At 36.9% G+C, this 52,310-nt stretch overlaps 3 protein-coding genes and 2 pseudogenes across 4 annotated transcripts; 2 read left to right on the top strand and 3 right to left on the bottom strand.

Annotated features, from left to right (window-relative positions):
• Positions 1-10,902: 10,902 nt before the first annotated feature.
• Positions 10,903-12,099, bottom strand: LOC130714446 (uncharacterized). Its single transcript, XM_057564346.1, has one exon. The coding sequence runs from the start codon at positions 12,097-12,099 to the stop codon at positions 10,903-10,905; it is 1,197 nt and encodes a 398-aa protein (XP_057420329.1).
• Positions 12,100-12,211: 112 nt separating this feature from the next.
• LOC130732313 (uncharacterized) lies at positions 12,212-13,119 on the bottom strand. Its single transcript, XM_057584383.1, has 2 exons — positions 12,743-13,119; positions 12,212-12,533 (listed from the first exon to the last, which is right to left on the bottom strand). The coding sequence occupies exons 1-2, from the start codon at positions 13,066-13,068 to the stop codon at positions 12,527-12,529; spliced, it is 333 nt and encodes a 110-aa protein (XP_057440366.1). The 5' UTR covers positions 13,069-13,119; the 3' UTR covers positions 12,212-12,526.
• A 10,926-nt stretch (positions 13,120-24,045) lies between these two features.
• On the bottom strand, positions 24,046-32,052 carry LOC130728245 (serine/threonine-protein kinase BSK3-like). 2 transcript variants are annotated; one of them, XM_057579634.1, is made up of 11 exons: positions 31,727-32,052; positions 30,654-30,965; positions 30,331-30,551; positions 29,502-29,637; positions 28,588-28,721; positions 28,408-28,513; positions 27,852-27,937; positions 27,436-27,624; positions 26,755-26,910; positions 26,472-26,585; positions 24,046-24,631 (listed from the first exon to the last, which is right to left on the bottom strand). In XM_057579634.1, exons 2-11 carry the CDS (start codon positions 30,661-30,663, stop codon positions 24,383-24,385), a joined length of 1,401 nt encoding a protein of 466 aa, XP_057435617.1. In that variant the 5' UTR covers positions 30,664-30,965; positions 31,727-32,052; the 3' UTR covers positions 24,046-24,382. The 2 variants fall into 2 exon arrangements, with proteins under 2 accessions (XP_057435617.1, XP_057435616.1); XM_057579633.1 differs by having other exon boundaries at positions 30,658-30,965.
• An 8,588-nt stretch (positions 32,053-40,640) lies between these two features.
• Positions 40,641-48,357, top strand: LOC130732312 (uncharacterized; annotated as a pseudogene).
• Positions 48,358-52,004: 3,647 nt separating this feature from the next.
• LOC130732311 (putative ripening-related protein 1) overlaps positions 52,005-52,310 on the top strand; it is a 3,713-nt pseudogene continuing 3,407 nt past the window's right edge.

Here is a 52,310-nt window from a genome sequence, read left to right as displayed (position 1 = left end):
GGGTATTTTCCGGACATGAACCCTCCATTGAATAAGCGGATACCCGTTTAATGGGGTATTAAATGGATCCTGGTACCCGTGGGTACCCATATGATCTTATTTTTTTATTTATTCTTTTGAATGTTTAGCTTCCAAGTATTAATAAAATTGACTAGTAAGCACACTTCCAAGTATCCAAGTGCTTAAGTAATCTTAGTGAGGATAGGATTCCTAAAGAAGGAGCCTGGTTAATAGGGAATGAAGTTTGTGCTGTTACAATTGAAATCCTACAATGTGGTAAGAACAATTTCAGTTTTTCACTTGGTTTTACTAAAAAGTTCTGTTTTCATATAGGAGTGGTTTTGTTTCTCTGATTTTATATGCAACTCCATCAATAGAAAAGAACAATGTAAACATGCACCCAATTCTGTTTAAGTTGTATTGCTAAATTCTTTTTTTGAGTTTTACTGATATATTTTCTTGTTTTCATTTCTCTATGATTCTATCACTGTCTTTTAGTTTTACTGATATAATTAACGGGTACTCGTGGGTACCCGCCCCGTTTATAAACATGTAGTTAAAAAATACCAATTTCATCTACCTGCGGGTTCTATTAACTGTGCGGGTACTTACCCATATGATTACATGGTCTATGATTTTGGCTCAATTTGATGTAGAGGCCAAAATAAAGGGCCAGAAATCATATCAAAGAGTATAAGGTGATCAATATAAAAGAAAAATAAAATACTATTTAAGTTGTTTATTTTGATAGAAAAGGAAAAGAGAATAAAAGGAAAAGTGAGAATAACGTTTATATAATTATAATAATACTATTTTATAGAAAATTTTTAAAATAATTTATATCTATCTTTTTAAATGCATGTTGAATAAGATATTTTTAAACTAAATTTTCAATTTTTTTTAAATATTATGATTATAACTTCATTTTTGAGAAATAAAGATATATATATATATATATATATATTAAAAAAGACTGGGCATGAAAGCCAGCAAAGTAACATAATGCAAATAACAGAAATAGAAAGTAACAGACAAAAAATAAGAAACTGAGACTAGTAGAGAACGCATAAAAAACACACAGAGGCAGGGGAAAACGAGAAGCACATCTAATAAAAACATTCTTACATCAGAAAGTTAAAAAAACAAGTGAAAACAACACCCCTAGAGCATCTTGAAAGATTAACGGGATAAACCGATCAGGAGGATCCTCAAGAGCAGTGAACACGCACTGAGCAGAAGCACCCATCTCAACAAGGCAATCCATAGGACCATTAGTTTCCCGAGTTTGAATACCTTAAAATTAATTTAATTTTAATAATATTATAATTATAAAAATTATTTGATGTTTATAATCATTATTACAATATACATTTTATACCATAATTAAAATTACAATAGTAAGAATTTATATTTTAAAATCTAAAATTATAATTTTAAAATTTTGTTATAATACTAAATATTTATATTAAAACTAAATTATTATTATTATTATTATTATTATTATTATTATTATTATTAAAACTAAAACAAGCCCTTTTAAATCTACTTTTTAGTTTATGTCATAAGCTTGAAGAAGGATTTATTAATCTTTTAATTAATATATTTTTGGTCTCTTATGTGTATTTTTTATTTTTTTTATAAAACTCTCTGTATTTTCCATTCAACACTTTTAGATATGGCTCTCATGACTATTCATCCCTTACTCCTCTCATTTTCAGCTCAAGAGTTAGAAGACATAAGAATTTGAAGGGATAAAGGGTGAACGATCTAGGGTTCGAACCCTAAGGAGAAACTAATTTACTAACATTACTAACAACTACTCCCTCCGTTCCAGAAAGTTTGTTGTTTGGACCATCTTTGAATATCCCAAATAGTTTGTTGTTTTAGGATGCCAATGCATTATTCCCAATTTTTTCCCACTTATACCTTCATTTAATACATTTTCTCTCACTTATCATCTTTCATATTAACTAACCACAACTCTTCTCTATTATTTACATTCTTCTCTATCTAAGTATAATTTAATAGTTGCACATCATACTAGTAAAATTAAATAAGGGTAATCTAGTCAAATTATTGTTTACACCAAATTTTGGTAAAACAAATAGAGAATCCAATGATCAATCTGGGGACTGGATTCGAGTCCTCTTGGGTTCTTTGGTGAAAACGTTTGAGTGTCAATTCCAGATTTTTTCATAAAGAACAGGTTGAAGTAAAGAAATTGAGACAAATGAAGGAAAAATAGAAGAGAAAAAATAAGAAAAGATGAAACAATATGAATTGAAATGCAAAGTAAATGAGATTACACTACAATCATGCTCAAGATCTCCTAATTGCCATTTGTCTGTGTGATTGACTTGTTGGCTTTCAGAGTCGAAGAGCCTAAATGGGTGAAATCTGATTATTTTACAAATAGAAGTTCTATTTATAGAACTTGGAATAAAACTACTATTTTAATCCTACGGATAATACTAAAACAGAAAAGAACTTCCTATATTAAAGCCATACACTTGGCATATCTACTGTTGTAGTAACTTGCACCACCTTCCAATAACTGCTTCTCTTGTAACCACTTCTTTGCTAGCTGTGAATCTTCATCTCTTGCTGCTCGGCTTCTTTTCTTTCATTTTGGGTCGAAGAAATAGTTTCAATTGATGTTGAAAATATAGTCGAAATATTAGTAATAAAATGCTTAGTACTTGGCAAGTTTGGAAATGTCTTCGACCATAATCCTGCCATCAACACGATGCCAAGTTCTACTATTTCTTAATATAAAATGAATCTTGCATGATGCATGGAAATGCCTTTATGCACATTGCATATTAAACTTGGATCTATGTGGTGCTTCTCATATATTGAATGGACAATACATATTAGATCAAAGTCATGCTTTTCCCTTTGGCTTACTATATATCTCGACCCACAGTCCATGTTTCTCGACCTCTTACACTAACCAAGCCAAATTCTAGAATATACTTTTCCTTTGATTTATATACTATTAAAACTTGGGTCGACTAAATAATCTTTTTACCGGGTCGAAATACTACTCTAGCAACACCATATATAACTTCAATCTTAGCAATGTAAATATATGTCAAACAATATTTCAACCCATGCCACCACCATATTTCGACCAATATATGTAAATAATAATAATTTGGCAGCAAAGTATAAACTACACTGACAACATTTACATATTTCATATCTCAGTGATTAATTTAACCATTTGGAAATTTTGGTGTTAACAGAGGCCCCCCAAAATGTTGTTTCTCGAAAGAAGTGAGAGGAATAACATTTTGAGTCATGTCACCAAAATTGATTAAACATTGTATGGCTTTCTTTGAAAACTTAGCCATCTTTTTCTTTACATTTTTTCGACCAAATTCAAACAAGGTAAGGACTTTGAAACAATTTGAGCCATATAATTATTGACCTTCTTTACTCGACTATTGTCTTCCTGTCTGGGGTTGAAGCAATGATCTAATATTTTTACAAATCTTGGTCGAAATATACTTGATCGAAGTACAAAAGCTTGGTCGGAATATACTCTAGTTAATTCGACCACTTTTACTAAATTTAAACTTGGTGAGGCTTTTGAGCCTTCTATAATCACATTTATTGGCTTTTAATCACAACCAATTTCTCTCCCTACTGGCATCGAAGAGTACTGAATTTTCTTCAAGTGATATCCTTGTTTTCGAATGCTTTGCATCATCATATTTAACACCTCAACAGCCTTCGACCATGATAGTATACTAACACAACCATTTTATATTAACTATATATGTATCACATTTGAAGCACCATAATTCCAAAGCTTCTATAATTTCGACCCCAAGACAATGTCAAAGTTCGACCAAAATGTCAATTTCTAAAATATACTTTCAATGTAATTGACAATAGTTCAATGTCAATTCCTCGTTGCTTTTCAAAGCCTTAAAATCTTAATAATAAAAGGCCATTGTCCAGTACATTGAACATTATATATACTAACTTTGAGTCAAAATGGATTTTGGATGAGAAAGACCAAAATGTACATTGCAGAGTGTCTCTTGACTATAACAATATGCTTGAACACCGTTAATATATTCTTCGACCACAAAGGAAAACTTAAATATTAAGGTCGAAATATTAATATTCAACATGATTGATCGAATTATAGTGCCTATATTATTGATTTCGGTCACGAAGACCGTTTTCTTTTATTTTCGGCCACATAGGCCGAAATTCAAATCAAGGTGTTCATACTTCAACCAATACCTTTTCGTAGAAGTGATACTGGATGTATCATGTATGGAATTCTCAAACTTGAAATCCCAAAACTTGAAGCATTATTATCCATAAAAACTAAACTTTTCCAATGCACAAGGCTTACAACAAAGTTGGAAATCACTAAAGTCTTCAATTCGTTATGAGACATTTTCATAAAAACTAAAAATAAAAAATCTCCTTCTGAATTTGAGATCGAAATGCTTTCTTCCTCCAATTAAAATTGAAAATATATATAGCCTTTTTATCCAACAAACCGTGTCAGATGGAAGAATTGAACCAAGACTAGAAATCTAGTCACGAGGCCTTGAATTGAATTCCAGATTCTAAATTCACAATCGTCCAATAATTAAACAAGTTGATTTAATTTCACGAAATCAAAATCAAATCAACTGTGCATGCGACACTTTGAAAAATTTAGTTTTCACAAAACTTGTCCCATCAGGTGTGCCAATTTGTTTACACCAAATTTTGGTAAACACAAATAAAGAATCCAAAGATCAATCTGGGACTGGATTCGAGTCCTCTTGGGTTCTTTGGTGAAAATGAATTAAATTTAGTCACTCAAAACTAAAGAAATTTAATAACAAATTAGAAACAAAACGAATAAATTCGACTTAAATGATAAAAACATAAATGAACTTTCTGAATCTGAATAATAATAATGAACTATAAGATGCAAAGTGTTACACGAATCCCTACTTTTTCACTCTAACTTGGCTTGTAATCATTGTGATCGATTGTAAGCACTTGAGAGTTTTCGAGTAAAGATTGTGAACCCCTATTCTTTCTACAAACCTGCTATTTATAGACTTAAAATGTAACTGACTTCTAACGGTCAATTAATACAACTATTACAAGTGTCTTCTGAACATAGCTTCGTCCTACACGTGTCTTTCTATTCTATACGTGTCCCTCGTGAATCATCTTTCAAAGACAAACCGGCTTCTCATATGGAACTCTCCGTATCTCGAAAAACAGTACTTTACAGTCGAAGTCGTTGAACACTTGATAAATTTCCTTGATTCCCTTCACTTTCGACTTCGAAGGTTGAACCCAGTATAAATTCCAATCGAAATGTCCAACAATAGGTCGAAATTATATGCAATTAACAGATGCCCCCCAAAATATCATTTGTTCGATCAGAAAAATGATATTTTCGACTTACCTAATTTCGACCACATACTATATGTCAGTTTTCCCCTTTTTCATTTCTGACAAGTAAAAGTCTCTTTTAACCTTTAGTAACTTCCACACTCCACTATCATAAATGTCTAATCATGTCAGACACGTTCTCCAAGGAAAACTGCCATACCCCACTCATAATTTAAACGGATCACAAATAAATTCTATTAAACAAAAGTTTGGCATCCGCTTCAATCTCAACCGTCCATCTTGTTGTAGCTCCAGACTTATAAATAGATGGAAAAAACTTTTCCACTTCACTTCTTCTTCAACCTCTAGCTTTTCTCTCTGAAAAAACCCATTTCCAAACCCTGCAACTCCTTGATATTCCAAAGCTCTACCGGAACCATTTCGGTTTACGCGAGCTTTCACCATCACCATTATTGCATCATCATCATCTTCCAGTTCGCCGGCCACCACCATGACTTCCACATCCTCTTCTCAGGTTCCGTCTGCGGTTTCTCTTTTAAAACCCATTGAAGTTGAAGGGAGGACCTTTGTTCCAGAACCTCCCAATGAAGAAGAAAAGATTAAGATCTGGAATTCCCAGGTACTTATTCCCTTCTCCATTGGTGATAAGTTGCATGCATATCTAGGACCTTACCAAACTATTTTCCCAAGAAATGCATCTGCATTCTTTCCTTCACCTTTACCGGATGAGAAAATCTTGGCCTTTAGGGATTCCTACAATCTGTCCTTTTTAGGTGACCCCCCTCGAGCTTTCCGTTCTTCACCTCCAGTGAAGACGAATCCCTACATTGAATGGTTAAACAAAGTCGAGAAAGTGAAAGGAGATTTCTGGAAAACTTTAGGGATTTTTGACATAATCCAATTATCCAGGTCGAAAATTGTCTACCATCCAGCAATGTTAGCCAGTTCTTTCTTCTTTTGGGAGCGTTCGACCAATACCTTTCATACTCCTCAGGGAATGATTACCCCTACTCTCTTAGATGTAGCTGCTATTGCCGGTCTTCGACCTACAGGTTCTTCTTTTACATTCGACCGGCCTGTTAAGAAAGAAATCAAATTAGACTATAACCATCTAACTTACAAAAGCTTCATTCTAAGAAACCACGACAAGACCTCTGCAAATGTTTCCGACTCGGAACATGTAGCTTTCTTGTTGTTCTGGCTCTCTGCTTTCTTCCTTTGTTCCAAGTCTCTTCAAGTTCCTCAGAAATTTGTGCTTCTTGCTCAGCTTTTGCACGAAGGTACCGACGTCTGTTTAGGTAAAGTTTTATTAGGCGAACTTTACCTTTCTTTGAGTCAAGCCATCACTTCTCTTCAGAAGCCCTCTGGAGCCGAGAAAAACATCCTTTTTGCTGGACCTCTATGGTTTCTTCAACTTTGGCTAAATGCCATATTTGAGACCAAACTCTCAACTCCAAGTCCACAAAATGTCTCGACTTCTATTGCTGCTTTTCGACTTAATTGCTTGACTCCTTCCAAAGATAAAGTCAATCCAGAAACCACTTTCCGTGAGTTTTTTACTGCTTTTATGGAAATGACCTCTTTTACTCCCGACCTTGCTCCATTTGCTGCTCCAACTACTGGTCCCAAATGGCTTGTCCGACCTTTCCCATGCGAATCTCCGGGCGAACAGCTTGAAAGTATTAGCATCTGGAGGGAATTTTTCCGACCTCAAGTTCTTCCCCTTGGTTTCAAAAAATCTGAGGTGAACGTGTTGGGTTACCAGCCTCAACTTGTGGCTAGACAATTCGGCCTATGTCAAATCGTTCCTATCCCTCTTTTCTCAAAAAAGGATGCCATTTGCAATGAAGGGTTTTGCGACAAAGATGTCGACTCTTTTTATGAAGCCCTCAACTATTATGACAAGAAGACGTCTGCTCTTCGTCTTGAACCTCTGTCTTTCGAACCATCCTTTTATTGCACTAAAGAATTTGAAGTTTGGTGGTCGACCTACTACAAGTCTATTCAGACCACCTTAGGAGTTTGTATTGGAAAGATGACTGAAGCTCTTCAATCTGTGCAGAAAAAGGCTACAAAGAAAACTCGAGGTATGCTCATCAAAGAAATCCAGTCATTTCAGAGATTCTTCAAAACTGTTTATCTTCCAGGTCGATTGAATTTAACCCTTTCGGAAGCGGCGGAAGTTTTAAAAGAAAAGGTCAAAGCCAAAGTTTTAAAAATTAAACTTTTTCCCCCTTTTGTGGATAAATATGTTTATACTCTTCGACATTATTGTCCAAAATTTCCAGCTTTTCCTACCAGTGACATGGCTTTGGCTTTACCTGTTATTTACCCAAAGTGGCTCGACCATTTTACATACAAATGTTTTATACAAAGTCTTTTACCACTTCCGAAAAGGGTTACTTCGACTAAATATTTCTTGCACAACTACCCCGGACACATTCATGTTAACTCATGTCACGTCCAAGTCCTTACACAAATTCATCAAGGTTAGATAGACTCGTCTTACTTTTGTTCTTTTTCCTTTACTCTCGTACTTATACCCCTTTTCCTTCAGCCGAACCAATACCCAAGGCTCCATGCAAGGAAGACGAAGGTTCCAACAATTCAACAGGCATTCCAGTTCATCAAAAGAACGTCCCTAAGGTATATTCGTTAATGCGTTGTTTTACCCTTTATTCGACTCCAAATCCATATCTTATATATTTTCCAGGCTCGAAAGAGAGGTTCTCAAAGCTCGACTTCGGATGCTCGAAAGAAAATAAGAATTTCATCCGAAAAGGACGACTCAGAAAGAACTTTGGTAATCTTATCTTTTATCCTTCTCATTTCATTTTCCTATTTTTTTTTATTTTTTTTTTACTCATCTTCTTCCCTTATATTTTGTAGGTAGACCCAATTCCTGAAGACGAGAACATTTCTTCCAAGACTGTCGATCCAGATGAAGCTGCACAAGACAATGCTAACTCTAAAGCCTCGGACATTAACGAAGAGAATCCACCGATCTCTTCTGCAAAGAAACGTGCCGGGGCTGAGCCGAATCAAGAGGAGCAACAAGCAGAAACTGACCAAGAAGATTCTGGCTCCTCTCAAAGCGAAAGTTCGGGAGCTTCTTCTCCGACCAAAACTCAGCAAGAACAAGTAAGTATTTTTCGTTCAACACTCCTTTCTTCGTTATTCCTTAATCCTTGTACTTACCTTTTGCATTCTTCTTCAGGACACTTCCTCGAAACCAAAGCCCCCTCCTCAAGTAATCCATTTGTCTTCGAACTCTTCAGATTCCAGTTCTTCTGACTGCCAAAGTCTTGATGACTTTTTAAACTTTCAACCATTACGAATTCAATATCCTTCTGGTCGAATAGTTAGTTATGTTTCATCTGACAATGAGTCCTTTACGCAGGACCTTGGTGCTTCGGCCGAAAAGTCAGATACTGACGAAGACCGTCAGCCTATCCCTTCACCCATTGCCAAAGTTTCGAAGACCCAAGAAAAAGCCCTTAAGGTTTCGAGCCCTGTTGCTGGCAGGAAGTCTCCTCAGTCCATTCCTATCGAAGACTTTGACGCTCTTGCCATGGATGACCCAGTATTAGCCCTTGAGCAACTCATCAGCGGTCAAGTTTCTCTCAGCACCAGTCGAAGCCAAGAATCATCTATGCAAAACGAAGGCACAAGCACTCTGAACACTGCCACCACCATGATCAACAAGCTGCGATCTCTTACGTTCGAGCAAGATTTATTCTCTGCCCTCAACTCGAATCCTAACTTAGGCCGAGAAATTAAGCAACTTATCGCTGACCTTGGCAATGAGGACCTCACTGATCAACAAGAAAAGGGCATTCAAGAATTTCAAGAGTTTCTTGACGAATCACTTTCGACCCCTGACCAAGCCAAACTTGTCGGTCAAGACTTAGCCTCCAAATTCACTGAGTGCACACAAGCAGCTGAATCATTCGACCAAGCTAAAACCGAAGTGGATTCCATCAAATTACTCGAAGAAGCTGACTCAATGCAACTGAATGAAATTTTGAAACAGATTGCCGAACTTCAACAACAGGAAAAATCCCTCAAAGCCAATCTGGCCAAGTTCAAGAAACAAAAAACCGAAGTTGCTGCCAAGGCCATTTCTCACGTGAAAGACAAGAATCAGCTTGAAGGCGAAATTTCTGAGCTTCAAAACAAGAAGGCGAAGGTTGACAAGCGACTTAAGAAACTCAAGGGTCGATATGCTCCCATGAAAGCCACTCCACCATTTTAGTCTTCTTATTTCTGTTGATCATGTTTTTTTTTTTTACATGGCGCCTGTGCCACTTTATTTCCCTATGTACTCTCTAATGGCGTTTTCGCCATATTTATTTTCAGCTTATGCACTACATTTCTATATCGATTTTTATCTCATGAATCGCTGGCTTAAACCTTTTTAAGTATTTTCCATTTATCGTCAATATTCGAGCAATCGTTCCAATTTCCTCAATCGAATACGCGTTGTTTGAATAACACTTGATCACTTTAAATGGCCCTTCCCATTTAGGGGCCCATTTTCCGTATGCTCGATCTTTTTTGTCCATTGGAATGATCACTTTCCAAACTAAGTCTCCAACGCTAAATGCCTTAGACTTGACTTTTTTATTATAACTTTTAGTAATTCGTTCTTTTTGTCGAATCATAACTTCTAAAGCATTTAATCTTTCCTCGTCCAATTCAATTAACTCGTCATACATCATATTCCAATAATCATCACACGGAATCTCGAATTGCCTTTGAATTCTAACGGACTGTAAGCATATTTCGATCGGTAAAACTGACTCATGCCCGTACGTAAGTCGAAAAGGAGTTACTCCAGTGGCCTCTTTGGGCGAATTTCGATAAGCCCATAAAACTTGACTCAAAGTTTCATGCCACCTTCTCGGCTTTTGACTAATGTGTTTCTTAACCAAGTTAATTAAAAATTTATTAGCTGCTTCGACTTGTCCATTCGCCTGAGCATAATATGGCGTTGAAGTTAACAGTTTTATTCCAAAATCCTCAGCAAACTGAGCCATTTTCCTTCCAGTAAATACTGACCCTTGGTCAGTAGTTAACGTCTCAGGGATCCCATATCTAAATACTATGTGTTCTTGAATAAAACTAATAACCGTATCTTGGTCGACACCTCTTAGCGGAATGGCCTCAACCCATTTAGTGAAATAATCGATAGCCACTATTATATAGTCATGTTTTTTAGACGAAGAAGGATGTATTTGACCTATCAAATCCAACGCCCACCCCCTAAATGGCCAGGGTTTCACGATCGAATGTAACTCACTTGCCGGTACATGTTGGATGCCAGCATGCTTCTGACATTCGGCGCAAGATTTGGCATATTCAATGCAATCTTTTAACATATTTGGCCAATATACTCCTTGTCGAAACAATGTCCACTTCATCTTATGGCCAGCCTGATGCGCCCCACACATACCATCATGAACGGCCTTGACTGCTCGAAACGCTTCTTCTTCACTTAGGCACTTTAGTAAAACTTCATTCACCCCTTTTTTTAAACAATTCGTCATCCAAAATCAAGTAACTTAGAGCTCGATACTTTGTTCTTCGATCTGTTGGTGCATTTGGGTTTTGCAAGTATTTCACAACAGGTTTCCTCCAATCACTATCATCCAAATTACTAATGACCAATACCTCCTGCTCGAACTCCACTTTCCTTTCCTTAAAACTAGGAATAAACTTTCTTTTGACCTTTACTAGCTCTTTAAACTTTTTCCGAGGTAGCCGGTAACCTGACGCAATTTGTGCCAAAACATTCGCTTCAGCATTCTCGATCCTAGGGATATGACATAATTCGACTTCATCAAAACTTCTTAACATTTTAACTGCTTTCGAATGATATTTCATTAAATTCTCACTAACGCATTGGTATTCACCAGTTAGTTGCTTAATAACCAACTCTGAATCTCCACGAATTAAGAGCTCTCTAGCCCCCAAGTTTAGAGCCGTTTCGAGCCCTATCAATAAAGCTTCATACTCCGCCTCATTATTCGAACACTCAGCTTCGATGCCCAACTTAATTTTTGTCGGGATTCCTTGGGGTGAAATTATCAAGATACCTATCCCGGTCCCCTTCTTATGCCTCGAACCATCGAAATACATTTCCCAAGGTTTCAACGTCACCACCGTCTCCTGTTCTTTCGACCCACTATGATCAACCAAAAAATCAGCTATTACTTGGCCTTTCATAGCCCTTAAATGTTGATAACTTAAAGAAAACTCAGTAAGGGCCAACGCCCACTTTCCAATTCGACTATGAAGAATGGGCTTGAACAGCATATGCTTTATTATATCATAATGGGAAATAACAGTTACATCAATAGGTTTAATATAGTACTTAAGTTTAGTACATGAAAAATACAAACATAAACACAATTTTTCTACTAAACTATATCTAGTTTCGGCATCATTAAGGATTCGGCTCAAATAATATATAGCCCTTTCGATTCCATCTTCATCATCTTGAGCCAACACACTGCCAATAGTTTCCTCTGATGCCGAAATGTAGAGTTTCATTGGTTTTCCACGAATGAGAGGAGCCATGACTGGTGCCGTTGTTAAGCTGGCTTTTATTTCCTCAAACGCCTTCTGATGTTCTTCCATCCATTGAAACTCTTGTTCTTTCTTGAGTCGAAGCAATGTGGAGAATACCTTGGTTTTCCCGCTTAGATCCATGATAAACCTTCTCAAGAAATTGACTTTGCCCAACAAAGATTGTAACTGTTTTTTATTCGACGGTGGTTGAGTATCGAAGATTGCTTTCGCCTTGTTCTAGTCGATTTCAATGCCCTTCTTATGAACAATGAATCCCAGAAATTGCCCTGCAATTACACCAAAGGCACACTTGAGTGGGTTCATTTTCAAGCCGTACTTTCTCATTTTTTCAAATGACAACTTAAGATGTTCGATATGAACATCCTGAGATTTCGACTTTACTACAATATCATCGATATACACTTGCATAAATTTCTCAATATATTCATGAAAGATAGTGTTCATTACCCTCTGATAAGTTGCACCGGCATTTTTAAGACCGAACGGCATCACCACCCATTCATATGTTCCTAGTGCCCCTGGACACCGAAATGCAGTCTTCGACACATCATCCTCTGCAATGTAAATTTGGTAATACCCCGAATATCCATCCAGTAAACTTAAATATTCATTTCCTGCGGCAGAATCTACCATCATTTCGGCCACAGGCATGGGATATTCATCTTTCGGCGTAGCCGAATTTAAATCTCTATAATCTATGCAAACCCTCATTTTACCATTTTTCTTAAGTACATGAACTACATTAGCTAACCAATCGACATACCTGGCTGTTCGTATGAACTTTGCTCCAAGTAAGCGCTCCACTTCCTCTTTTATCTTTGAGAACACCTCCGGGGCGAATCTCCTTGGGGCTTGCTTCACTGGTTTCCTACCAGGCCGAATTGGTAACTTCAACTCCACTAACTCCCGGCTTAAACCCGGCATTTCGTCATAATCCCATGCGAAGCAATCTTTGTATTCCTGCAACAAACTAACAATCCGATTCTTAAAACCCGAATCGATCAACGAACTTACATACGTCGGCCTTTTCTTGGTCCCATCTCCTAAATCAACCTCCTCCAAAGGATCCTGAGCCTGCATTTTTAACATGGGATCTAAAGATTGCTCGAATCCAAGGGGTTCATCATCATATATACAATCAAGAACTGGCTCTGATCTGTCTTCATTAAAATGATCCAAGTCTAAGCACTCCTCCGGTTTGCAAATTTCTTCATATTCGGCTTCCTTTGCCGTTCCTATATATTGTTCGGCCTCCAAGGCCGTCTTTATTCTTATCTCGGCCGCATAGGCCGATATTCGAGCTACGCTCGACTCAATCATCTAATTCGACGATTTGCCACTCTCCAGTGGCATTCCGAGCACGAAAGTTTTTATTCCAAAGAAATCCGTACTCCGGGTGAAGATTCATTGCATAACTAGTGGAACCTTCCATGTATTCTTTTCCTTCTGATTCATACGGAGCGATGTTTGCCATCCGCTTCTCGAAATTCTTTCGGTCAACAAACTCCACTTCAGCTTTGTAGTAACTCTGGTCAGCATCAACATTTTCGACCACCCCATCTGGCCTCCAAATTGACAGCTTTTGATGAAGGGAGGACGGCACATCCCCTACCCCATGAATCCATTCTCGTCCTATCAACAGATTGTAGTTTGCTTTCGATGGCACTACCACGAACAGAGTAGGTCGAGAAACAGTACCAATTGTGGTGTCCACCAATAACATTCCCAAAGACTTAGAAGTTTTTCCCTCGTAATCAGTCAACATCATGTTATGAGGTTGCAAATCCTCGACAGATTTCCCAATCTTCTTAAGCAGAAACTTTGGCATCAAATTTATGGCGGCCCCGCCATCAACCAAGACTTTATTGACGCCTACTCCTTCAATGCGGGCCCACACAAAAAGCGGTTTCAAATGCTTCTTCATCTCCATATCTGGTTTCTTGAAAACGGCACAATCATCTTCGATTCCTCCTTTAGTCATCACATAATAGCACAGTGGATTGTCATCATCCTCCTCGACGTAGTAATCCTCTTCATCATCAGTGATTTCAGTTTTCACATCGAACTCTTCTGGAAGGATCGAGACTAAGCTGCACATGGACTCAAACTCAGACTCCAACATTTCAAAGTTGTCCTTCATTTCGACATCTTCAGACTGTTTCTCTTTCCCTTTTGCCTGGTTAGTAGTCACCCAATTCCCAGCATTCTTCATACTCTGCTTAATCACCTGAATAGGAACCATAGGAGCCCCACCACTTTGGCCCAAAAGTTGGTACTTGACTGGCCTCTCAGAACTGGATTGGCCTGCCTCGAAGGCTTTCTCCCTCTGGTGACGCCTCCACTGAGTTTTTGTCATTGGGTTTCGACCTAGATACGGCCTTGGGACATAGGTATAATTCTTATGATTTCGAGAATTATCCATATAGGCAGACCCACTTCCCAATTCGACCACCTTAACCTTAGGGTGAGGCGCCTGACTCCTTGCCATCCACTTGTTGAACGGAACTCGACTTGGTGGCATATAAGTTCGACCACGCCCTCTTCCGAACCCAAAGGATCCCCTTCCCCTTATGAAGGGAGAATCAGCTCGTCCTCTGGACCCAAAACTAGGAGGCCTTTCCAGTATTACTGCGCGGCGTTTCTTGATTTCAGCATCTTCTATAGCTTGAGCAGCCACCTTGTCAAATACGACACTGCACCTTGGGCACAACATCACTTCAGAGTAAGACTTTTGGCAACGCTGCAGGAATTCCAGCAGGCTTTCCTCCGACCGAGGGTAAACCACCTTCTTAGCGGTTTCGACCTCTTCTTCCACGGAAGGAGCATCCATTCCCTCTTCAGACAATTCGACCTTCTCCATCCCTGGAGTAGGCCCCACAGCTTCGATATCATCTCCTCCAGTAGCAACCTGATTCAAATCAGACAACTCAACCATCATTATCCCGGCTGGCTCGACGTAATTGGCGTTGCCAATTTGCATTGGGTCAGAATCAATCTTCATAGCAGCCTTATCCTTTTCTTCGAACTTGAGCCGTCCTTCTTTGATTGCAGTTTGCACCAGATCCCTGAAACGTACACAATTATTAGTCCAGTGACTGAATACATTATGAAACTTGCAAAACTTTTTTCCTTTCCTTTGGTCGAAAGGTACTTCTTTTTGATCAGGAGATACTTTAATTTGACCATCTTTTAACAGAATATCATAAATCGCGTCGCATTTAGTAACATCAAAATTATACGCTTTCACAGGAAATTTACCAACACCTTTGTTTGTTTCCGCATTTTTAGATTCATAGGGTTTTAACATCCTACAAACATAAGGAGGTCCTGATACCAATTCGGCCACATCAACCTCCTGCTGTTCGATATCATCACAATTGCCTGGATAAGAGTCATAATCGACTTCATATTCGCAACTTTCGACGAACGCGACTTTACCCTTCTTGGGAACTCTATTAAATTTTTCTTTTTCGAGTTTCAAATTTTCAATCTGTCTGACCCTGTCAGCCAATTGAGCCATGTCCCTAAGATGTTGGGTATCTATCTTCTTACGAATTGAGTAGTCTAGGTCGCCAGCCGCCATTTCGACTAACTCATGTTCTGGGACCTGAGTGAAGCACTTCGACTTCATTTGTCTGAACCTATTCAAGTAATCATCTATGGTTTCTTTGAATTTTCTTTTCACGCTGGCCAATTCCTTCAGACTGACTTTCGACTCACCCCTGAAGAACTGTTCGTGAAAAACTCTCTCTAACTGAGCCCAATTATGGATTGAATTAGGCAACAAAGTAGTAAACCAAGTAAAAGCATTTTTAGTCAGAGAACTCGGAAAATATTTCATCTTCAGGTTCTCATTATTTGCTATATCCCCTGCTTCTATTTGGTACCTAGCGATATGTTCGACTGTCGACTCTCCAGTATCCCCCGAAAACTTGGTGAACTTAGGGACTTTCCATCCTCTAGACAATTCTGTTTGAATGACGAATTCGGAGAAAGCCGAAGCAAAATGGGGTCGATTTGCATAACCCACATTGAATCCATGTTGGTTCAATAATTGTTCGACTATGCCTGCTATATTTTGATGCCCCCCAACGTTATTTTGTCTAACTCTCTCGACTACCCTATCTGCATCCATATTTCGATTTATTAAGATAGGATTTTCAATGTTCAGAGGCATTTGGCCACCAAGGTTATCCAATTGATTTCGACCTTGCACTGCCGCCACTTCGGCATTTGCTTGAAGCGGAACATTCTGAGGAACCGCATTCATTTCGACGGCATTATCTGCCGCTGCCCCCACAGGATTCGCCACCTCGTTTCGAGGGACTCCAAAAGCGTCAGCAATTCGACCCATTTGTCTCGTCAACTGCTGATACGACTCATTTGTGTTTTGGATTAAAGGATTAAACACAGTTCCTATTTGTTGGGCCAACATATTCACCATTTCGTGGTTACTATCATCCATTTGTTGCCTCAATACGTTAACAGAGGTATTTGTCAACGAAGTCCCTAAATGGTTGACACTCGCCCCTGCCATCCCCTGAGGATAAATATTATTTCGACCCCCAACATTGGAGGCCGAAGCCTGGTGTTGATTCCTCGGGGATCCGACTGACATTACGTTATCTGAATATACGGCAGGAAATGTCCCTACTCCAGCCATTAACCCTGGAGGCATCCCAAATGGCGGATTCACCGGCATGTTCACCGGTTGAGGGCGAGATGCCCCAGCAACCATTTGTGATACGACTGGAGTCGTCGGAGAGGGCACTGTAGCCGCTTGCGTCACCACAGGTATAACATTTTCGGCCACATTGGTCGTTGTTGCCTGTGCCGTTCCAGAGTTCAAGGCATTTCCCTCAACATTCACTCCAGCACCGGGATTTCCGGTTTGATTTGCCGAATGTCCAGTATTCGCGGGAGGGGAATTACCACTTCTCGATCTACCATTCGCCATACTTACTAGTCTTCCACTTCTTAAACGCATAAACGTGGGTTAAGTAAGTTTGAATGATAACCGAATTCAACAACTATTTTCACAAAGAGGTCCCACTGGGTGTGCCAATTTGTTTACACCAAATTTTGGTAAAACAAATAGAGAATCCAATGATCAATCTGGGGACTGGATTCGAGTCCTCTTGGGTTCTTTGGTGAAAACGTTTGAGTGTCAATTCCAGATTTTTTCATAAAGAACAGGTTGAAGTAAAGAAATTGAGACAAATGAAGGAAAAATAAAAGAGAAAAAATAAGAAAAGATGAAACAATATGAATTGAAATGCAAAGTAAATGAGATTACACCACAATCATGCTCAAAATCTCCTAATTGCCATTTGTCTGTGTGATTGACTTGTTGGCTTTCAGAGTCGAAGAGCCTAAATGGGTGAAATCTGATTATTTTACAAATAGAAGTTCTATTTATAGAACTTGGAATAAAACTACTATTTTAATCCTACGGATAATACTAAAACAGAAAAGAACTTCCTATATTAAAGCCATACACTTGGCATATCTACTGTTGTAGTAACTTGCACCACCTTCCAATAACTGCTTCTCTTGTAACCACTTCTTTGCTAGCTGTGAATCTTCATCTCTTGCTGCTCGGCTTCTTTTCTTTCATTTTGGGTCGAAGAAATAGTTTCAATTGATGTTGAAAATATAGTCGAAATATTAGTAATAAAATGCTTAGTACTTGGCAAGTTTGGAAATGTCTTCGACCATAATCCTGCCATCAACACGATGCCAAGTTCTACTATTTCTTAATATAAAATGAATCTTGCATGATGCATGGAAATGCCTTTATGCACATTGCATATTAAACTTGGATCTATGTGGTGCTTCTCATATATTGAATGGACAATACATATTAGATCAAAGTCATGCTTTTCCCTTTGGCTTACTATATATCTCGACCCACAGTCCATGTTTCTCGACCTCTTACACTAACCAAGCCAAATTCTAGAATATACTTTTCCTTTGATTTATATACTATTAAAACTTGGGTCGACTAAATAATCTTTTTACCGGGTCGAAATACTACTCTAGCAACACCATATATAACTTCAATCTTAGCAATGTAAATATATGTCAAACAATATTTCAACCCATGCCACCACCATATTTCGACCAATATATGTAAATAATAATAATTTGGCAGCAAAGTATAAACTACACTGACAACATTTACATATTTCATATCTCAGTGATTAATTTAACCATTTGGAAATTTTGGTGTTAACAATTATACTATCAATAATTGATTCATTACTATTTATGTCACAACCTTAAACTACAAACTTTCTGAAACGGAGGGGGTAACATTTACCTTTCTTTCCTTACTTACCCTATCTGATAGTAAGTTAGTTGTATAAAATTAGCGGGGGTGAAAGGAAGTATGACTTTCATTGAATAATCCGTTGTGACATAATATGACTCTAACATGATTCATTGGATCATCAAGAACTTTACTCTATCAATGACGGTAAAAAAATTCAAAAAAAAACTTACCTATAAAAAAAATGGAAAATGAAAACACGGTTTTCCATTCATTATCTCTCCCTCGATTTTCGTTCCAATAATTTTTCTTATAAACAAACAAAATGGTCTATATTATGTGTGTTCAATTTTCATTGAGCGAGACATTTTTTTGGCCGAACCCAGGCCATCTCGTGGACGTCGTTACTAACCCAGGCAAAATTTCCGGCGAATTTTCTTTTCGTGCGAATATTTTTACTGGCCAGAAATCGCACATAAATTTTTTGCGTCATAAATCTATGCGTCATCCATGTTTTTGCTGAATATATAAGATAAAAATGAGGACAGGCCGGCTATATAGCAACTCAAACATGACGTTGTGCTTTGAACGATTTGGTCCAATTTTCTTCACAATCTTATAAGTTATTAGTTAGTAAATAATAGTCAATATTTTGTTAAGGGCATCATCCAATGAAAGACCATTTCTTCAAACATGTTTAAGCAGTTGAGGGGAATCTTTACATCCACTTGTAATACTAACGAGTAACGACGTCCAAGAGATGGCCTGGGTTCGGCCAAAAAAATGTCTTGCTCAATGAAAATTGAACACACATTAGACCATTTTGTTTGTTTATAAGAAAAATTATTGGAACGAAAATCGAGGGAGAGATAATGAATGGAAAACCGTGTTTTCATTTTCCATTTTTTTATAGGTAAGTTTTTTGGTGCTTGCTGTGGTACCTTAAGCCAGATCAAGGCGTGGTACCCAAAATGATATAAATTAATAGAAAAATAATACAATTTGAACTTAAAATAAAATGATGGATGAAGATTTGCAAGGTTCAACATAGGTGAGGCATGGAGAAAGAAGATCCTGACAAGAAAGGATCTTAGATGATCTCTCAAAGTTGAAAGTTAAACATAAAACCCTAGTTTTTCAAATCGTGCATTGAACAGTATAAACAAACTTAAATACAATATGTTATTAGTTCATTGAGTCATTGAACTTAAATTCTTAAAAATTGCAACAATAAATCATCCATTTTTTTTAAGAAAATAACAAAATTATAACTTAAAGTACTATACGAGGTACCACACCCGAAAAAATATATGGGTACCACAGAATTCACCAAGTTTTTTTTTTGAATTTTTTTACAGTCATTGATAGAGTAAAGTTCTTGATGATCCAATGAATCATGTTAGATTCAGATTATGTCACAGCGGATTATTCAATCAAAGTCATACTTCCTTTCACCCCCGCTAATTTTATACAACTGACTTGCTATCAGATAGGGTAAGTAAGGAAAGAAAGGTAAATGTTACCCCCTCCGTTTCAGAAAGTTTGTAGTTTAAGGTTGTGACACAAATAGTAAGAAATCAATTATTGATAGTATATTTTGACTAGATTATCCTTATTTAATTTTACTAGTATGATGTGCACTATTAAATTATACATAGATAGAGAAGAATGTAAATAATAGAGAAGAGTTGTGGTTAGTTAATATGAAAGATGATAAGTGAGAGAAAATGTATTAAATGAGGGTATAAGTGGAAAAAAATGGGAATAATGCATTGGCATCCTAAAACAACAAACTATTTGAGATATTCAAAGATGGTCCAAACAACAAACTTTTTGGAACGGAGGGAGTAGTTGTTAGTAATGTTAGTAAATTAGTTTCTCCTTAGGGTTCGAACCCTAGATCGTTCACCCTTTATCCCTTCAAATTCTTATGTCTTCTAACTCTTGAGCTGAAAATGAGAGGAGTAAGGGATGAATAAAAAGTGTTGAATGGAAAATACAGAGAGTTTTATAAAAAAAATAAAAAATACACATAAGAGACCAAAAATATATTAATTAAAAGATTAATAAATCCTTCTTCAAGCTTATGACATAAACTAAAAAGTAGATTTAAAAGGGCTTGTTTAGTTTAATAATAATAATAATAATAATTTAGTTTTAATATAAATATTTAGTATTATAACAAAATTTTAATATTATAATTTTAGATTTTAAAATATAAATTCTTACTATTGTAATTTTAATTATGGTATAAAATGTATATTGTAATAATGATTATAAACATCAAATAATTTTTATAATTATAATATTATTAAAATTAAATTAATTTTAAGGTATTCAAACTCGGGAAACTAATGGTCCTATGGATTGTCTTGTTGAGATGGGTGCTTCTGCTCAGTGCGTGTTCACTGCTCTTGAGGATCCTCCTGATCGGTTTATCCCGTTAATCTTTCAAGATGCTCTAGGGGTGTTGTTTTCACTTGTTTTTTTAACTTTCTGATGTAAGAATGTTTTTATTAGATGTGCTTCTCGTTTTCCCCTGCCTCTGTGTGTTTTTTATGCGTTCTCTACTAGTCTCAGTTTCTTGTTTTTTGTCTGTTACTTTCTATTTCTGTTATTTGCATTATGTTACTTTGCTGGCTTTCATGCCCAGTCTTTTTTAATATATATATATATATATATATATATATATATATATTTCTCAAAAAAGAAGTTATAATCATAATATTTAAAAAAATTGAAAATTTAGTTTAAAAATATCTTATTCAACATGCATTTAAAAAGATAGATATAAATTATTTTAAAAAATTTCTATAAAATAGTATTATTATAATTATATAAACGTTATTCTTACTTTTCCTTTTATTCTCTTTTCCTTTTCTATCAAAATAAACAACTTAAATATTATTTTATTTTTCTTTTATATTGATCACCTCATACTCTTTGATATGATTTCTGGCCCTTTATTTTGGCCTCTACATCAAATTGAGCCAAAATCATAGACCAAGTAATCATATGGGTAAGTACCCGCACAGTTAATAGAACCCGCAGGTAGATGAAATTGGTATTTTTTAACTACATGTTTATAAACGGGGCGGGTACCCACGAGTACCCGTTAATTATATCAGTAAAACTAAAAGACAGTGATAGAATCATAGAGAAATGAAAACAAGAAAATATATCAGTAAAACTCAAAAAAAGAATTTAGCAATACAACTTAAACAGAATTGGGTGCATGTTTACATTGTTCTTTTCTATTGATGGAGTTGCATATAAAATCAGAGAAACAAAACCACTCCTATATGAAAACAGAACTTTTTAGTAAAACCAAGTGAAAAACTGAAATTGTTCTTACCACATTGTAGGATTTCAATTGTAACAGCACAAACTTCATTCCCTATTAACCAGGGCTCCTTCTTTAGGAATCCTATCCTCACTAAGATTACTTAAGCACTTGGATACTTGGAAGTGTGCTTACTAGTCAATTTTATTAATACTTGGAAGCTAAACATTCAAAAGAATAAATAAAAAAATAAGATCATATGGGTACCCACGGGTACCAGGATCCATTTAATAAACGGGTATCCGCTTATTCAATGGAGGGTTCATGTCCGGAAAATACCCACAGGTATTGGGTGGGTCTTGGTCCGGATATCCACCCCGTTGTCATCCCTACACGTAATTGATAATGGACATAGACCTTGTATTAGTTTAAGCATTATTTCCCAGTTTAATTTCCATATGAATCCAGTTAAAAAAAAAACCATATGAATTCTTGAAGTTTCCTTAGCAACAAAATAATTAAATTTTAATAAAATATGGTTAAATTCAATTAAACTCTTATTGATGAGAGGGAGTACTAATAACTTTTTGTTTTATTGTAGGTTGAGAATTTATTGATTTCACCCTTCATAGTAATAACTATGACCCTAATATCAAGCTGGCTGAACCTGGCAAAACTGTTCCAAAACCTGCTTTTTCATTACGATAGTAATAACTTAAACCAAACTTTAAATAGGAGAACCAAACTCCTCATAGCATTGACAGACAAGTTGTGAGAAATGAATCATTGCAGTCTGCTCATCACAACAATAACAGTGTTTTTGAAACTGGCCCGATAATAATTGAGTTAGTTGGGACGCCGAATTGAGGTAAAATGGTCAATTTATGGTCGAATTATAACTAGTAATTAAATAATATTTCTAAAAAGTATTTAATAGTATAACTTCATGAGAAAAAAAAAACACTTAATACCATAACTTCAACTCTATGGATGAGGCCTATGATAGAGATACCTGACATTTTCTTCATGATACACTCTCTAATATTGGTTTTCTTAGGAGTTATGTGATTTGATCCTTAGTTGTGTTAGCATGTGCTCCTTTCGTTCTTTTTAATGGGGAGAAGAGGGTGAGTTTCGTCGTATTGAGGGGCATCCCAAAGATGATTCGATCTCTCTTTATCTCTTTGTTTTTCGTATAGAGAGATTGACACATTTGATTCAGAGAGAGGTGGACATAGGTAGTTGGAAGCCGGTGGTGTTGTATGTAAACCCAGATATTTTATGAGATTAATTTATTAATTATGGTATATGTTTAAGTGTGATAACAATAGCTGATGAGAGACGATGTGTCTTAGGCTTTGTTTTCAAGTGTATAGGAATGAATGATACTTGAAGAATGATGGTGGAACAATAACTTAGTTATATATTTAATTCGAATAACAGCAAAAATTCATAAATCATATCCATAACAAGCACTTCAAATTAGTGATAGATTCAGAAAAAAAAAATTAATATTATGGGGACAAGATATGTGGTGTAATCTTCTAGTTGTTAGGGTTACGGGAAGGGCTCGGTGGTGGATATCGAAGCTTGGTGGCCCAAATTTTAGTGGTTGATGGTGGTGGATCAAATTGGGGGTTTGTGGTGAAAAGCGGGAAGCCAGATTTTTTTTCTTTTACAGAATTTTCCTCAACAATGGAGATTGGGTCAGAGGCAATATATTAACATTGGAGTCTGAGATAAAGCAATGTTCGTGGTGTCGCAGGTGGTGATAGTGGCGGAGATGCGGTGTTGAGCTGAAATATGGTTTGTAAATGGCTCAAACTTATTTGGAAAATCAAAAACTTTTACAGACACAAAATAGCGAAAATGTCATCAATTGTTTGAGGTATAATGTGAGTGACTTTTCTTGGTATCTCACATTACAAGACTCACATTAAACCGCCCGCCCTCTAATGTGTATTCACCCTAAATAAGAGACGACAAGGTGAAGATGTGATAGATAATATAATGTGCTAAAAAGAAAGATAAAAAAAAATGAGGTTGATGGAATGTAAAAGTACTTTTAGGGTGTCCAATAATCAAGATTGTACTTATAACATGGAAATTTATTTCTTTGATGGATTGCAGCTGAAGGTATTAGTTGCAACTTGCAGTATTCAAGTCACCTGTCTAAGCAAGGAGATAGGTAGACAGATTATAATGATCCGAGACCATCTCTTTGTATACATCTGCTAATAGCATGTTCAGATCACCTTTTTTCTTCTCATAATCAATACTTACACCTATAAGCTACTTACAAAAGATTCTCTACAGAATTGATTCTAGCTTTAGGATCAGTTGTAAGATAATTTTCAAACATGCACTAGGCGCTGTACTTATTAATTGGACTAAGACGTATGCCACAATTATCACAATTTACTACATTCATAGAACAAAAAGATTACCAAATCTGGCCTCTTATCCCAATGATCTGCACATAAAAAAAGAAAGCAGGAAATAACGCTTAGAATTCAAACACAAAAGTGTTTCACTATCACATACTTTTTCCCATAGGGGAAAAATAATGCTATGGTTGGATTCATGCACCAGTAATCAAATCATATTGAGAGTTAAAACCAGCATCCAAGCCTACCCAATAAAAAGGGGGAGGGTGTTACCAACACTCCGCCAAACATTATTTCTCCAAGAATTTCTCAAACACATGTAAAAACACTCAATTATGAACCTTTTTTAATGGGGATGGATCTATTGTGTATCCAAGATGAAATTTACAACCAATGCTGTGTGTGATACTGGTCATGATGCAGAACACACAATCAGCAAGAAAATGTATCTGTACAAACTCTTTACTTTCGCGGCGTATTTCGCTTGGCTTCCAGTGTTGTTCCTTCTACAAGTGCAGATTGTGCTTCATTCTCCATTCCGAGTCCAGCCAGCGCAACAGATTGAAGATAAGATGCAATGTGCCATACAGGGGAAATCACTTGTGCTTGCATTGCATCATTCAATGCTTCCTGGGGCATGTCACTCATGAGGTAACACAAACTGCGCCGAGCATGGACAGTTGGAGAAACCATTGTTCCAATATCAATGAACTGCATGTGAAACATTAAGGTCTCATTAAACAAACATGAAAAAAAATCAAATCTTATGTTGAATAGAGTGATAAATACCAGTTACCACAATTGTTTCCTTCATTTACTTGATTTTTTTTTTGCTCTTTGACGGGTGTAAACCCGTTAAGAAAAGTTTGTCGGTCCCTCCCAACATATGTCTTTCCTGGGGTTCGAACTTGTGTCCTCTCCCTTAAATCTTAGAATTTGGGTTAAAGCTAACTCTACATCAAAATCTAACTTAGAGGTGAGGGTTTCTCTATCCTTTATAACCACTTATTACGCCATATCTCTAGTCAATGTGAGACTTCTCAACGCACCCCCACACACACACCGAGGGCTGGACATCTAGAGCGTGGAATTAGGAGGAATGAACATCTGCATGTGTCTATCTATGGCTGGTCTCCAACAAATAGGTCTAGAATAGGCTCTGATACCATCTTAGAATTTGGGTTAGGTTAGGTCTAACTCTACCTCAAAAGATAGCTTACAGGTGAGGGTTTTTCTACGCTTTATAACTACTCATTAGGTCATATCTCTAGTCAATGTGGAACTTCTCAATAGGAATCTATCTAGCTTTGCCTACCAATAGACCAACACCTTGTTGATATTTATTATACTGACTACATGAAATATTGATGAAAAAATCTAGTTAGAAATGAAAAACATCATTCATCATTATGAAAATCTCATATCAACTAAGATTGTAGAATTATAAAATACATTGACAAGAGATTTATTTTGTAACATTCAATCTATTTGTTGATCTATTTCATCTGTTACTTTTGTTATTGTTATTAATGAATAATATCTGAAGAATACAATAGAACCAATATATATGTCTTAAATCCTGGCAGGATCCCCCGGGATTCCAGTTTCCCATCCCATCCCGGCCATGTACTGGGATGAAGACCTCGTCCCAATTCTCCGTTGCGGCTGGGATCGCGGCCTTTCCCTCACGATCCCAGCGGGATAGAGAAGGCTCCAGTTTTACAATAATGCCATCCAACTTTTAACGTTGGGGGTATATTTTTAGGGGTATTTCCTGGTTTTCCCAACAGAAAAAAACCTAGATTTTGATTTTTTCGACCCTCAACTCAGTCCTTTTCCCTCTCTTTGACCTTCTTCTCCTCAGTCCACTCTTCACCTCTCTCTTCGCCTCTGCTCTCTCATGTATTCGAAATAATAATATAAAACCATTCATGTGGTCTTACCCAACAGTTTAAGCTTTTGGGATTATTGGTTCCTTGACATGGAATCAAAGCCTTTATGACCAAGTGGTCTAGAGTTTGATCCTTACCACCCCCAATTCTTCTATTAAATAAAAGAATTAAAAAGACTCGCTCACAATTCCAGCTTCACGATCAGATTCAGAGGAAAAACACGGTGGAATCTGTGAATCCACAAGAATCTAGTGCGCAATCAATGAGCAACAATCACTGCTTCAACTTGTTGCTTCCACAGCTGGAAATTTTTGTCATTCAACTTCTCAGAGATTGAATGTGAGAGGTAATTCGTCAGAAAAGGCATCGACGAAGAGGAGATAGGAACCGCGCGCACTGGTTTGCACGTCGGAGAAGAAGTGCGGTGGCGCTCTTCGCACCTCGGAGAAGATGAGCGGCAGCGCTGTGTGCGCATGTATCCCATTTTTCGGGCTGACCGCTACGCGGCAGTAACTGGGATTGCCAACAAAGTTTTTAGACTAAGTAGTTCTCTGTTCAGAACTAATCACTAACCAAACTAACTAATCTAATTAAGCACATGTTAAATACATCATAGAGGTTACTCTTTTATAGACCAATTAATATTATAAGAAATCTACCTGCGTGTAGCTCTCAATAGCTAGTCTAAAGTCTTTCTGCTGGAAAGCAGCGTCCCCGGTTTTCTTACTGTTTAGTGTGTCCTGTATTTGATTAGTCCACATCTGGAAGGATAGCTGCAATATCAGCAAAGATAATACACTGAGTTAGCATCTAAACTAATATAGGATAATAGCTATAGGATCTATAATAACATATCAATAATATGTTAATAAAAAATATAATATTGGTAAGAACAAACTGAAAGGAATATAGCAACTAATTAAATATAGTTAAATAGATTACCTCATTTGCCACTCCATCATCATCTTTGTAGCCAAGATGTTCGAGAACTTCATGTATGGCAGTCAAGTCCTTTCTTGAACATGCTTCCCCAAGGGGTGACAATGAAGCAACAGTAGCAGCACTATGTTGGATACCCATCAATAACTGTGAAGGAACCTAGAAAGAAAGAAATTTTGGTTATGTAAAAATAATCAGGACTTGAACTTCCAAGCTTTATCAGTTTTACTCTGGTGTCATGAATGTCATTTATGTGTGCCTGAAAATATGCAAGAATGAATATAGGAAATACGCAGCATTTTCAGGAAGCAGATTATAATTTTTGCTTCAAATTTGTGATTTTCCTTGATATATCTACAACCATTGACTCTGTCTCCAGAAAATTTCTAATGAATTCATTTAGAATGACGATATCAGAAGAGTCCCCACTCCGGTCTCACTTTCTAAGAACAAATCCAACTCCCTGAGAAAAAGAAACCGCTAATAGACTAGGCTAATTCAAAGATGCATAAGATTATCTTGTTATTGTTAAGATAAAGAAAATACACCTAATTGGGAAATAGACATTAATCACATTTTCTTTGCCTTGCCTATAAAAGAGAGCCTAAGTAGTGAAGAAATCAAGTGTTCTTTGAGCTTAATAGCAGGAAATGATGCTTTAGTACCACAGAATAGTAGACAAACCTCTGTTTCTTTCTGAAGTGGAGTCAAAGCAGCCACTATTGACTTTGTATTAGGTCGTTCTCTAGGTTCATACTGTAAACATCGAGATGCCAAGCGCACCAACTCTGTTCCATCATCATCAGAAAATTGTCCTTCCAAACAAGAATCTGTTAGCATCTGAAGATTTCTGTCCCGAATCAAATCAAGGGCCTGCTCCAAATTTAGAAAATGTCCAAGTTATCATATAAGATACAAATATAGACACTAAATGAAATAGAGATGAAAGTAATGCAATCTTTCAACTTCGCAATAGTAAATATTTGTATATAGATTAAGCATTAATAAGGATTTACAATATTTATTTACTATTCCTTCCTCTCTCTTTCTTTTATGAGTAGGTGAGGGGGAGTATTTTCCCCTTCAATAAGATGACTTACATGACTGGGGGGGATATGCTTCCCACTAAGAAGATCAAGCAAAAGAGTGCCAAAGCTATATATTACACTTTCTGGAGTAACTCTCCCTACAAAAGAAAGAACAGTTATTCGAAATTTTGAATCACCCAACTCTTTCAAAATACTACAGATTTTAAATTTTACAATGCAAGACAGATTTTCTATTGAACGGCACAGAACACATGCAAGAAGGACAACTAAAAACCATAGGCATCACATGACTACTTATGATGGAATATATAAACTGATTCATAAGTATGCAATGAGATACTTTTTTGTGACACCATTGAGATACTTTTTTGCAGGTTCAAAAAAGGGACAAAAAAATATTGAAAACAAAGCAGCACCAAGCTACAATTATCTGATGGATAGGTACATTTGAAGACATAAGCGTAGCATTTCAAAAATCTTGATAGCAATGATAACATAAAGAATGATAATGTATTGAATTAATGCAACAAATTTGACAATCTTAATGAATCACAACTTTTTCATAGAAATTTAAACAAAACCATAATAGTAAACAAAAATGGCACACCAGTTCTGAGATACTCTGGAGGAGTAAATGCCAAATTTGTGCTATAACTTTTCCCGTCCCTACTATTCTTCATAAGGCCAAAAGTCGAAAGCCTGGGATTACCATCCTGTAAAATTCGAAGATATAATTATATTAATCTAGTAAAGATTAACATGTATAAAGGGGAGCACAAACACTTACCTCATCAAATAGAACTCTATATGCATTAAGGTCATGATAGAGGGCACGCCCTTGGCTTGTGCAGTATTCAAGAGCTTCTGCAAGATGTAGAACAACTCTGAGTCGCATTGCCCATTTCATAGGTTGTGTTTCCCCTGATACAGACGCATATATCACTTCAACAATAGAATCATGACAATGTAGCAAGGAAAACAGGACCTCAGAAGATAATGGCTCAAAATATCATGAAATCTAAAACCTACCAACACTTTTGAAAGATTTCTCTTGTGTTGTTTCATTTAGATTTTTAAGGCCGCAGAATGTGCTTTGAGATTCAAAAGTGGAAGTAACATTGCTTCATCCTTACACAATCAATGCAACACCCAATATGTCATATTTACATAAATTTCATAATAGTTATTGCTATTCATATTACACACTTCTTAATAATTTGACTCGTCAAAAAAAGATTTCTCCTAACAGTATAAAAAACAATTCTCTTCATAACTGATTCTCCAAAATAAATGCCAAATACACGAAGGCTATAGATTGATATCTTTAATTGTATATATTCTGTCTGTCAGAGAAAAAATAGTACTTGTAAACTGATTGAGTGTAAAACTGACCTATGATACAAACACATACAAATTTTAAAGATCACAAAAATGTCAAGTAATAGTAATAATAATCATAATAAGATGTACTAGCACCCTTTTTGAAGTTGAGTGTCCTGTGTCTAAGTAATAAGTGACAAAGAAATGCAGAAAAATGGAGAACATTATAATACTTCGAAAGAAAAAAGACCGAACTCTGGTGGCTTAGGTACTAAACTCCATATTATGCACCAATAAATCCCCAAATATCATAACAAAGCTGATAACCAAAAAAAAAAATGATAAACCATTAAATAAATGCATGAAAGGAGCTATTATTACAATGGAAAAGGTGTTTTGCAAGTGTTTCATTGGGCATATATTCAGCTACAAGCAACCTCTCATCATCTTCGCAACAACAACCAAGCAAATTTGCCAATCTTTGGTTTCGAAGTAGACCAACTGATCTAGCTTCCTCCTACAGTTGCAAAAGAAAATTGTCCTTATTAAATTCAAAGTAACAAAGACAAAACAAGGGGAAGATATACTGGCACAGCTTGTGCATCATTAGCTTCAGCACAAATAATCAGGCCTAACCATATTATTGATTATTTCAACCCCATTGATAACATATTTAGAACTATGTTTAAGAACTAAAGACTAACACAATGGCATGATTCCATCAACGCAAACTAACCAGACAACAAAAGGAACAGAACAGGTAACCCCCAAATTTTATAAAGACATAGATTGTAACAAAGGTCAAACAAAGAGGGTGAAAATAAAAATGAGTTCAATGTCCCCTAAATCATGAAGAAAGTTGAGATATGCTACTATTACAAGAGCCTATGGTGAGGAAATATAAAGGGAAAGTGGTTAATGACCCACATGAGCGAGAGAGGAGAGGGAAAAGGGAATATATAAATTGCAACTTGTCTAAAAATGCAAAATTTGGTTTTCCCATACAGAAAACATGAACAGAGGGAAGTATGATCATTACGGAACGTAACTTTGTTAAAAACACACAGAAGCAACTATTTTACACATTTCAGTTGACAGATTGGCATTCTATGGAAGATACTACGCCTTCATCTTGTGAAAGATTGCAAAAAGGAGAATTGAAAGTTAAAGCGTGTGTTTAAAGAAGTCATTAAAAAGAGAGAATATTTACCAAAAACTGCCGAGCATCAGGCCAAGCATTTCTATTAAACCGTTTAACAACAATCCTCATTTGATTATCCAGCTTCCCTTTATAAACAACATTAGGAGCCTTCTCTCCATGTTCAGATACTATATTCTCAACAGCAAAACCAGATGTTGCATTATTAAGTTGATTCAGTGTAAATTCACAAAATGCAGGCCCATCATTTGCCTCAATTCTATCCTCATTTTCTGGAACAAAAATGATAATAAACATCTTCAGGTATCAACTATAATTTCCTACCATTACTCAGAAAAACGGAATGCACTACAGGATCAGTATCACTTTTTTACCTACCAGCATTCGGAACTTCAAGAACAGATGACTTAACTTCGGAATCCACGCAACAAGGCAAGAGTGTGGAGCAGTTGATCCCCATCTTGAAACACTAAAATCAATTTCAAAGCAATGACAATCTCTTCCACTTTCGATGATGTGCCTTTTTATTATTATAACCAAATACAGTATCCAGTCCACTCAGCTCCACCTGGACTCTTATCAAACTTCAGCACTGTCACAATATACCTTTATATGGGGCTTCAAACAATTTGTCACCGAAGTCCAAAGCACATTATGCAATCCTAATATGCTGCAGCCACAAACGCCTGTGAATCACATCAAAAAGCTCTGATTGAGTGAAGGTAAAGGGGATAACCAGCAAGAATATTTTTTATCTTAATCCAAAGAGTGAATGCTCAATTTCATCCCTGAAAGTGTAAGCATCGGGCAAATTAGCCCGTAGAAGAAGGAAATACCCCCTGTGGTTCCTGACTGTGTCAAATGCCGGTCAAGTTAGTCCCTATGGTCAGATAAAACGTCAATCAAGTTAGTCGGCGGGGGTATTTCCTTCTTCAAGGGACTAACTTTCCAAACGCTCACACAATCAGGGACAAAATTCAGCATTCACTCTTATCCAAATTATGGGTATAAGGACATGGTCCTAGTCTCCTAGATTCTATAATCAATTTTCAGGTGGCACAAGGACCACTACCTTTTCTCCAGAAAGAACACAAACATCAATCATCAACAAATGTAAAACTACTACACTTAAGTAGGGGAGAAAACAAATCTTTTTTCCCTTGTGGGGTGGGTGATGATCTCATATTCTTACAATCATAAGTAATGACAGAGCAATAACCCCAACACAGATAACCTTAAATATGACAACCAAACACAACTAGTAATCTTAGCATTAAAAAAAAACACAAGGAATCAGAGTTATGGCCATTTAACCAAAGTGGGGTAAATCACAAACACAAACATTCAAGCTTTAAGCTTTTTTAAGTCAACTCATTGTCAATTGCTACTACCACAAAGAAACTGAATAAAGCATAACTTTTTCAACCAACCCAAAAAGTTACTTCACCTTTAAGCTTCTTCTTCTTCTCGCATGGCAGAAAAGTTGATCCACCTGAAGCTGATAAAAATGAAGCTCCCTTTTTTATTTCTTTTTCTCAATAAAGTCAGCAGCTTTACAAGATCCACAACTTCTCCCAAGAAAAACAAAAAGAAAACGTTTGTAATTTGCAAAGTTCGAACCTTTTTTCCTCGATTACACCAAACCCCACCTAGTTAAGAATTTTGTTTTTCCCAGAAAACCCCAATTTTCTTGAAGAAAAAAAAATTAGATTTTTGAACAAAATCAATTAGAAAGATTCAAAGAATGGAACTCTAAGCAAATAGGTGAATGAAGAAGAAGATAGAGATGATGGGTCTAAGCATATAAATTTTATTTTATTTTTTATTTTATTTATTGTCGTTTTCATTTGGATTAATATAATAAAAATATGAAAGATGAAGTCAATTATTACTTCCGACATGTCATGGGTTCATATTCGAAATCTGAGTATTAATTGTTTTATAAAATAGTAATCATTATTGGTAATGGCATAATGGCTTGAGAAATTTTTCTTTATTCCATTAATTTTCATTACATTAAATTTTAAGTGAATTTTTATTTTCTTTTTTGTTCCACCGCCATTTATTTTAGAAAATTTTATTTTAGATGTATGAAGTCAAACGGGCACATTCAATCTAGTGGGTCAACTTTCCTTTAATATTTTGATTCTCATATTTCAACCTACTAAGGTTATGTTTGGTTTGACGTTTGAGGGTTTGAGGGGCGAAACCTGTGTAATGTTGAGATAAACGCGGATCACTAGCTTTGTCAAGCTGTTTAAATTTGCGTTTTTCTAAACGCGTAAACGCAGATTTGGATCAAAATAACGTTTTGTAGGAATTGATAACGTTGGCGTTTGGCATTCATCATTGATTTTTAGTTTGAATTAAGTCTTTAACTTTTTTAATTTAATCTAATGCATAAGGATAATGTTTTTTTTAATTATATTTTCAAATGTAAGTTTAACTAATATATAATATATATTGTTTAGAGATATAAGAAACACGCATATTAAGGAATATTTAGGAATGTAATTTTATGGAATGTATTTTATCTTTCCTCATATATTACTATCACAAGGGTATTATTTAAAAAAATATCATTTAGTGATCTTTTGAAATGCTAAGTGGACAGATATATAGGAACAAAAATTTTCTTCAAAATTGACAGTTAATAGGTATCATCCAAATGGTATTCTTTTTTTTTTTTTTGAAATCGCATGCATTTGTTACAAATTATCCAAACATAAATTACGTTTATTCAAACATAATTTTACTCAAAATCATCTTTGCAAAATCACGTTAATTCAAACACCACGTTTCTAACGAAAATCCAAACGGGCATTAAACACACTACTACCTTCATTCCACAAAGTTCCTGTTTTATTTGTCTTATTTTTAAAAAATGTTTATGTTTTTTATTAAAATAATGTTCTTTTTATAAATTCAAGACATTTTTCATTTTTTCTCATTTATACTCACCTTTAATGAATTTTATCTAATATATCAAATTAACCAATCACAATTCATCTCTATCCATTACATTTTTCTCGATCTAAGGTATGATTTATTATTTCTTATTAGTAGAAATCAGATTTAGGGGTCGTTTACTATGTCATATTATGCATGATAATATAAGCTTATAAAATACATTATGACTTCATCTGTTGCCTGATGAACTTTGTATTGTATAAGCTTATCCATCAACCAATTCTTATACATCATAATAATGGATTTTTTGATCCACCCTATAAATGATGGATAAGACTGTGGTTATGATGTATAAGCTATTTGAAATTATTTAATCCTCTACCATAATCACAATCACTACCATCACACCCTCGATCATTGCGGTTGTCGTCATTGCCATCGCCACAACCACTGCAACCAACTTCACCACCACCATAACACCATCGCCACTAGCACCACTACCATTCTACAAACATCATTCACCGCCACCGCCACCGCCACCACCACCACTACAGCACAACCACTACCCTTTGCCACTACCACCAATGTTGTTGCCGCCATTGCCCTACAACATTGTCACGATCATCACCACCACTATTGCCACTACAACCAACTTCACCACCGCCTCAGAATCCCCTCCACCATCCTTCACCACCATTGTCGCCACTACCAATACCACCACCACCACTACTGCCATGCTCCCCCACCGCCGCCACCACCACCACTACTGCCACGCTCCTCCACCGCTATCATTACCAAATTCCCCCTCCGATAAAGTCGCAAGCTCATCTCCACCAAAGGAGATCACCACATAACAGGGAGATCGACCCTTTTTAATTTTACTTCTTTGGCCTCCCACGAGGTTTTGATGGATCGCCTACTAGCATGTCAAGATCCTTCTTCTTGGGGCGGCCTCTAGGTCTAGGTGTGGAAACCTCTAAAGCAAGAGAACCAGAAGCTTTGCCTAAACAAGAGTCAACTTCGCCACCTGACCCAGTCAAAGAGCAATAGACAAGGGCAAGATCATACCTCATAGAACCAAAGGAACCCGAAGAAGAACTAGCTATCTCAATGCTCTATGAAAAAGTCACACGAGAAAAATACCCCTGAAAGAAAATCGACACAAACCTTCGAAGATCAAACGCCTCTCACTAGAACAAAAGATCAAATCCAGTGAAGCAAAGACATCATTAGAAGATATCTTCACTAACTTAACCCCTCCACGACATTGCAATTGATACACCTCATGACAACAAACGAACCACCCAGCCCAAAGTCTGAGAGCCTACACGTGGGAACATCGATCAAGTCCAATCTGCACCACCGTCATATCCAACCCATTCACCCCACCACCGTCCACCTAAAGAGCCGCATCTTCCCTCCAAAGAAAGTAAAATATTTATAAATTGGAAATACAAAAAACCATTTGTCATTTGTTTTTTTAAGTATTTAATTTAAAAATCATACTACTTATTCCTTAACTACTTCAAGATTGAGCTGGAGAGAGCCGTCAAGAACACAGTTACAAGCTCATTAAATTAACATTGTTTATTCTTCCATATCAGTTGCCAAACACTCAAGCTAAACAATTTTTCCAATTGTTCCCCTCTTTAATTTCTTTTCATCAGTTAATTGAACAACATAAATACACATGAATTGATTTTTTTTTCTTCTTAACCCATTTATCCCACATGTAATAGCTATGAGACTAATCTATCACTTCATAGTTAAAGCATTAAGCTGTAGTAGCTGAGCAATAAAAAAATTTCCATTAAAAAAATCACGAATAACTTACTTTGTTGATTGAACCACCAAATTCTTGTTATTATATCATTTTAAGAGTTGTCAATTATCTGTATAAATTTGTCTCTTATACAAGGATGCTTAACTTTTTTCTTATATAAAAGTCTAACACCCCGAGTTTGAAAGACTAATCATCATCATTCACAGCTATAAACAAAAGAAAACAATCAAGTCAAATTAGGCTAAATAATCAAGTCTGACCCCATTCACAACTACACACAACACACGTATTTTCCAGCCATTAAATCAAACCATATAAACATATATAAATATTAAAAATCTTTTCTTTGATGCGTGTGTTTCTTGCCTCTGAACGTGTGATATAACGTTTTCCATTTTTAGTATTAGTGAAGACTAGCATGGACACTTTGAAAAATGTTCCACCGGTGGATCAAAGAGTTTTTCAATAATTTTCATACCTCATTCCCAATCCCTCCCTTTCTCCCCCACCGCATCCCCACCCTTCTCCTCTTCCCCACTGCCCCACTACCTTCTTCCTCGCTTATAAAAAAAAAAACTACCTTCTTCCTCAATAAGCTGCAAACATTGATCTTTTCTATCTCTAATGCTATGTTTGGTTGGAGGGAAGGGAAAGGAAAAGGGAAATGAAAGAAAACACGGAAATCTTCATTTCCCTTTCCCTTCCCCCCAACCAAACAAAGCTTAAGTGTAACCCACTACCTCAATACTTGTAGACGTAAATTAATTAGTTTTCTTCTTCGGTTTTTCATTTCAATTCCATTTTTAAACCACTACTGTTGATCCAAATAATCTAATCAGAATTTTTTTTATCTTTCCAATCTCATTGAACCTGAGAAAATTTCATTGCTTTATTTGCAGAAGAGCACATAAAAGAGGAAAAGCAACTTCCGGTTCTAACCACACGTCAAACTCGGGTCCAAGCCCCAACGACAGCCTCCCTACGATCCCAGTGAACCACCTCGATTTGGACCTGCCGCTTCTAGTGATTCAAGTTCTGCGAAGAGGACGACCAGAGCCACCGAATCGTCTCTGTGCGAGCAGCTACGTCACCACCGTCGTGAGGTCCTCTACTTGTGGAGGTTGCAGGGCGAGGGTGGTTCTAGGTCTGATGGGGGAGGAAGGGAAGGTCATTATGGTGGTATTACAACTATATATACCATTTTAATAGAAATTCAATCTTGACCATCAATCTAAAGAATATATTGACCATCAATCCTTTTCTCTGTCTTTTCTTCATGGTTTTACCTGTTTAGCCTCTTGCGGTTATCTGGGCTGAGTTAGTGTCGGCCTTTTCTTGGGTCCACTGTTTACATAAAAGCCCAAATATGAGTGCAATTTATCTATCTTTTTGAAAAATTAGTTTGTATTTATGATTTCCAATTGTAGTATGTAAAATCAAATATATAAATTTATTGTTGAGTACCACATTGATTAGAGACATAACTACTAAAGTGTTAATATGTGAGAAGAAAATTCTCAACTCTTGAATTAACTTTTGAGTTGAGTTAAACCTCGTAAGTCTAATATGGTATCGGAGTCTGAACTTGTCTTGTTGGGTCAACGAGATCGCCTTGAAGATATCTTATGATGGAAGGAGATTTGAGCATGACCATTGACCTCCACGTATCCAGATGTTCTGGGTGTATGGGGTGTTAAGTCCCACATTGATTAGATGCATAGGTATTATAATGTTTATGAATGAGAAGATAATCCTTTCATCTTGAACAAACTTTTTGATAAAGTTAGGTCCCCTAAATCTAATATTTATAATATCAAAATTAAGATTCATGTATTATAAATTTGCATACTGCAAATAAGATTCAGATATTATAAATTTATACATCGCAAAATGATTCATGTCGCACAATGCAAGTACATTGCGCAATCTTATTTGTGCTACCCTAAATTCACATTTTCCAACTTATTTGCGGTAATGTAAAAGAAGAGTACCAAGGAATGGTGAAATAGTTGAAGGGTGTTGGAGTGGCGCAATGGAACGATATACTCTTCATAGTCCCACAACTCATGAGGGGGTTGAGAGTTTACCATCCACGTATTGGCTTTTTCCAACGTATTTGTGGTAATGTAAAAGAGGAGTGCCAAGGAATGTTGAAATAGTTGAAGGGTGTTGGAGTGGCGCAACGGAACGATAGACTCTTCATAGTCTTACAACTCATGAGGGGGTTGAGAGTTTACCATCCACATATTGGATTAAGAAGCTAAGAACATAAGTGGTCTAAGACATCATCCACATACATTCACCACAAAATCTTAAGGTAATGGGTGAGCGGGTCCTTCCACTTATAAACTCTTTAAATCTTGCTTATATATTCAATGTGAGACTATTTCATTCACAATTATTACTTTAACACTCCCCTTCAATTGTGAATCTTTTTTTTTTACTTTTTTTCTTGGTATTTTTCCCCTTTTTTTTCTTTTACTCTCCTTGAGCACTTCACTTCGTACATGCTTGTATCGTTGTTGGAACTCAACATCAATAGGGCTCACTACCTTCTAATCTCCATACTTCCAGGATGATTTAACGATACAAGGAGTCGTCACATCATGATTGCATCATTGACTTCACTCGCCATCGACCTTTTCACTAGGGTTGTCACACCATTGTCACTTCATGGTTGCATCACTGACTTCACTCACCATTGACCTTTCACTCGGTCGTCGCACACCATCAACTTCACTCGTCGTTAACCATGGTCGCACCATCTTCTCTTTCTTTGTCACAGGTTCACTCGAACCAATGCTCTAATACCATTGTTGGAGTGGCGTAGCGAAACACTAGACTCTTCACAGTCTTACGACTCATGAGGGGGTTGGGAGTTTACCATCCACACATTGGAATAAGAAGCTAAGAGTATAAGTGATCTAGGACATCATTCACATATATTCACCACAAAACCTTAAGACAATGGGTGAGTGAGTTCTTCTACTTATAATATAAACTCTTTAACTCTTTCTTATATATATCCAATGTGAGACTATTTCATTCACAATTGTTACTTCAACAAAGGGATGGTGGTGACATATATCTTAAAAAAAAAAGGATACTGAATAAAGATGTGGAGGGTGGTCTTTTTTGTTTAATTTTTCCCCCTCTTCTTTATTAACCTTAAATTGCATAATGCTATGTTTTACTCATGAGCTATAGCGGGAAAAAAATTTGGTATCCTGACTTTATAGATTTTAAGGCTGGCCGAATCTTACATCTTTAACCAATTGCGCGTGATGAACCAACAATGCAGATCCAACACAATCCTAGTCGGGTGGGCATAATCAGTCACGAGTCAGATACCAGTTGGAAGGAACAACTAAATTTATTCTCCCTTCTCCGATAAATACAATTAGGGTTGCACAATTTTTTCTTCCAAAAAATATATTCGCATGATTATGCCTTGTTAAACTCGAAGGCTTGAGTCGGACGAGCAAAAAGACTTAGAGTATTATTCAAGTGGAAAAAGTGAGCATACAAAATGTGGCAGAGGTCCCCTTTTATAGTAGGTGAATCGACCAACCCTAGATGGAACGTCTAATACATGGTTGGTAGACCAAGCAGGCAGGCTGCGCCAATTAGGGAGGAAGTATTAATGATTACTTTCCTTAGCTACGGGCGAGATCGAGGGATGTCCAACTACCTCGTTGACTATTCTAGCTTTCCCTGACGCGGGGTGAGCCTTTGACTTAGCGCCTCCAGACCAGATCCCATGACAGTCCATGTCCATTATAAGGATTGTAATTAAAACGACTCCAATTATATAAGGGCGCGCTAACTTTATAGTAGTAGTGCACACCAAGAGTTTCATGAAGCAAAATAAAGTGTCACAATTTTTTTTTTGGTATTTGACGGTTGTAATTATCCGTTTGAGATACAGTTGTGTATCTCTTCTAATAAAACAAATGACTTTTCTAACATTCAAACATGTACTTTCATTTTTAGTTACGGTGTTTAACTTAATACTTTGCCAACATGTTATTGGTGATCCCCAGAATTAAGTATCGATCCCAAATTCTGGTATAGTGTTATGGGATTTTATATATGATTGTCCAATTGTCCACATAATTGTCACATTTGCAATGAACATAAACGACATATAAATGTCCGCATCCTTCCAACGTCGACAACTTAAATTGCAAATTTGATACATATATATGATTAGAATTTGGACACAACCTATTGCTTTTTTTTTGGTTACAAGGAGAGGACAAAGCCCCGAAAATAAAGAAACTACGAACACAACACAGGAGGCAACAACCTCTGATCTAGACTCAACAAACGATGACACTCCCCAAAAGGGGACAAAAGAGAATGAAAACCAAACGGAAAGCTAATCGCAGCCGAAGCTAGCCTTGTGCTTGATGTACAGACTAACACATCTATTTTTATGATGGTTTTCTACTCTATAAGATTTTATTAGTGTTATAAAAATAAATTTACAAGTGGTTTGCATTATTTTTATATATAGTACACTAGTCATTAATGAATTGAAATTTTTTTTGCTAGTATCGACTTTTTTTTTTGCTACATCGGAAAATTATCTAGTATCGACTTTGTTCCATAGTAACAATTTTTTTTTTTTGAAAGTTAAAAGATATATAAATAAAGATAAAGTTGAGAAATAACCCTCTCAACATGGGTACAATCATCCAGCCAACAAAAGTCGGCATAAACTCAGCCACTACCGCAAAAATCACTAACAACCTCTAAGAGCACCCACAAGCAAAACCCCAATCGATTAAAGCACTGATATTGGTCCCTAAGAAAGTCGAAAACAACTTATCAGTTGCACAACACCTGTAATAGGGAACCACCTATATCGATCGCACCACAAGACCCATAGCACGTCATAGAGCTGAGACCCAATAGCAAATACCCAAATACAGAAAATACGATAAAAACTATACAAACGCAAAACGTTTTTCTTTTTCTGCAATGAATAAGAACATATTTCTTTTGTGTCATACTCATACATAAATTATATAAAAACTATAAAAAGTTGAGATTGATAACAACATAAGAAAACAAAGTTGCTGTCATAACCAGGTATACACATTTTAAATATGAGTTAAGATGTGAGTTTGATTTTAGTCATTTAGTGGGGAAAAATAATAATTTAGTGACAATAAAAACATCAAATAATTATAAAAATAACAGTCATTAAACGTCAATTTTTCGTTAAAAACTAAAATCAAACTCTTTTACAAAATTAAGCACTAATTTGACCATTAACATGATGTGTTAATTATATTGGTAGTAATCAATTAGGTTTATAAGAAAGAACTGGTTTGGCTGCTTTCGATTTGAACGCAGACTACTGCTATTTTGGTAGTTCCTGAACTTGTTTTCAATTTCTGTTGATACTCAGCACATTTATACTAATCAAATCAAATTATAAGACTAAAAATAATCAACTTTTAGTTTATAGTATTAGGTGTTGTAGTTGTCATTTGAGCTACACACGGCAGGGTAGAACTCATTGCCTTGACCCCAAAACAAACCTGTTTATTTTGCATGTTAATTCATGATAGCTGAACGATTCACTTTACCAGCAGAGGAGCTTCCTATATATACCCATTGAAATCTCTATCTAGACATCAAACACAGAGAAAAGCAATTAAGAGGAGAGAAATAGAGTTGCATAGACACAATGAAAAGTGTTTGCTCCAAAGCCTCATTTCTTTTATTGGTTACTCTCATTTTAGCAAATTGGGTTTACTCTGAAGCACAGAACTGCCGCCCAAATGGTAGAATCAGAGGAAAGAAAGCCCCTCCAGGACAATGCAACCAAGAGAATGATTCTGATTGCTGTGTGCAAGGAAAAATGTACACAACTTATAAATGCTCCCCACCAGTGTCTGTTCACACCAAGGCATATCTCACACTTAATAGTTTTTCAGAAAGGTGGAGATGGAGGTGGCCCTTCAGAATGTGACAACAAGTACCATCCTGATGACACACCAGTAGTTGCACTTTCTACAGGATGGTTCAACCACAGGAGCAGGTGCCTCAACAATATTAGAATCAGTGCCAATGGAAGAAGTGTGGTGGCCATGGTGGTTGATGAGTGTGACTCCACTGAGGGATGTGATGAGGACCATGATTACCAGCCTCCTTGTCCTAACAACATTGTTGATGCCTCCAAGGCTGTGTGGAAAGCCTTGGGTGTGCCTGAAGATCAATGGGGTGGCCTTGACATTACTTGGTCAGATGCTTGAAGTTCAAACACCAGTGTTGTGTTTCTATCTTGTAATTAAGTGAAGCTATGAACTTTCTATGAACTTTTGTTTTTCATGATACATGTATAATATACATATGGTTGTTCTGTTATAAATTATACTTTCATACCCTAACTACTTTTATGGCCATATAAGTTTTTTGGTACCTTTAAATAGGCAGAGTTTTAATTTTATTCGTTCATCGTAAATTAGTTTCATTTGCGTCCCTATTATTAGATAAAATATTGGTTTTCACATGAGGTTAAGCTCAGGGGAAGTGCTTACATGTCTAGTGAACGCTTACGCGGCCTTGTCCACGTGTTATGATAAATTGATGTGGCTTCCACGTAAACTTTAATGAGTTATACATCACCAATTAAATCATCTAATCCCTAAATTAACTAAACTTACCCTAATCCAAATCCCTAAATTTTCCTAACCTAATTTTACCCCAACCCTAATTCCCAATAATTTGAAGAGACTGAATATAAGAGAGAGTTTTGGTCACCTTGTTTGTGTCCTTCTTCCCCTCTTTGTTCCCACTGCTAGAATATCACTCATTAGCATCAGGCAAAAATCGACGCTAATGGGCCAAAAGTCGACACTGCAGCTTAATTAGCATCGACTTAGCGTCAGAGTCAGGGTCACGTTAACTTATTCAAAGCTACTACCTTAGCGCTGGTCTCTATAGCTGACACTAAATTAGCGTCGTAGAATCCGACATTACACACTTGATAAGATGACTGTCACTATTGTCTTTTCTTTAGCGTCAGTCGTTGTGGCCAACAATATTTATGAACCGTAGCGTCAAAGTCGACACAAAATAACAAATTTAACTTATTTTCCCACGATTTTAGTGTGAATCATGGACGACACTAAAATTGGTTGACAATGTAAATTAGATGACGAGTTATGGTCATTTAATCTCTGTTTGAGAGTCTCTAAGCTGGTAGGTGTTGTGCTGACATAATGGTACCCTTATAGTGTCACTATGATCCCGGTACCCTTATAGTGTCACTATGATCCCGAACTGCTTAGCAACATGATGTTAGGATATTGCTAAACCAGTGTGGGCTGTGTGGTACCTACCATCTTAGAGATCCTCAAACAATGAGCAAATGATCTAACTCATCATCTAAATTTGCGCAGTAAAGGGGGAAAAAAAACAGAGCATTATCAAAGATCCCAAAACCCAAAATTTATGAAGATGTAACCTTACGATAAAAATCATATCTTAAAGAGAATCATGAGCATCAAAATACTATGAACATTACAATGAGGTATACACAATAAATAAAGTACATGAGCAATCAGTATAAATTTGTGATTTTTCTAAGTTGGGATAGCTCCTCCAGAAATTGTGAGAAACCAGTATAAATGCATATCACTTCTCTGACAGTAAATTGAGCCATTGTCTTCTACATCTGTCATTCCTTTCCCACCATGAGCCATGCACTTCAGGGATGTGATATCTGACGACTCGCGTGCTCAAAAGAATAAGGGACACTAGCACTATAGAACAAAGAGATGGAAAATCTGGACTGAAAGGAAAAGCCATGAAAAAACTTTTTACTTGGTTAATTATCTTGACATTCCCGCAACTTTGGCGAAGGACTGCACACATAAATTTTATCATTCCTGCTTCCCCTAAAAACAATATGAACTTGTTGGATATTTGATGCCGAACAGCAACCTTGGGACAACAGCAAAACCACGAACAGACAGAACCTGCAAGAAAAATAAGCTGAGTCAGATAATATATTTTCAAGGCAGTCAGGGCACAGTCCGGCCCATGTACGTGCGCGGGGGCAAATCGGAGGATTTGCACTACGTTGGGCCAATCGTGACCCAATTTCCATGCGCGTGAGACCCATCTCTTATTAGGCTCTTTAACATCCACAAGAGAAGTTTAGTATATAAAGTCTTTGAAAGTTCATGACACAAGCATGTGAGACATTGAAACTTTTGAAATATCAACAATTTTCCAACAGAACTCTGCCTCAAAATCCTATTTTGTTACAATAGTCTCTTAGCCATGAGCATTTACATAAAGAAAAATCAGTGTGTTAAATATGCAAGGTGAATGCTAGGATTGAGCTGTGTAAAAAATAACATTAAGACACTGGTGGAGAGCACTTGTACGTCGGGTATATTTTTCCTTGCACACAGCAATCAGAATCATTCTCTTGGTTGCATTGTCCTGGAGGGGCTTTCTTTCCTCTAATTCCTCCACTTGGGCTACAATTCTGTGCTTCAGAGAACATGCAGTTTGTGATAGCCAGAAAAATCAGAAAAAGAAAGGATACCTTGGAGGAAAAACTCATCATTTTGTCTAATGAACTCTCTGTTTCTTCTTTTAGTTGTTCTTCTCCTGAGTTCTTGATGCATGGATTGGGATTCTAATGGCTATATATATAGAGGTTAATTTCTACATCATATTATATCACTTGCATGGTTATGACATAGTCATGTTCACAAGAGCATTATCTGATTGTTTTTGTGGTCAAAGAACAAGTTTTATACTACTATTGTTTAGCCAATGACAAGTGAAGCCTCTAGTTTGTTCTTTTAACGTTTTTTAAACTGTTGAGGAAATTGGAAGATTTTTTTAATATCATGCTGCGGATTTCATTTGAATTTGATAACTACAGCATACATATTATTTAATTCTTTATTCAATGGTTTTAAATTGATGACTTATTGACACATCAGAAGCAATGTTACTGGAGTTAATCTCCAATTCTAATTATGCCGTATTTACTTTGAATTTTGAACGCAAAGATGATTAGTAGCTCACACTACATGTAAACATATGCAGACATGGCGTGTTTGTGACAGTTTTAGACCACCACAAAACATGTTTATTTATGCTTTTAATTTTGTGGTGGTAAAAAATGGCTATTAGTGTCTAAACACTACAAGATGATCTGTTTATCAGCGTTGTTTTGACTTTTGAACGCTAACTTGGTCTCTGATGTTTCAGAGGTAAAAGTTTTTATATATGAAGTTAATTAGTTAAATGATCATTAATGAATAATATTGTGTTGGATTCTATAAACTGGCGTAAAGATTTTTTTTTCTTCAACATCAAGAGGCACTGTTCAAATTAGGAACAAACACATTCTCATGGGGTTAATCTGTCAACAAGTATTTTTCCCATAAAGCTGAACACATTATTTAATTAAAGCGAATTAAACATGTACCACCCAATTCAACTCATGTTAGTCTAGCGTAAAACGTTCAAGGAAACAATAGAGATTATTGATTAAATGACATAATAAAGAGTAAAAATCAGGAAAAAAGCAAAACACAAATTAACAATCATAATCAGCATCCATGTGTTGTATGTATGTAATCTAGGTTCCTCTTTTTGCCAGATTCTGCCTGCCGTATCTGCAACTTGAATGCCTCTTTGGAGAGCTACTGTGTTTTCTACCTCTTTGGGATCACCGTATGGCGAATGTTATTTTCACAGCATCCATTGGGATTAAGAATTTTTTATAAAGAAATTTAGATTACGTCCCTTGTTATTAAAAACTTGATATTAGTCTCTTATTAAAAATGTTGGAATGTCACATATGCACGGTGGTGACAAATCAACAAGTTGATCAGAGCCACTTCTTTGATGATGTTCAAATGACTCTGATCAAAACCAACTATTTTTCGAAGTTACGTCAGCAAGGGACCTTTCTTTTTTGAAAGATGACTGAATCACATTAAACTTGGATTGGCATAGAGGCCAAAAGGTCCGCAGAAACAAATGAGTTCGCTTCGGAAGGGACTTCCTCAATCCACACTAAACCGGCGAACGAGGAAGCCTTTCTAGCAAGTAAATCCGCCACCGTATTGCCAGAACGGCGAACAAAAGAAAGGTCTATTACATCAAAAGAACGGGAAAGAACAAAACAATCATTAATAATAGAAATTAAACTAAATAAGAAGCCCCATCGGGAGGCTTGATCCATCGTTGAAACAGTTGCAAGCAATCTGTTTCAAAGCAAACACGACGGAACCCAAGCTGAATGGCTAAAACCATAGCCCACCGCAAAGCAGCAGCTTCCGCCAACAAAGGAGAAGAGGCCGCCAAAGGAAACTCAGCTGCTGATGCCAAAACTAAACCCTCATGATCCCTGGCCACCATACCTGCCCCTGTATCTGAAGCAGACCTGAAAGAAGCATCAAAATTAATTTTGGTCACCCCTCGCGAAGGTCGCTGCCAAGCTGCCACCAAAGAAGGAGCAATACGTGCCTCCGTCACACCTGCCGGCAACAACTGACCAAGGTCTTGCGCACGCTGCACCACCAAGGGGACCGAGAACACCCGCCCCTCAAAGACAACACGATTTCGAGCCTCCCATAAAGCATAGGAAGCTGCTTTCCAGAAAGAGATGGCATCCTCCTATGCTGAATCAATAAAGTAACTCAGAAAATCATGCAAAGTGGCAAACCTGTCAAGCCGTAGCGCAAGAGGGCTACCAAACCAGAAAGCTCGAGTAACTGCACACCGAATCCACAAATGATCAGCTGTTTCTGGTTCCATACCGCACAAGGGGCAATCAACCTCTACATCCACACCACGCCGCACCAACGCTGTCTTCACGGGAAGATAGCCAGAAGATGCGCGCCAAGCAAGCTCTTTGCACCGAGGTAGACCCGAGCTGCTCCAGAACTTCTTCCACTATTGGGGCTGCAAAGGAGTCATAGTGGTGGATGGGCCAGCCTGAGATGACATAATCGTGCTCCGAATGAAGGCGTACCCCTGTTTAGAAGAGTACAAGCCATCCACCGAACCGGGCCAATAGAGAGTGTCATCCCCTCCATGCAATGACAACGGAATAGACAAAATCTGTGCAGCTGTATTAGGACAAAAAACAAACTCTATTAGTTCAGAGTTCCACATACCTGGGCCTTTCATCAAGGCACAAACATTTCGGATCCCCAGCTCTAGCATGAAGTCCTCTCTAAAAACAACCGAACAACCATTAGGCAACCAATTAGCATGGCGAACATCAAGGCTCGTGCCATTACCAACCCTCCATCGGCCACCTCTCTCAAACACCCAGCGAGTGCTCCAAATACTAGACCAAGTATAGCTAGGTCGAGCACCTCGCCTAGCATCCAAGATAGAGCCATTAGGGAAATATACTCCTTTAAAAACCTGTGCCAGCAAAGACTCTGGATGAGAGTAAATTCTCCACCAGTTTTTAGCAACCAGAGTTGTATTAAAAGATTTGAAATCCCTAAAACCCAAACCGCCATCATATTTTGGCCTGCAAAGTTTGCTCCAACTAGCCCAATGGAGGCTTCGTCTTTCGACGTCACCACCCCAATAAAACCTGGAAACCATAGTCTCAATATCTGCACAAAGGCCATTAGGTAACATAAAACATGACATAACATATGAGGGTATGGCCTGAGCCACAACCTTAATCAACACCTCACGCCCCGCCCGGGAGAGGGTTTTTTTCTTTCCATAAGCTTTTTCCAAACACGGTCCTTAACGAAGGAGAAAATCTGATTTTTCCAAACACGGTCATTTTTTTTAGGCAAATGTTAGTGGTTAGTTGTTAGTAAGTTAGAAAATCCCTTCAAATTTCCCTTCCAGGATTCGAACCCTGGACCTTCCCCTCCCCAACCCTTATGTCCCTTAGCTCTTACCACTTGAGCTAACCCTCGGGGACTCCAAACACGGTCCTTAACGTCAGCAAGGGACTGAAACACAAGATGTGGAGTTTTTTTTATGCAATAACCTCTTTGGCACTGCTAATAGAAGTGACCCTAACAATTAATTCACAGGATACCTTCTATCGTAGTACTGCAGCGTTCCATTCTCACGGACGTGAGATTTGCTAGTTGTATTTTCTGAGCTTTGTTCATCCGTTCATTATAGTCATTTTACGCGCATCTTCATCACCATCATTCGTTTCCACCACTTGTTCATTTTTCATTAAAAAAATGAATTTCATGAGATGAAGTTAATTGATAAGTAAAGTAAAATCTAAAGATATAGTATTTACCTTAAATAACATGATAATAATCTATTAAATTACTTAATACGTGAACCACACCTAAAAAAATTAAGGATACCCCAGAATTTACCTTATTTTAATACTATATTATAGACCCCTCAAAGGCTCAAACAATTGAATAAAGAACAAACTAGATAATGTACTTGTCAGTGGCTAAACAAGTAGAATAAAACTTGTTCTTTGACCACAAAAACAATCATATAGTGATGTGGTGGACATGCTTATTTCAAGACCAGGTGATATAATTGGTGTAGAAATTAACCTCTATATATAGCCATTAGAATCCCAATCCATCTATCAAGCATTCAAGAGAAGCACAACCAAAAAGAAAAACAGAGACAAGATGAAGAGTTTTTGCTCAAAGGCATCCTTTCTTTGTCTAATTTTGTTGGTTATCACAAACTGTATGTTCTCTGAAGCACAAAACTGCCGCCCAAGTGGTAGAATTAGAGGAAGGAAAGCCCCTCCTGGACAATGCAACCAAGAGAATGATTCTGATTGCTGCGTGCAAGGAAAAATGTACACAACTTATAAGTGCTCTCCACCAGTGTCTACTAACACCAAGGCATATCTCACACTAAATAGTTTCCAAGAGGGAGGAGATGGAGGTGGTCCTTCAGAGTGTGATAACCAATACCATTCTGATGACACACCTGTTGTTGCACTTTCCACAGGATGGTTCAACGACAGAAGCAGGTGCCTCAACAACATTACCATCAGTGCCAATGGAAGAAGTGTGGTGGCAATGGTGGTTGATGAGTGTGACTCCACAGAGGGATGTGATGAAGATCATGATTACCAACCTCCATGTCCCAACAACATTGTTGATGCCTCCAAGGCTGTGTGGGAAGCCTTGGGTGTGCCTAAAGATCAATGGGGTGGCCTAGACATTACATGGTCTGATGCATGAAATTGTTGAAGTATTGTAGATGTGAATGTTTGGGGTTATGTATTTATGTTAAGTGATTAGTTGAATTTTCACACTTTGTGCTTAATTCGTGTATCTACTTTGTTTATTCTATTGTAATATATGAACTTTTATGTCTTAATGTTTTTTTTGTTTATACAGCTCAATCCTAGTTTAATACCTTCATAGTTGAACAAACTGAATTTCCCCTTTATATAAATGATCATGGCTCGGAATTCCTAATGTTTTTTGCTGGAATTCAAGAAATTAATAGGCTAAATTCTTTAATTTTGTTTGACCAATGATCTTACCGGCAGGTAAGGTTTGTTTGGTTTGAGAAAATGTTTTCATTTTTTTCATTTTTTGTTTTTGTTTATACAAGCTCAATCCTAGTTTAAATATCCACCTTCATAGTTGAACACTGAATTTTCCCTTTAATATAAATGATAATGGCTCAAAGACTATTGTAGTGAAATAGGGCTTTGAGGCCGAACTAGTAATGTTTTTCTAGTGGAATCAAGAATGATAAAATTGGTATTTACAAGCCTTCACTTTAGAACATCTCCAATATGGGTTACTTAAGGTAGAGTTTGGTATACACGTTTGAACAGGACGGAACGGGACATATGGGTTTTGTTCCACGTTTGTCGTGTTTTATGTTGGAATGGAACACGACATTTTAGTTCCATGAAAAAGGGTGGAACGGAAGAGAACGAAACAGAACACTTAATACAAAGACAAAATTATCCTGAATATATTCTCATATTTCCTTAACTTTACACTTTCCTCTTCTCTATCTCATCAAGCCATCTTTGTTTCAGCTTTAAAGACACTTCAGCCTCACCGCCTCCAGAGACTGGTTATACTGCCATTCATTCACAGACGTCGCTCTTCGCTTCGTCGCCACCGACCTTAGCGACGGAACAACCATGCATTGTTGGGCGCCCAAATCGCACAAGGGAAAGGGACGTGTGGTGTAGGAAGAGATCGCGCTAACACCCTGGTTCACAATTTGGTTTCGTTCACAGCGGCTTGAGCATCCACGACGACGGATCTGGCCATTGGGCGTGATGGTCTCTTGTCGCGGCGTGGCAGAGATCCGGTGGCGAGCTAGTTGCGCACGATGGGGCCTCAACTTGATGGAAGCAAGGCTTGTCGGTGGTTGTGGCAGAGCAAGGCCGCTTGGCTGTGAGAGGAAACTACCATGAAAGGGGAGAGACCATTGAAACTGTTGTTGCAGCGTTATGTTTGGGGAAGAAGCCTTTTTTTTTTAACTACTTATCTTTTTTTAAAAAAAATGTGTTATCTTTTTACTCAATCTAATTTTTATGTTTATTTGTATAAAATAATATGTAGTATGATATGAAAAAATTATTGTATCCAAAATTATTATTATTTTTAAAATACTTATCTAAAATATTAATAGGGGTATATGTGAAATTAACTTTATGGTTCTCATTTATTCGTGATGTATTTACTAAACACAGTGTACAAAACATTATTGTACTGTTCTTTCCCGTTTTGTCCTGTTCCGTTCTATTGTGTCATGTTCTATACGGTTTTCAAACGCTACCTCCAGTTGAAGCAGTTAAGTAACGTTGCTAATTTTGGAGCACAACATGACAGTGCTTGATTTAAGCGACAGTTGTTTATTCTCTTTCTTTTTGTTTTTTGATTAAAAATTTATATTTTCTCTTTCATCCATATACTTGAATAGTGTCATGACTTAAAATAATATAAATATATGAGATATAGTGTGACTCAACCAAAAGTAAAATAAGCAACTGCGGTTGGAGCAAATTCTGTTTGGGTTGTTTAAATCATATGTGGCAATTTAAACTTACTAAAATAGTGTTTAAGCAACCCAACTAGCAACTCTGCATTGTAGATGCTCTTAGTTGCGAGAATTGATAAGTGCTATATTTTCCTAGTTTCAAGGAGTAATTTAGGCACTTATTTTAGTAATTCATTGAAAAAAATTATAAAATTTACCCATGGAGTAAAATTTAAAGATTGATTTTTTACTTCAAACTGAATAATTTAGGCATCTAATGTTTCGCTTTGCAGCACTGTGAATTGTCCTTTCCGTATTCATTTAATTTGCGCAGGATTTCCAAGTAAAAGTTGTATTAGGAAAGCACCTTGCTCAAAACATAAAGTTAATATATAGGATATGAAAGTTCATCAATGTAAGAGCAACTCCAACGCGGGTTTCTTAACCAGGTTGGAGGTGCTAAGAAACCAAGGGCCAGTTTCTTACCCATTGGAGCAGGGTTCCTTACGGTTCCTTAGCTAAGGAAAAGTGGGCAAAGTTGCTTCTGCAAGCAACTCAACTCTGCTTTATCAGTTTCTTAATTAAAATATGATACTTTCTCTCACATTCACTTCCAACAGATTTCAGAGGGAAGAAATAGTAGAAACAGATTGCATGAACTACCTACAATTTTATTCAAACAATAAAAATAGAAATTAATTACAAGGCTTCAGAAAAATAAATTTTTACAAAGAAAAATGAAAAAAAAATACAGAAGCTTGTAGAAGGCTGCATGTGCTTGAGGGGCGATCTTGTGGCGGTGGCGGAGGGTGGCGCTTGAAGAAGGCCTGCATGTCTCTGATCCAGTGCTTGAGGGGCGATTTGGGTCCAGATTGAAGGTTTGGTGGCGGCTGGGGTAAGTTTTGGTTGCGGTGGTGGGTGTTTGGTGGCGATGAGGAGGCGGTGAGGCGGGTTTGGTGGCGGTGAAGGTTGTTTGGTGGCGGGTCAGTGGCGGTGAGGTGGTTTTGGTTGTGGTTGTGGGTGTTTGGTGGCGGAGAGGTGGGTTTTGTTTGAGGTTGTGGGTGTTTGGTGGCGGTGAGGAGGGTTTGGTGGCAGTGAGGAGGCGGTGAGGTGGTGGTGAGGAGGCGGTGAGGAGCCGGTGAGGAAGAAGAGAAGAGGAAGAAGAAAAGAAGAGAAGAGGAAGAAGAAAAGAAGAGAAGAGGAAGAAGAAAGGGGAAACAGCTAGGGTTATGAGGGAGGGAGTGATAAGGAAGTATTTATAGTGGATGACCGGGTTAGCCGGTCATCCAACCGTTTGGGACCGGTCCAGACCGGTTTTGACCGGCTGGACCCGGTTATCTGCCCGTTTGGGTTTTTTTTTTAATTTTTTTGAGCTTAAATATTAATTAAATTTAAATTAAATTCGTTTAAATATTAATTAAATTATTTTTTAATTGATTTAGTATTAAATTTTAAATCTAAATTGTGTGAAAATAAATATTATTAATTTATGTTGTATGGTGAGACACGAGTGGGACCCTTCAAATAGTAATTTAAGAAACCATGGGTTGGAGCAAAATCTGGTTCAGTTCCTTAGGAGTTTCTTAAGTCTGATGTGGCAGTATGGGCCCACTGAAATAGTGCAGAATAGTGTATTAAGAAACCAGATAAGGAACCAAGGGTTGGAGTTGCTCTAAAGGTTTTAGCAATCTTACTCTCCATTTCTGTTAAAGCACCACGACCAAAGTCACGGGCATAGACATAGACATAATAATACATATCTGGATTTATTACAGTACGGAATTACCCCACCATCACCATGTGTTGAATCAGAATGGAAATGACTCTCATGAAAAAAGTACTTTTTCATTGTCTATGACTATCACACAGTTCCCTTTCAAAAAACAAGGACATGATTCTTCCAATATCGATAGGCCTCGCCCCGCACTCACGGACTTCAAACTAAATTCAAATTTAGTTAAGCTCCAGTGAATAATGTATCTGCTTTCTTAGCCCTCCATCTATATATATCATTCAACCACTCAGGAGGAGAAGAGAAGCAGACATAATTAAGATGAAGAATTTTTGCTCAAAGGCATCCTTTGTTTTTCTGATTTTTCTTGTCTTCTCAAATTTCTTGTCCTCTGAAGCACAAAACTGTCGCCCAAGTCGTAGTTTCAGAGGAAGGAAAGCACCTAGCTCATGGACAATGCAACCAAGAGAATAATTCTGAATGTTGTAAGGAAGGAACATGGTACACAACAGAGACGGATCCAAGTTATGGAGGATGAGGGCAAATGCCCTCACTTAAATATGAAAAAATACATTAGAAAAAAAAATTTGAGTAGTAAAAGTATGTGATTTTTTATGATTTATTTGA

This window comes from Lotus japonicus, chromosome 1 (genome assembly GCF_012489685.1).
Source record: "Lotus japonicus ecotype B-129 chromosome 1, LjGifu_v1.2".
NCBI lineage: Eukaryota > Viridiplantae > Streptophyta > Magnoliopsida > Fabales > Fabaceae > Lotus > Lotus japonicus.
This window is presented reverse-complemented; position numbering and strand designations above follow the sequence as displayed.

Coding starts and splice junctions, on each gene's coding strand:
- LOC130714446 (XM_057564346.1), bottom strand. CDS start 12,099: ATGGATCTAAGCGGGAAAACCAAGGTATTCTCCACATTGCTTCGACTC.
- LOC130732313 (XM_057584383.1), bottom strand. CDS start 13,068: ATGTTAAAAATGCAGGCTCAGGATCCTTTGGAGGAGGTTGATTTAGGA.
- LOC130728245 (XM_057579633.1), bottom strand. CDS start 30,739: ATGGGGATCAACTGCTCCACACTCTTGCCTTGTTGCGTGGATTCCGAA. Junction 27,938..28,407: donor TCCAGAGTATCTCAGAACTG/GTGTGCCATTTT, acceptor TTTCTTTTGTAG/GGAGAGTTACTCCAGAAAGT. Junction 27,625..27,851: donor AGCATATCCCCCCCAGTCAT/GTAAGTCATCTT, acceptor AATTTGGAGCAG/GCCCTTGATTTGATTCGGGA.